At 42.8% G+C, this 64,240-nt stretch overlaps 2 long non-coding RNA genes across 3 annotated transcripts; one reads left to right on the forward strand and one right to left on the reverse strand.

Moving 5' to 3' along the window:
• Window positions 1–35,035: 35,035 nt before the first annotated feature.
• Window positions 35,036–38,138, reverse strand: LOC140498169 (uncharacterized). Of its 2 annotated transcripts, none has more exons than XR_011965009.1 (4): window positions 37,964–38,138; window positions 37,278–37,375; window positions 36,251–36,368; window positions 35,036–35,733 (listed from the first exon to the last, which is right to left on the reverse strand). It is a non-coding gene; the product is annotated as an uncharacterized lncRNA (long non-coding RNA). The 2 variants fall into 2 exon arrangements; XR_011965010.1 differs by having other exon boundaries at window positions 37,278–37,380.
• Window positions 38,139–38,159: 21 nt separating this feature from the next.
• On the forward strand, window positions 38,160–58,881 carry LOC140498170 (uncharacterized). Its single transcript, XR_011965011.1, has 3 exons — window positions 38,160–38,251; window positions 39,624–39,726; window positions 58,568–58,881. It is a non-coding gene; the product is annotated as an uncharacterized lncRNA (long non-coding RNA).
• Window positions 58,882–64,240: the final 5,359 nt, after the last annotated feature.

A 64,240-nucleotide genomic window follows, 5' to 3' on the forward strand; every position in this document is an offset into this window, starting at 1 on the left:
TGAAATGTCTTCATTTCTGAGACGTGCCTTTGGTGTTTTAGGTGGCAAGAGGGCTGATAATCAAGCCCCTTTTTAATGGTGGTGTGCTTTATAATTCTCTCTGAAGGAGACAGACAGTTTGACAAAGAGTATAAGGCCCATCCAGCTGCGTGTGCACAGGGTGGACATACAGGATATTGGTCTCGAGATAAGATTGACCCAGTATTTAAAGGCATGTAGTGATGGCTTCCAAGAGAAACAGCTTGGGGCCATAGGACTGGCCCCTGGAAGAAGGCTTAGAAATTGTCTAGGCCACTGGTCTCATTAATCGGAGACCCAGATCAGTTCAGTGACTCATCTAGCAAAGCCAGCATTCCACACACGGCCTCCTCCTCCTCCTCCTGTCAGCTCAATGCAGGCCAGCCCCTTCATCTTGTGGATGGGGGTGCAGGCACAGGCCTGCTGCTCGGGGAGCACTCAGAGTGGTTTGCCCAGGGTCAGGTAGGACATTGAGAACAGAACTGGTCTTTATGCTCATGTCCAGGAGTTTGAGGAGAAAACAGACCCGTGTTGTGTTCTTGCTTCCTCTGCCCTCTCCATACATGCTCCAGACTGGCTTGCTGGCTGTCCATCCCCTGAGCTAAGCAGAGCGAGGCATTCCATCTCCTGTCTTGGTGCCTTGGCCGGGTTGTCCCCCACACCTGGAATGCACACCCCCTGCCCCCAGCTCTCAGGCTCAGCTCAGGTGCCGCCCCCTTTGGCAAGTCTTTCCCCATCTCCCAGGTGTCAGCTCCCTCTGCCTCCTGAAGTTACTTTGTATTTACTTAGCCTGTACATGTTGTATCTCCCCAGTAGAGTGGAAGCTCCTTGAGGGCAGGGACTGTTTGGCTTTTGTCTTTGTATCTGAGTGCCAGGCCCAGTGCCCGGCACGTCCTAGGCACTTAATAAAAGTTGTTGAATTGTTGAATCCCTCACACTTAGGGAGTAAGTGTGAATCTTTTCTTCCACACCTGTGCGGTGCCCTGGCCAGTCCTGAATCCTGTGAGGCCTTTTAGGCTGTACATTGTAGTTTTGCCTGGGATTTCTGGAACTTGCTTCAGTACAGAGTACTCGTGGAGCTGGGATTCCCATCTACCTCTTACTCCAAGTTCAGCGTTCTTTCCAACACACCACAGCCGCCTTATTCCAATTTTGTTCTTAGTTTTTCCTGCTTTTACAGTGATATATTTATAATCAGTTATGTGACTTAAGTAAATTCCCACTTGGGCCTGTTGCCTCATTTATAAAATGGGAACAATATTACCTTCCCTGAGGAGAATAAGAGAAGGGGAAAAAAAACTTGAAAAAGTCAAAAGGGTGAAGAGGTTGCTAATGATAACAACCCGTATCTGTAAAGTGCTTTGAAATTTGCAAAGTATTTTATGTGCATCGTGTCTGTTATCTGACCCTCACCACCACTGCGAGGTAGGAAATGGAGATTTAGAGAGAGGAAGTGACTTGCCTAGAGGCCCACTGCTATTAATTATTCAGGCCTAGATCTTAACTCCAGTTGGAGCCCTTTGGTTGTGTGATACTGTCTAGATAGTCCAGAATAGCCATATAAAACACAGCCTGCAGCACTCCAAAGTGTGGCCAGAACCAGATTAAATTGTAATTGAGAAATATTTAACAAAATAAAAAAAATACGATAAAACTGAGATACTCCACTTAAAACCAAGTCACTATGTAACTCACAAGGTTTCTAATACATGGTCTGTTTGAATTTAACAACATTGATTTGGAAACCCTGCATTCTATCTGGCCGGCCCAGCCACCGACTCCAAATCAAAGTTGAGGTTTGTATTTTAGAGAAGCAAAACCTATTTCTGTTTAGAGGTGATGTTTAACAAGCTATGTTCACGATGAAACAAAGGCTTCCAGGATAAAATGCTGCTTGCTCTTCAGGAGAGCATGTAACCAACGACCAGGCTCCCTAACCCAACACAAGACAGACCCTTTCAGCCTTTGCTGACAATTCTGGCAATATTAGCAAGACAGGGTTCAGCAGGCTTTTTATTTTCAGTGTGTGTGGGCTGACAGATGCACTGTAGTCTTCAACCCTGGACATAGAACTGTAGACAGAGAGAGCGTAATTTTTTAACCTCTCTGTGGTCCTGCAGGCAGCTTGCAGGTGGTCTGTTCTTGTGCAGATGGTGTGTAATTTTGTTCTGCTTTTGAGACCATGTAAAATAGAGTAACAATTTTGGATGGGCCATCATCTGTCTGGCCAGAACTGAAATATCAGTCTGGATTAGGGATGAACAGACACCAAATGTTTTAATGTGTGTAACTGAATGAGGTCTCCCTACCAAGGAGGGAGAGGAAAGAAAGGAGTTTACTTGTAATTTATTTTTTGGGAAATGGGGAAAATGACATGGCCCCAGACATGTAAACTTTGGGGAGCACTAGACTTGGAGTCAGATGACAGGAGTTTATTTGATTCATGACTCTGCCACTAGACTGCAGATGTCAGAGAAATTTCTGCTTCTCTAAGGCCTCAGTTTACTCATCTGTAAAATGAAGATAAACTTCTATTACCCATCAGGGAAAGTTCTGGGTAGCCTTTAAGCATTAGAACCTTTGTATTATAACAAATTAGTTACCCAACCAATGGCAGAACTTAAGAGTGGATCTTCATGTCTGAGGCAGGCTCTACCCAATATACTTTCCTGCCTCTTTCCAGTTGTTTATTGGGTAGAAGTTGTTGAAAAATACAGTCCTGAAACCATAGTATTGAGTTCCAAGCTCCAGAATGACCTGAAAATAGTGATGAATGCTAAATACATCCAAAAAACGTTTTAAAATTAACTTTAGCTGCATAGAGGTTAAAAGAATCAGAAGATGGTCTAAAAGTACAAGGATGACATGGAGAAAGTTGAACTAGTCAACTATTTTGGTCTAATTTTCTCTTCCAAGAAGAATATCCCTTGTCCTAGATGGTTATGTCCAAAAAATGGTTATCAGAAAGTGGGAACCCTAGATACCTAAGAGAGTGGTCAGAGAGTATCTTCTGCCATCACTGGGTTCAGGTCACTAAGACTTGGGTAAAAAATTTTCTAGAGTCTGAAAGAACTTGGCTGTGATTGCTGAGCCACAATATTGATGATCTTTAGATCTTGGAAAATAGAAGGGCTACTTTGAGTTCAATCCAACAACAAGAAATAACAGCCAAAAAATCAAAGATGATCGTAGATCATATTGAAAGGCCTGGTGTCTGGGGCTCTTCAGGTGACCCCTTGTTCATGCTACCCTCTGCCTTGCTCAAACCATATCTGGAGAAACAATGTGTTCAATCCCTGATGCAATGTTTTAGGAAGAAAGACACCAAAAAGCTAAGGAGTGCAGAGGAGGGAGGTTGGGAGGGTAGGGGTCAGAGACCTCAAGATGGCTACATATGAGGAAGGGTGAAAGGACTACGGATATTTAGCCCAAGGAGGGAAGTGATAGCTGTCTTCAGTTATTTGAAGGGGAAATGGGATTTTGTTTCCCTAAAACCATAAGTCAGAGCTAGGAGGAGTAGGTAAGAGTGTAGCATCAAGTTTATGAGATTTAGAAGCCCTGAGTTCAAACCTCCATTTTGGAGCCTCAGTGACTTCAGGCAAGTTATTCCTCTTCACTGGGCTTCCATTTCCTTTCTGATGAAATGAGAGTTGAACTAGATGATCTCTTCATATCCCTTCCAACCCAGTATCTATTATTCTAAGTTTGGAGAGGCAGATTGAGCTTGGCTCTTAGGAAAACTTCCCTTACAAGGCTACCAACAAATGAAACAAACTGCCTCAGGAGGTAACAAGTCCTCTCGTTACAGATCATCAAGCAACGGCCGGGTATCCACTTCACGAATGTGTAGGCAGCCAGGTGGTACTGTGAAGAGACTGGTGGATTTAGAGTCAGGAAGATCTAATCTTGCCTCCGTCACTCGCTGTGTGACGCCTGGGCCAAGTCACTTAAATTCTCAGCCCCATCTGTAAAATGGGTATGATGACAGCATCAGCCTCACAGGGTTGTGAACATCAAGAGAGGTAGGCTATGAAGCACTTTGTGAACCTCAACGCAGTAATATCCATTCTAGCTATTATGCATAATTGTAATCTTTGAGAGGATTCTTGCTCAGGTATGGGTTGGACTAGCAGGCCTTTGAGGGTTCCTCTTAGATTTGGGGAGTCTGTATGGCCTGACCTTCCTGCAAATAGAATTTCTGATGAGTAGCAAGTCTACGGTGATTCCATCGGGTCCGAGCTGTAAGTGGGAATTTTTATTCCCAGGGCATTACCCAAGAGAATCACTTCAGTGAGACTTTGAGGAGCAAGTGCACCCAGGCAAGGGGTGTGAACCATGTTCAAAATTGGGGGTGGGGAGAAGGCCAAGGAAGCCCAGAGGAGGCTGGCACAAGGCTTCTTGAGGCTGGGGAGAAGGTCACCCCACCCTTCCCTCTTCTAGCTTCCCATTTTAAAACATCTGGATAGTTCCCTTCTTTCTGTATTACTCAAAGGACTTCCCGGGTAAATTCAAATCAAGTTAAATCCAGTGCCTGGGAGATCTGAATCCAGTAAAATCGTGGATCAAACAGCTGGATAGGTCCAACCCAATGGATAAAATGCTGGGCCTGGACTCAGGAAGACCTGAGTGCAAATTTGTCCTCAGACACTAGCTGACTTTAACCTGTCTGCCTCAGTCTCCTCAACTGTAAAATGGGAATAATCACAGCATTTAACTCTCACAGAATTGTTGTGAGGATCAAATGTGATTGTGTTTTTTAATAAATGGAATACTTAGCACATAGTGTGGTGTTAGGATGTCTGGCACATAGTAGGCACCATAGAAATGCTTATTCCCCCTTCGTGGCATTTGCTGGACAAGGGTTTGGATGTTGGAGTTGCCTAATTCTGCTCCCTCAGATGAGCTCAGTTGCAGGTCCAGCTCCTGACTCCCAGCACATTCGTATTTACGCTGGGAATGCTGGGAATGTTTCTGATATCCTGGGAACCAGAGAAAGTAGTAGGAATCTCCCTGGGAAGCATGCTGTCCCTGAATCCTCAGGCATTTGAACTCCAGCTCTTTCCTTGGCTGCCCTTTCCAAAACAGTGGGACCAGTGCAATCTCTGTCTGGTTTGTCCTGTGTTGTATCTTGGCTTTTACCCTTGTCCTATCAGGACTCATTTCTTTTTTGGAGTGATGATAAAAAGCTCACAGAATCTCAGAGTCGGAAAGGACTTGACTCAGAGGTCTTCTGGTCCAACTTATCAGCAACAAGAATCCCTTCCACAAATGCTTTCTTCTTTTGCTTGAAGACTGCTAGGGAGGGGAAACCCACCACCTCCCAAGATCAATCTCTTCCATTTTTGAATGGTTCTAATTGTTTTTCCCAACATAAAGCCACCTCTCTCTCTCCCCACCAGAGACAAGAGAGACAAATCTCACCTCTGTTTCCCAGTAGTCTTTCAAATATTTGAACACAGTTTTCATGGTCCTCTGAAGTCTGCTCTTAACCAGGTAGACATCTCAAGGCCCTTCAGGTCTTCCTCCTGTGGCATTAACTCAAGGTCCTTTACCATTTGGTCACCTTCACCTGAATACTTTCCAGCTTAGCACCATCCTTCCTCAAATGTGGCATCTAGAGCCAGAATGCCAGTCTCCAAGAGAACTGTCACCTCCCCTCCTTCTACTTACTGTGATACTCTTCTCTTAATGTTAATGGTCACCATGTCACACTATTGGCCCATATGCCTTTTGTAGTCCACTGAAACCCTCTTTCAGACAAACTGTGGCCTAGCTCTGCCCTCCCTCACCTTGGATTTGTGACATTGCTTTTTTTTTTTAAGTGCATGTGAATGACTTGATCTCTCTGGGCTTTGGATTCTTTATAAAATGGAGAAGCTTGACTAAACCTATAAGGTCCTATCTGACTTTAAATCTGTGAGTTATGAAATTTTCATTTATCCCTATTAACTTCATTATATTTGTCTCAGTATTCTATTGAGATTTCTCTCTCTCTCTCTCTCTCTGTCTCTCTGTGTGTGTGTGTGTGTGTGTGTGTCTCACTCTCACTCTCTCTCTCTCAGATCCTAATTCTCTTATCCTGATTTGTGTTCTTTCAGATCTGTGTTATGTGAAGACTGCATTCAGTCAACAATAATAAAGTACATCTAGTCAGTAATGGTATGTGGGGCAGCTAAGTGGCACAGTGGATAGAGTGCTGGACCAAGAGTCACGAATACCTGAGTTCAAATCTGGCCTCAGACACTTACTAGCTGTGTGACCCCAGGGAAATCATTTTACCCTGTTGGCCTCAGTTTCCTCATCGGTAAAATGAACTGGAGAAGGAAATGGAGGAAACCACTCCAGTATCTTTGCCAAGAATGACTGGAACAACTGAACAGTAATGATAAAATCATCCAACTGGCCAAGCACAGATCCTTGGCCCACTCTGTGCTGACAGGGGCATCAATGACTAATCTTAGGGTCAGATCATTTAAATAGTTCTGAGTCTTCCTAATTGTACTGCATGTAGTGTACAACCGCATCTTTCTATCTCGACTGCCATGATAGCATGAGAACTTTTGATAAACAAAGGCTTTGTAAATTCTATGGGCACCACCAATCTACCATTAGACAAAAGGAAATGAGGTTCTCAACCAAGATGTTCTTGGTGATGGATGCTATGCTGGGCTGTTGATGAGTGTGTCCTTTTTAGATGATCACAAACCACCCAAAAGATACAAAAGTGGTATTTGAACCCAGACTCTCTGTCTCCAAAGCCACTCTCTCCACTCTACCTTATCTCTAATAATCTCATCCTTTCTATGTTTCCATTTTGGCAAAACTATCCCTATTCCGTGTCCCCCATAACCTCTGCTTTTTCAATTCAGATACCATCCAGTTAGTAAAGCAGATAGATTAGTGTGGGAGATATGCCTGGCGTAGAAATCTATGAATGCAAGATTACTTTTTAAAATTTACTTTTTTCAGTGAACAAAAATTACTTTTTCTTCCTCTCACCTCCACAAATGAAAAAAAGATGGAAAACGAAACCCTCAAAACAAATCTGCATAACCAAGCAAAATAAATGTCCATGTTATTCATGTCCAATATTTATATAGGTGTATCTATAATGTATGTGTATAAACACACACACACACACACACACACATATATATTTATATTTCATTTTCTTACTTCTGAACCCCAAGTCCATCTTCTCTCTGATAAGGTGGATGGCATATTTCATCATCTGTCCAATAGAACTATTGGTCATTGTATCAATCAGATTTCTTAAGTCTTTCAAAGTTGTTTGCCTTTATTTACAATGTTGTTGCTGGAGTATAAATTATTCTGGTTCTACTCATTTCACTCAATGCAAAGCAATTTTATCTGTAAATTAGATTTATTTAGCAAGTTTGTTCTGCACAAATGGAGGGAAGCAGAATTATTTCTTGCTGGAACCATCAGGGGACCCAAATTGGCATCAGACAGAGGCGAGAGAGTGACGATCCAGCTTTCCTCAGGGACTCCAGGATTTATTGGTCTTGAACCTCTAAGCAACCCCAAGCACATCATAGGATCGCTGAAAAGGACGTGAACTGTCCCTAGGATTATGGCATCTGTGGTGTGGGCAAAGAACACTAGACCTGAATTAGAAACCAAACTCATGCTTTTTGGCCAAGTGAGCCACGTTGAAGTGTTTTCATTTCTCTGGGCTGCACTTTCCTAACATTTAAAATAAAGATAATAATCCTTATACTTCTTAACTCACTGGGTTGTTATGAGGAAGTGCTATGAAGCTGAGGAATGCAATTATTTTTGCTTCTAAATACTGGACAATTACTTAGTGTAACATTTATTTTACAGATGAGGAAATTAAGTCCCTGGAGAGATGAAGGGACTTGCCCACAGTCACAAGGAGCAGAGTCAGGATTTGAACCCAGACCCTCCAAACTCTAAATCTAGCTTATCCTGTGTTATCTCTTGCTTCTTGAAGTACCTTTTATGTGATTGATAAGAGGAAACCTACTACCCTGTCTACCTTTGTGGTCACATCTTCTGTAGCATAGAATCATTAAGATCCTGTGTAGGGTGATACAAGAAAGCTGGACTGGAAATCAGAAGAAACTTGCCTTAAATCTGTCTCTGGACACTTACCAACTATGTGACTGAAAGCAAGACACTTCTCCAGCCTAAGTCTAAATTTTTTTTATCTAGGAAAAAAAGGTGAGGGGTGAGAAGAAATAATGATACTGGCCTCCCAGGGTGATTGTGAGGATTAAATGAAATGATGCATTAAGGCACTTTATAAATCTTAATATATATATATATATATACCATACAAGTATAAATAATATATATTATATCTATAAGTAATATAAAATAATATGATAAAAATAATATATAAAAGTCAGTGATGATGATAGAACTGGATGAGACCCCAAGGATCCTTTTGGGCGATGGGAGATGGGGTGGGCGGGCACAAAGGAAATAAATAATAATTCTCAGCCTCGCTTGTATGTGACATCCCTGCCATCTGTCCTTTCCTATATTCTTTAAACACAGCCCCCGTCACCTCTCACCTAGAGCATAGCAAGAGAATCTTTACTGGTCTCCCTACCTCAGCCTCACCCCCTTCCAGTCCATCCTCCACATATCTGCCAGCCTCCTCTTCCCAAGGCACAGTGTCTACCCTATGACTCAGCTTCTTAAAGAGCCTTCACTGGTTCCTTCCTTATTGGCTACAAGATAAGATGCCTTCCATAATCCCTCTCCCTACTGCTTTTCAAGACTGATTTAATACTACTTTTACAAATTGGGCTACTAGTCATTCCACATACTCAATAATTCCACATTCTGCCTGCATGCATTTGTATAAGCCATTTTCTTTTTTCTTCTCCCTCCACCTGCCCCAGGGGAGGTGATCGGAGTTAAATGACTTGCCCAGGGTCATACAGTAAATGTCAGAGGCCGGATATGAACTCAGGTCCTCCTGACTCCAGGGCCACTACTCTATCCACTGTACCACCCGGTTGCCCCTCACAAGTCATTTTCAATTGTTCTGTCTTCACCTCCACTTTAGAAATCTTACCTTCCCTTTAGGCTCAGCTCAGAGGCCACTTCTATGAAAATTTCCATGATCTCCACCTAAGAATGGGAGCTCCTTCAGGGCAGGAACTTTTCTTTTTTTGGAGGCAAGTCTTTGTACAGTGCCTGACCTGTGAATAAGCCTTCAGTAAATTTGTATTCATTAAGTTGAACAATTCCTGCCAAAAGAAAATGGATTATATGCTTCAATGGGAGGGATTGGTGTAGGTCCAGGTCCCTCTGTGCGTTTGTTGAGGCTTCCTATGAGTGCTATGAAAAAAATCCTTAAAAATAACAGCGGACATACAGCGTTTACTATGTGCCGAGTGCTTTATAATTATCATCTCATTTGATCCTCACAACAATACGGAGAAGGTGTTATTTATTGTGCCCATTTTACAGTGGAGAAAACTGAGGTAGACAGAAGTCAAGTGACTTGCCCAGGGTCACACAGCTAGTAAATGTCTAAGGCTAGATTTAACTCAGGATCTCCTGACTCCCAGGTGGGTATTCTGTTCACTAAGTCACCTAGCTGCCCATTACCTGGAAGTTACTTTCTGGTGACAAGTCACTAAACTTAGGCTGGTCCTGGAAAGATAGACATGCAGAGAGATCAGTGACTTACCCATGGTCACACAGCTAGTAAGTGTCTGAGACAGGTATGAAATCAAGCCTTCCTGACTCCAAGTCTCCTGCTCTACCCACTGTACCAACTAGCTGCCCTGCTTTGGAAGGGTCTGCCAACTTAATCATCAAGCCCTAAGTTTACCTCAGCATCATCATGAAACCCTGGAGGAGATCTGGACCAGGAGTCAGGAAGATGAGTTGCAATCCTACCTCAGGCACTTACTAGCTGTGTAGCTTTGGGCAAGTCAATTCACCTCTGCCTCAGTTTCCTCATCTATAAATGGAGATGAGTAGTCCCTACCTCCCGGAGTGGTTGTGAGAATCAGATGAGACCTGGAAGTGCTATGTTAGTGCTAACCATATGAAAGTGAACTTTGGCACTGATGGGAGAAACATGTAGCAGCCTTCCCCTTTCTTGACATGCTCTGTAGAGACCATGCTGTCCTAATTTTCTGTCTTTTGACCTCTCTCTAATATTTCTTGTTACATCTCTGTAATTTTTTAGTTCTGTTTCTTTTGTTTACTTTTAAATAAAAATGATCACCTCCTCCTCCAAAGCCACCAGTTCCCAGGATCCATTGCTTAAAGCCATATCTGGCACACTGGTAAACCCAACACCTAGTATCGAGTGCCTGGCACATAATAGGCACTTAGTAAACGCTTGTTGATTGATCAACTGAGTCTGACAACATATGCAGTATTCCCTACCTATAGTCCTCCAACTCTGCAAAGAAGAAAGGTGTGTGTGTATGTGTGCATGTATGTATATGAGTATATGTATATATATGCTCATATTTCCTCTTCTTTGTAAAGAATATATTATATATTTATAACATGAAATGTGTCCATATATATTGACATACACACACACACACACACACACATATATATATCTCAACTTTTCTTCAGGTCATTGGTTATTGTAATTACATAGCATTTAGTCATTTCAGTTAGTCATTTCATTTTTTTTCTCACCAGTTACAACGTAGTGTTTTGTTTCCTGGTTCTGCTTGCTTACTTCACTCTGCATCAGTCTATATAAGTCTTCCCATGCTTCTCCAATTTCTTATCTTCCTTTCACTTCATCCTCTTGCTAAACTTCTCAGCTTCCCTGGGGGGTTCTTATAATGATTCTGTTCTCATATCTGAGGGGCAAGAGGTAGATAAGGCAGTGTTATTTCCTTCTAGATATTTTTCTTCACCCCATTATGTTTCTTTGCTGTATTAGAAGTGGTTTTCTATAGGGTTTTCCTACTGCCTCTCACTTAACCATCTCACCAGAAGTCTCTCAGTAGACACAAGCCCAAAAGATTGTACTCATTACAGGTAGTAGCTCTTGGAGGACAGGTGACTGTGTGCCAGTCATATAGGACTTGGTAATTAATGCTTTTTGATGGTAGGACAACATTCTGAAAGATTCCTGGTGTATAGAAACCATGGCACTGATTTTTGACCAAAGTCTCTGGAGCTCTGTCCCCCTATTGCAGACTGGTTCAAACCAGTTAGTCAAGACCATTGGTACCCTTCTACCTTAATCAATGACAGAGCCAGATTGAAGAGCAAAATTAGGAAAACAAAGTTCTCTTTTTTCTCTAGCCCAGGCCCTGGTGGAAAACACTTTTACTTTGCCTGGTTTTTAAATTAATCATTAAGTACACACTCAAAGATTTTTTGTGTCACCTGGGATGCCATTCTGTTGAAGGAGAAAGCCCAGACTCACTGTTAGGACATTCCTAAGTTGACTTGGGGGTACAAGACTTATAGAATTCCAACCTGGGAAGGAACCTCAGGGACCATCACTCTACCCCAAGCAACACATGAAAAAGACTCTACTACTCCCTATCCAATGAGAAGTTATTGCTTGAAGACCTTTAGGGAAGAGGAAAACACCACCTCCTGAGACATCCCATCTGTCTTTTGGACAGCTGTATTTATAACCTTCCTTCACTGCTCCTGGACCCACCCCCTGGGGCAAAGTAAAATAATCTAATCCCTCTTCCACTTTGCAAACTTTCAAATACTTAAAGACAACTATCATTTCCCCCCACTAAGTCTTCTCATGATTCTCCATCAACGTTGACTTTCTCTGGTCATCCATGCAACACAAATCAGTTCCAGGCAAAGGCACTCAGTGACTCAGAATGGTAAGAAGATTTGCAGAAGAACATGGACCTCCATGATCCTATCTATGACACACTCTCCAAAAGCAATAGACATGCCCAAAGTGGGAAAAACAAGCAAGCATGCATAAGGATTGTTTGAGCTTCCACGTAGAGATAATTCCTACTTCTAAATGTTATAGGACTGATTATATCTTCTGGTGAATTCATGAGACCTCTCTCACTTGGCTGATGATGGCACCTCTACACCCATTCATTGGGCTGAGTTTGACCTATAATATCTGCAGGAACCTCGTTCTCTAGTTTTGGTATCTCAGCTGGGCTCATGGGGCCTACTCCTCACTGGGAAAAGTCTCTCTGCTGGCTGTATTTCTCCCCTAGGTTTTACTGGCCCCATTGCATTGTATTCACTGGTTCCAGAATCTCTGCTGGGCACTTTGCTCCAAGGTTTTCATCTCTGATGCCAGCCAAACCATCTCAGATTCAGCCTGTTATGGTATGGATAGAACCTCTCTGTCATAATGGTGGGCTCACAATTCTTTGATTTTAGCTACCATACCCAGCTTACAAGAACTTAAGCAGAATGTCCCCAGGCTAAGATTAGCTTTTCTTCATGTATGTATCCCATGTCTGGGGGAAGATGGAAGCTTTCTGTAATAAATTACTATCTAGATTGGAATTCCAGTTCTAATGGGATGCTGGACTAGTCATAATTCCTGACATAATGGGCCCTATTTGGGCCCAGACCTTAGAGGTTGCATAGTCTTCTCTGCTAGGTTTCAATCTAATGCATGAAACTTTGGGGAGCCTTCTTCCAGCCACTGGTGACAAAGAAGCTGGTACTGTGTGGTGACAACTTTTCTCCTTGACTTTAGAGCTCGGAAGCACTGAGAATGGAATCAGAGTTTGCATAGACACCCTGCAAGGATGGCTATGCCCCTGTCCTTGGTCCTTTTCACTTTTCTTTTTCCTAGTGACTTTCAAGGGAAGAGGATTGCTTTCAGCCACCGTTTGGGGAGAGACAGCGGGTCCTGTCTTCCACTCATCTTCCATCTGTCTGTGAACACATGTTGCCTCTCTCTCTCTTTTCTGTTGGTTCTCTCCTGACTCAGATGATGGAATGGACCATGTTACAACCTTGTGTCCTTTGAAATATGGAAAGAGCCAAGCCTGTTGGAAGCCTCCACTTTGCAAAGGGACTTGAACCAGCCTGCCTTCATTCTCTTCCCTGTTCCTGACTTTCTCTGGACTTCAAAATCATGTGTCCTTGCTTGCTTGGTATCTCTGTGTCTTCTTTTATTCTCTTGCCCTTTTCAACTCCCTTTTATGTGTTGTTTTCCCCTCTTCAAGGGTAGGAACTACTTTTCTTTTTGCCTATATTTATATCTCCAGTATTTAGCACAGTGCCTGGTATGCAGTAAGTGCTTAATAAATGCTGCTTCCTTCCTTTCATCAAAGATTCCCTCAGCAACCAGAGCTGATAAACAGAACCACTGGAGCTGGTAGCCAACCCTGAGAATTGACCCCATATTTGAGATATCACAAGGAGCCAGCCCAGCTGAAAAAGGGTCATTAGTCCATCAGCTACCCTGAACCCAGATGTGAACCTGGTCAAGATTTCACAGAGGGAGAAAAGAACTTCCAGAGCCAGGGGTTACTCCTGGCCTGAATGCATAGGGAACTTTGTGCTTTAAGCTTGAGCTCACTCTCCCCAGGGACTGTGCTTGTGCAGAGGGGAGACTGTGTCTCCTGTTTGGGATGGGCTGGTTTTGGTTTTTTGTAACTTCTGTCCTTGCTATACCTTCTCAGCAAACATCCTTTTGTATAAGTCAATTAATATCAACTGGTTAATTGATATTGGGTAGGAAATCCCAGATGGGGGCTTGTGAACAACAGCGTCGGAAGCCTCAATCCAGGATCGCCCCAAGATTTTACCCTAAAACCCCAAGAGGAAAAGTCATCAGGTACCCTCTGAGGGATGCAACTTGCTAGTATGAGGTGGGGTTGGAATAAACCCAGAGAATGTATTGTGTAGTGTTCTTAGATGCTCCTAAAATCCTCTCTGGCTTAGCTACAATCAAAACTAAGACAAAATAATAAGTGAGCTAAAAGGGCAAGGTGGGTGTCCTCCACTCTACAAGTTCATATTCCTGTTTTTGATATGCAAATCTGTCATCAGCAAAGCCTGATGGCTCTGATGCTCTATTTTGCCCAGCAAAAATACTTCTATTACAGAGGCCTCATGTGCCATGGGTTCAAGGTCCTTCCCCATAATCACTGACCTCTTAAGGAGTCACAGGGTACTGGGATACAGCAGATCACAGGACCAGAAGACCTGAGGTTGAGTTCCAGCTCAAGATATTAGGTTTATTGAGATAATTGCCTTCTCCTGATCCCTCAGTACTGTTATCTGTAAGAGAAAAGTTGGAGTAGATTCATTATAAAGCCCCTCCCAGCTCTTAAGGTCTGCATTCTATATTTATGGGACCTATTCAGTCCCCAAAGTTTATGTTCCACAGTCCTCTAGTTCTATGTTCCGAGTATATCTCTCCCAGCATATCAGAGCTAGAAGGGACCCTAGAGCGCATTCAGTCGAACCCATATTTTAAAATATGACTCATTCTACAACATCTCCAACAAGTGACCCTCCAGCCTCTCCTCGAACACCTCCAGTGATGGGGAACTCGCTGTTTTCTAAGGCAGCTCATTCCATTTGAGAATATCTCTAACATATTGTTGGGCAGTTTCCCCTTACATTGACTCTAAATCTGCCTCCCTACAACTCCCACCCATTGCTCCCAGTTCTGTCCTCTGTGGTCTCCTTTCTCTTCCACACAACGGCCCTTAAAATAATTGAAGACAGTAATTTTATCATCTTCCAAGGCTTCTCTTCTCCAGGATAAATACCCCCACTGCTTTTCGGTAGGTGTTCTGTACACATAGGTTGACCAACTGATTCCAGCTGAAGTCAAAGACTAGTCTTGAACCCTTAACTAGATCTTTCCAGGCTAAAGTGCTTGGACCTTGGTCCTAGAGAACCAAGGAGGAAACATACTTTCCTCTTCTCTGCAGAGAGATGGAAACTGCCAGTGTATACAATGGGATATACAAAGCCAGATGGGGTTGCTGGCTCAGTTGGCTTTGTCTGAATGTTTTCCTTTGTTACAAGGAAGAGATTCCTGGTAGGGTAGGGATGGAGCATGGGTTAAAGGGAAACAACTGAGCTGTCAAAGTGAAAGGCACAATAGCACTTGGGGAAAAAAAAGAACAGTAACCATCTCCTGAAAAACCTTTCTTCTTGGAAAAATGAATGATAAAGTGCAGAAGCATCATGGGTTAATGGAAGGAGTGATGCGTTTAGGGGCAGAAGACTGGGGTTCTAGTCTCATGATGATTACCTGTGTAACAGAACTGGGATTCGAGTACCTGTGGAAGAGAATGTCTAGGTACTTGGACAAGTACGTGGCTTCCTCTCTGGGTCTCAGTTTCCTCCTATGTAAAATAACAGGATTACACAAGGTGGTCTCTGAGGTTTCTTCTCCATTCCAAATCCTATAATCCTAAATGGATCCCTGGGGATAGAGGGAAGGGGGACAGGCTGGCACCACAGGATAGGGACTGGATGGTTCCCACCCTGGCATTTGACGTTGCTAGAAGGCCCCAGCTACTGACCTTGCATTTCTTCTGCCATCTGTGACTCTCTCTGTCAGTCAAGGGCTTGCCTGCCCAGCCTGCTGATTCCAGAATCTGCTTTGGCTGCAGCTGATCAATCTTTTTGTATTTAACACAGCCGACCTCATCACTCATTCCACAGAGCCAGCTGTTACCTTCTGTCCTATCTCTATATTTGACAGGCTAGGTTCTGCCTTCTGCAGTCCCATGTGCTCAGCTCCCAGGGGAGAGGGAGACTGGGAATGTGCATTACCCTTGCAACTTGCCTTGGGGAGCCAGAAGCATCAAATACCAGTTCCTGGCCTCTCTGGCTCAGGTTTGCCCCTACTTCTAACTGGAGATCCTTTAGGGCCTGAGTCAGACTCCAGAAGTCATCTTATTCAGCCTCCCACCAGTGACAGTGCAGCCCAGACTGCAATGTCATTGACAGCAGTGAATTTTAATTCAGAGGATGTGGGTTCAGATCCCATCTCTCTGTGATGTTGGGCAACTCAATTCCCCCTCACTTCCCTCATCTGCAAAATGAAGGAGTTGGAATAGATGACCTCTGAGGATCCCTTCCACCTTTAGGTTCACTGAGCCTTTCACTTCCAATGACCAGAAGCTTCAGAGCCAAAAGTAGGGCAAAGAGACCAGAGCTTTGTCCCAGGATGAAGCATTTACTCAAGGGGGAGGAATTTGCCCCAAGAAAAATATAAAAAGTTTCTGACAGCTCTTTTATTGCTCTATGGAAGAAGGGACAAGGAGGGAACAGTCACTGACAAGGTGGTGAAAGGGAGAGTATTAGGGTGTCCTATTGGGAGACTGACTTGGGCTTAACATTCTATGGAAGAGGGGGAGAGAGTTTGGAGGCTATGGCTGGCAGGACCAGAGCTCCAGTCCAGCGCAGGGAAAGGAGGGCTAACCCAAGCACAGTGCGAGTCCTCTTGGTGTGGAGGATGATGGTCCTTTAGGGAAGGATATTCTAACTATAAAGAGATGGGACAGGGCAGTGAGTGACCAGGGACTAGTGACCTAAGAAGCAACCAGAGGTGTGCTAGTGAATGTTTAACAACTAGAGGTAAAAAAAAAAATGCAACAACATACTTTAAAGTTTATTCTGCATTAACATTTTCTTCCTCATTTTTTAATTCTAAGCTATCAGCAAAACAATAAATCAAGCTCTGATTTGTGGTATTTGCTGATTTCTGGGGTTGGGGTGGGCTGGGAATGGGAGGGGTGGAAAAAATGCTCATATTGAGAATTCAATTAGCTTGGAGCTGGCTCCAGAGAACCCCTGAACTAGCTCCCTGACCATGGATATCCCTTGGAGATTTGGGGGAGGGGTATTTAAGAAGGGTAAGGCAATGGAGACAGCACCTCAGTCCCCACTAGAGGACTGTGTCCCAGAGAAGCACCTGCTACTCTTTCCTGGATCTTCAACTCTTGCTACTGGGAAACCCAAGGGTCAGGAGGAGGAAGAGGCTGAAAGTGTGGTGGGCTGCACTGTGAGTCCAGAGAAAGGCACCAAAAGCATTTCTCTCATTCCAGAGACTTTATTTACCTTGAATTTTACTCTCCCTGACTTCTCAAACATTTCAGAAAAGTGGACACGGAGAATGAAGTCAGGAGGAAGGGGTGTTAGGGACCAGAGTGCACCTAAAAGAATCAAAGGTAATTATCTCACTTCCCTACCCCAACCAGTCACCCCACTTCAGCTTGTTGTCCTGCTCTGGAAAAAGGGTAGATTTAAAAACCTGGTCCAAAGTGCTTTGAAACAAGGAGTCAGGAAACCCAGCTTCTAGTTCCCTTTCTGATACCAACACTGAGTACAAGGTGTTCTCCAAGGTCCTGACTGTCAATCTACGATACTTGGGCTCTCATACTGCACTTCAGTTCAGCCCTTGAACAAGTAATATTCTCTCTCTGAGGTCTTCTATAAAATGATGATATTGGATTAAGAATCCTTTATCTCTAACATGATCCTTTGAGGTATTTTCATGTGATCTCCTCCCCAAAAAGCATCTTCCTATTTAATGATACCTCCCTTGCCCATAATCACACTTTTTAGATGCCACAGTGCATGTGAATTTTTAAATATCCTTCCTAAAAATTATTGCCTAGAACTGAACACAATACTTCAGTTGTGCTTTAAACAGGACATCAGCTAATTTATTTTGATCACTGTTTCTCTTAATGTAATCACATTTTTTTTGCTACAGTGTTACACTAATGAATCCTCTTAAGTATGAAGTCCACTAAAACCCCCAGTTTTTCTTTCACATGGATTGTTGTCTACTATACTTTCCACACTGTACTTGAATTTTTGTAATCAAGTACCCCTTCTCCCAATGGGCCCTATTCTTTCTTGTTCAGTTCCCACTGTCACTTTTTAAATAATCATTGAGACAAGTTAAGAATTTGTAAGCTACTGTAGATGCCTAAATAATTGACATTGGGGCAGCTAGGTGACATAGTGAATAGAACACTGATCCTGGAGTCAGGAGGACCTGAGTTCAAATCCAGCCTCAGACACTTGACACTTAGTAGCTGTGTGATGTTGGGCCCAATTGCCTTGCCTCCCCCCTCCAAAAAAAAAAATTGACATTCATAACTGTGATGCTGTATTTGTTTGTGATTTGTCTCCTGAAATCTCATCTATTTCAGGGCAGCTAGGTGGTGCAGTGAATAGAACACTGACCCTGGAGTCAGGAGAATCTGAGTTCAAATCCAGACTCAGACACTTGACATTTATTAAATGTGTGTCCTTGATCAAGTCACATAACCCCAATTGCCTTGCCTTCCCCCTCCAAAAATCTCATCTATTTTCTCTTTACAGACCAGGTGGTCTGTAGTATACACACAGGACAATATCTCTCCTGTGACTCCAAATGATGATCCTCAACCAACCGCTCTCTACCATATTCCCCACCTATGGTTCCTACATGTCATTACTTAAGTGTTTTCTTCTTAATATACAATTCTTCTTAACCACTCCTTTTCCCCTATTCTCTCTCTCTTTTAAAAATAAAATAGAACTTAAGTATTTTCTTTTTAATATACAATTCTACTTAAGCACTCCTTTTCACCTGTTCTCTCTTTTAAAAATAAAGTATGACTTCCCTTAGCCATATTCCAATTATGGGTCTGTCCCAGGTTTGTGGGGTTGCACTGCAATTTCAGTATAAAATGCTATAATAATAAAAATGCCATCCCAAACAGCAATAATAACCATGGCCCCCATCACAGCCCAACTGATATACCAGTGACATCCCGAAGTGTGAGCAGGGCTTATCGATGGGGTGAAGGCCATGGAAGTCAGAGCTCTCTCTCACTTAAGGGAGTTCTAAGTCCTAGGATCCCTGTGATTGCTACCTGAAAGAGGAATCTCCTCAACACATATGGACAGACACTTTAGAGGATTCTTTCTCAGGTATGGGAAGGGCTACATGGCCTCTGAGGTCTCTCCTAGCCTTCAAACTCTCTAAGAGGAGAAGGCAGATCAAGGTACAGGAATAAGAAGGTTCAAAGTGAGTGAAGGTTGTAAATCCTGGCCTGAGGAGAGAAGGACAGCCAATGAGAAGAGAGAAAGCCATAGCAGTGCCTATAATGAACAGAAATACTGAGCTGGAAGGGACCTAGGAGCCCCCTACTCCAACCCACTCTCAGAAGATGAAGAAACCAAGATCCACAGAGTTTAAGTGACTTCACCAAGGTTGTTCAGATAATAAAGAAAAGAGCTGAGCTTGGAACTCTGGTCCTCTGAATCCAAATCAAGACTTCTATCCACTTTATGATGTGGCCTCTCAAAATTACATCTTGACTCAGACTGAATGATTTTTGATGAATATGGAGTCACTGGAGATGGTCAGGAGGGAAAGGAAAGAAGAAAAGTGGCAGTTGGATTCTGGGACCACCAGACTATGACTTTTCATATGAGGGAAGAGTCACTTCTAACTTTGGCACAAAAAGGCGGGGAGAAGGAGAGAGAGAGAAGAGGGAGAGACAGAGAGGGAGAGGGAGAGAAGGGGGTAGAAAGAGGGAAGGAGGGCAGGAGAGAGAGGAAAGAGGGAAAGAAAGGGGGGAGACATGGAGGGAGAGAAAAAACAGAGAGAGAGAAGGAGAAAAGAGAAGAGAGAAAGGAGGAAGAGGAGGAAAAAGGGAAGGAGGGGAAAGAGGAGAGAGGAAGACAAGAATGAGAGAGAAATAAGAGCACTTTTAGCTGGACCTTAGTCACGCTGTTGAAGGGCCCAAGAATGTAGACATTTCTGACGGGCCAGATCTGTTTCTGTGAGTTTGGGACCCCATGACATTTTCAGCAGTCATTGAGGCCTCCTGACTGTGGACTCAGGTCTGGGATGGGTATTTGGCCATAGACAGTTTTGGTGGACTGCAAAGGAACCAGCCCTTTGGCCAAAGATCCTGGATGGCTCTGGGGAACTGCCTCATGGCAAGGCTGGTCTTTGGCTCCAACTAATGCCAGAAAAGCCTCTTTAATCCCAAATTGCCTGTACCTTTGGCTGAAATTCTGAGACTCTGGGGGCAGTAAAATCAGGGACTGTGAAGGCCAGAAAGAGTTCTAGAGGCAGAGCCAAGATGGCGGAGTGAAAGCAACGACTCACCTAAGCTCCTGGAAAAACTCCTCTGGATATCTCTGGGGGGAGAGTCTGACCAGACTTTGGAGGTGTAGAATCCAGTGGGTGACGGACTTTGACGGATTCGGAGCCCAGGCTGGACTGGAGGGTCCACGGGAGGGATCTGTTCCGCGGGGGTAAGACCCCGGCGCACAGCGCAGCGCGGTCAGCGCGGCGCGGTCAGCGCGGCAGGGCAGAGGGGACCAGAGGAGCCCGAGAGTGGCGGGCGAGACCAGCGGAGCAGGAGATAAGCCAGGCTGAGCCGGTGAGAGCCACTGAGTGCCAGACATCAGCGCAGCAGCCCTTGAAATCTTCAGCCTGAAGACGGACTTTGGTGGGTCACTACTTGAACTTCCAGGAACTGGGATGGCAGAGTGATCAGTAAGTGCTCTCTCCTCCCCCCTGATGAACATGAGGGAACCATAAAATTCTTCCCCAGATTAATCCTGGATCAGCGGGAACAGCAGAAGGGGGCGGATGGTCTCATAACACCAGAGGCTGGAAAAGTGGCAAAGGGGGATTCTTCCTACGGTGGCGGAGACGGCTGGAGGGACAGACGACCCAGGGCAGAGAAAATTTGCACTGAGACCCAGGCAAGCCTCAGAGCCGGGAGACGAGCCCCAGGAGGGGCGGGAACACGCGTTAGCTTCTAGGCGTGCCCCAGCCCTCCAGGGGAAAAGGGAAGACAATAGGGAAGCTGGGATCACCATCCCCTGACCTTGCCTTTGCCTCAAGTCAGCTGAGGAGATATCCTGAGACCAGACCACCCCTCCCACACACCTAACAAGCTAACCCCAGGGTTGATTGGGGAAACAAAAAACAAAAGCCTGCTTTTAGCCTAGACACACATCAACTCAACTTAAAGATCTGTACCTTCTGACTGAAAGAACCAAAAGCTACAACACTCAGCCAACATCATGAATCGGAAAAAGCAGACGAAAAGTGAAAAAACCATAGAATCTTTCTATGGGGATAAGGACCAAAACACAAACACCAAAGAGGTTAGAGCTGAGACTGTACTTCCATCTGAAACCTCAGATGGGACTATGAATTTCTCGCAAGCACAACTAGATTACCTGGAACGTCTGAAGAAGGATATAAAAGAAAAACTGGCCAATGATTTTAAAACTATAAAAAAAGAATTCACTGATGAGAACATCACCCTGAAAAAGAAAATTGAAGAAATGGAAAAGGAAGTTCAAAAATTAACTGGAGAGAATAATTCCCTAAAAGGAAGAGCTAATCAAATGGAAAAGGAAACCCAAAACCTAATTGGGAAAATTGATAAGATGGAAAAGGAAACCCAAAACCTAACTGGGAAAATTGGTCGAATGGAAAAAGAAGTACAAAAATTAAATGGAGAAAATAGCTCCTTAAAGGGAAAAATTGGTCAGATGGAAAAGGAGATGGAAAAGCTAACTGAAGAAAACACTACGATGAAGATTAGAATTGGGCAAGTAGAAACTAATGACTCAATGAGGCAACAAGAATCAGTCAAACAAAATCTAAAGAATGAAAAGATAGAAGAAAATGTAAAATATTTAATTGGAAAAACAACTGACCTGGAAAATAGATCCAGGAGAGAAAATCTAAGAATTATTGGCCTGCCAGAAACCCATGATGAAGAAAAGAGTCTGGACAATATCTTCCAGGAAATCATCAAGGAAAACTGTCCAGAAGTACTAGACTCAGAGGGCAAAATAGTCATCGAAAGAATCCACCGTTCCCCTCCCGAAAGGGATCCCAAACTCAAAACCCCAAGAAATATAGTTGCCAAATTCCAGAGCTATCAAGTGAAGGAGAAAATACTACAAGCAGCCAGAAAGAAACAATTCAAATATCAAGGACACACAGTCAGGATCACACAGGACCTTGCAGCTTCTACATTAAAAGATCGAAAGAATTGGAACCCAATATTCCGTAAGGCAAAGGAGTTGGGACTTCAACCAAGGATCAACTACCCAGCAAAGTTCAGCATAACATTTCAGGCAAGGAGAAAGTCATTCAACGAAATAAGGGATTTCCAGAGCTTCCTGACCAAAACACCAGAACTCAATAGACAATTTGATCTTCAAATGCAGGTCTCCAGAGAATCATAAAAAGGTAAACAGAGGGGAAAAAACAAAAACAAAAACTTGCTACTCAATTAGGGCAAACTGTTTACCTCCCTATAAGGGAAGATGATACCTGTTAATCTTGAGAACTGTGCAGCTATTATGATAAAAGGGATATATGTAGAGGGAACGGGCATAAAGTAAATGATGTCGTGTCAAAAATATGATTTAAGTATGAGAAGGGAATGTAATAGGAGGTGTGGAAAGAGGGAAGCAGAAAATGGCAAATTATATCACAGGAAGAAGTACAAATCAAAAGGGATAAGGATGGAAATTATATCCTGCTAAAAGGCACCATAGACAATGAAGCAATATCATTACTAAACATGTATGCTCCAAGTGGTATAGCATCCAGATTCTTAGAGGAGAGGTTGGGGGAGTTGAAGGAAGAAATTGATAGCAAAACTATACTAGTGGGGGACCTCAACCTCCCCCTCTCTGAACTCGATAAATCCAACCTCAAAATAAACAAGAAAGAGGTTAAGGAGGTAAATAAAACTCTGGATAAGGTAGATATGATAGATCTTTGGAGAAAATTAAATGGGAATAGAAAGGAATATACTTTTTTCTCAGCAGTACATGGAACATTTACAAAAATTGACCATGTACTAGGACATAAAAATCTCACAATCCAGTGCAGAAAGGTAGAGATAATCAATGCATCCTTTTCAGATCACAATGCATTAAAAATTACATGTAATAAAAGGCCATGGAAAGAGAAACCAAAAATCAATTGGAAACTAAATAATCTAATTCTAAAGAAGGGTTGGGTTAAAGAAGAAATCATAGAAACAATCAACAATTTCATTCGAGAGAATGACAATAGTGAGACAATATACCAAAACTTATGGGATACTGCAAAAGCAGTTATTAGGGGAAGTTTTATATCTCTGAATGCTTACATAAATAAAATAGAGAAAGAGGAGATCAATGACTTAGGCTTGCAGTTGAAAAAGCTAGAAAAAGAACAAATTGAAAATCCCCAAGTAAATACCAAATTAGAAATACTGAAAACCAAAGGAGAGATTAATAAAATTGAAATTAAGAAAACTATTGAATTAATAAATAAAACCAATAGTTGGTTTTATGAAAAAACTAATAAAATTGATAAACCTTTGGTCAATCTGATTAAAAAAAAGAAAGAAGAAAACCAAATTACTAATATTAAAAATGAAAGGGGTGAACTCACCTCCAATGAGGAGGAAATTAAAACAATAATTAGAAACTACTTTGCCCAACTTTATGCCCACAAATTCGATAATCTAAACGAGATGGATGAATATTTTAAAAAATACAAATTGCCCAGATTAACAGAAGAGGAAGTTGAATACTTAAACAACCCCATCTCAGAAAAAGAAATTGAACAAGCCATCAATGAACTCCCTAGGAAAAAATCTCCAGGGCCAGATGGATTCACAAGTGAATTCTATCAAACATTTAAAGAACAGTTAATTCCAATACTACATACACTATTCTTGAAAATTGGGGAAGGAGTCCTCCCAAATTCTTTCTATGATACAAATATGGTTTTGATACCCAAACCAGGAAGAGACAAAACAGAGAAAGAAAATTATAGACCAATTTCCCTAATGAATATAGATGCAAAAATTTTAAATAAGATTCTAGCAAAACGAATACAGCATCTTATCAAGAGATTAATACATTATGATCAGGTAGGATTCATACCAGGACTACAGGGCTGGTTCAATATTAGGAAAACTATTAGCATTATCGATCACATCAACAACAAAGCTAACAAAAACCACATGATTATCTCAATAGATGCAGAAAAAGTTTTTGACAAAATACAACATCCATTTCTACTAAAAACATTGGAGAATGTAGGAATAAAGGGAACTTTCCATAAAATAATAAGCAGTATCTATCTAAAACCTTCAGCAAGCATTATATGCAATGGGGATAAGCTAGATGCATTCCCAATAAGATCAGGGGTGAAACAAGGTTGTCCATTATCACCACTATTATTTAATATGGTACTAGAAATGTTAGCTATAGCAATTAGACAAGATAAAGATATCCAAGGAATTAAAATAGCCAAAGAAGAAACTAAGTTATCACTCTTTGCAGATGATATGATGATTTACCTAGAGAATCCCAGAGATTCAAGTAAAAAATTACTAGAATTAATAAACAACTTTGGCAAAGTTGCAGGGTACAAAATAAACCCACACAAATCTTCTGCATTCCTATATATTAGCAACAAAGTCCAACAGCAAGAGATAGAAAGAGAAATCCCATTTAAAGTTAGGGTAGACAGTATAAAATACTTAGGAGTCTACCTGCCAAAACAAACCCAGGGATTATATGAACACAATTACAAGACACTTTTTGCACAAATAAAGTCAGATTTAAGTAAGTGGAAAAACATTAGTTGCTCATGGGTAGGCCGTGCTAATATAATAAAAATGACAATTCTACCCAAATTAATATACTTATTTAGTGCCATACCAATTAAACTATCAGACAATTACTTTCTAGAGCTGGACAAAATAATATCAAAATTCATTTGGAAAAACAAAAGGTCCAGAATATCAAAGGGACTAATGAAAAGAAATGCTTGGGAAGGTGGCCTAGTGTTACCAGACCTCAAACTGTACTATAAAGCAGCAATTATCAAAACCACTTGGTATTGGCTAAGAAACAGAGAGGTAGACAAGTGGAATAGACTTGGCACTCAAGATGCAGTAGGCAAGGAATATAGCAACCTTCTGTTTGATAAACCCAAGGACCCCAGCTTCTGGGATAAGAACTCATTGTTTGACAAAAATTGCTGGGAAAACTGATAACAGTGTGGCGGAAATTAGGCATAGACCCATACCTGACACCGTACACAAGAATAAAGTCCAAATGGGTACATGATTTAGGTATAAAGATTGATATCATGAATAAACTGGAGAAGCAAGGAATAGTGTATTTATCAGATCTATGGAGAAGGGAAGAATTCTTTACTAAAGGAGAGATAGAATGCATTATGAAATGCAAAATGGATAACTTTGATTACATTAAACTGAGAAGTTTTTGCACAACCAAACCCAATGCAACCAAAATCCGGAGGGATGTAGTAAATTGGGAAAGAATTTTTACAGCTAAGCTCGGGGATAAAGGCCTCATTTCTAGACTATATAGAGAACTGATCCAAATGTATAATCATACAAGTCATTCCCCAATTGATAAATGGTCAAAGGATATGAACAGGCAATTTTCAGAGGAAGAAATTAAAGCTATCTATAATCATATGAAAAAATGCTCTAAATCACTATTGGTTAGAGAGATGCAAATCAAAACAACTCTGAGGTACCACATCACACCTATAAGATTGGCAAACATGACAGAACAAGAAAATGATAAATGCTGGAGAGGATGTGGGAAAGTTGGAACACTAATTCATTGTTGGTGGAGCTGCGAGCGCATCCAACCATTCTGGAGAGCAATTTGGAACTATGCCCAAAGGGCTACAAAAATGTGCATACCCTCTGACCCAGCAATATCGCTACTAGGACTATATCCCCAAGAGATCATAAAAATGGGAAAGGGTCCCACATGTACAAAAATATTTATAGCAGCACTCTATGTAGTTGCCAAAAACTGGAAGTCAAGGGGATGTCCATCAATTGGGGAATGGCTGAATAAATTATGGTATATGAATGTAATGGAGTACTATTGTGCCATAAGAAATGATGAACAAGAAGACTTCAGAGAGGCCTGGAAGGACTTATATGACCTGATGCTGAGTGAAAGGAGCAGAACCAGGAGAACTTTATGCACAGCAACAACCACAGTGTGTGAGAGTTTTTTCTGGTAGACTTAGATTTTTGTAATAACACAAGAACTTCTTACCAAAAAAAAAAAAAAAATCCCAATGGAGGATCTCAAGGCAAAATGCCTGGCACACTCAGAGAGAGAAATATGGAAGTCACTCACATATTGTAGCAGATCATGTTTGTGTATGTGTATGTGTTTGTGTATCATGTTCTGATTTGTTATACGATTTCTTTCATTTATCTTAGTCTGACTACATAGCATGACTATAGTGAAAATATACTCAGTAGGAAAGTATATGTAGAATCTATACAGAATTGTATGCAGTCGTGGGGAGGGAGGGGGGTAGTGGGGAGTAGGTGGGGAGGGATAAAATCGCAATTGTATGGCAGTGATTGTTAAACATTACAAAATTAAAAAAAAAAAAAGAGTTCTAGAAATCATCCAGCCCAGTTCTTTCAGCTTACATATGTAGAAGGCAAGTCCCAGAGAAGGACAAAGCTTTGTCCAAGGTCACAGGACTTAGAAAGAGGCAAAGTCCAATCCAGGGACATGCTGGTAAATGTTTAACAGACATGATGCACTTCTCGATTTAATCCGAATTATTAACATTTCTCCCATCACTTTATTAAGTCTAGACAATCAGCCAATCAATAAATCAAGCCCTGATTTGTAGCCTTTGCTAATTTCTGAGCTATAAGTGCTCACACTGAAATTTTAACAATCAGCTCTCCCAAGGTAGCTTACCAGGTGGGAGCTGGCTCTCACACACCTTGGCAATCCATCTTCCACATGACAACCTTTCAAATATTTAAGGCAACTATTAGGACCTCTCAAGTCACCTTGTATCCTGCACAAATACCTCCATGTTTTAACTAATCTTCCTCTGGACTAGTTTCCAGTCCCTTCACCATCCTGGTTGTCCTCCTCCAGATCAGGGGTCTTTTTTAAAAAAAATACATTGATTACTGTATTTCAATATTTGATTCCTTTGCAAACTTATGTATTTTATTTCATGCATTTAAAAACATGATTCTGAAAAGGGATCCCTAGACTTATTCCAGACTGATGACCAGAGGGGTGGATAACACAAACAAGGTTAGGAATGTTTGGACTAAAGTTCTCTAGTTTGTCAATATCCATGCTAAAACATGGTCCAATGAGATCCCTATAGCAAGAAGGGACAACCAGCAGATGGGCCATGTGTTCCAATCTGTATGTACCCAATGTCAAGTATGATGCTTCCTTGTAGAGTCGAGAATTACAAAATCTCAGAACTGGAAATGGCTCCAGAGGTCTAACCTATAGCTAAAAGAGAACAGACTATAGAGAGTCCCTGGAAAGTGTTCTGCAACCACCAATGGGAAACCACCTCCCGAGGTAGCCCATCCCATGATGGATACATCTCATGACTGTTAACAGAGAGGTACAGGGGCCTGGGAAGACCTGGATTCAAGTCTTGTCTCTGACTCATACTAGTCATGTGACCACAGGCAATTCACTCCAGCTCTCTCAGCCTTTTTTGTGTTTTGGCCCTCTTTGGCAGTCCAGCCTGGCGAAGTCTGTGGCTTCCTGTTCGGAAGAATAAGCTTGTTTCCTACATTCGTATTGGAGAGGAAAGTCAAATTTCAGTTAGGAGTTAGTAAAAAATAAAAACATCATTTTTTCCCCTAGTTCATAGACCTTCTCCACCCTGATGTTTCTCCACAGATCCCATGATGAGATCCCCTTGGTCAATGCAATAAATTATAAACAAGTGACTGATGTGTTTGATGAGAAAGGTTCCCCATATCATGCAGGTTTAAACGAAATTGAAAGCTTTTCCTTATATTGACCCAAAGTCTTTCTCTGCAACCTCCTCCCCCATCTCATCTCGTTTCACCATTGCTTCTGAATTCTGACAAATCTAATCTCTCTTTGAAAAGAACAATTTAAATTTTTTTCAAGCAGCAAAAATCCACCTTTTCATTCCTCCTCCCACTAAGAAAGAAAGAAAAACAAAACCACTTTTACAAACATGTATGGAGAAGCAAAACAAATTCCCTTATTGGTTATGTCCAAAAACCAAACCAAAACAACCACAAAAATGCCAAACAAATCTCAAATTACACTCTGAATCCTTCACCTCTCTCTCAGGAGATGGGTAACGTGTTTTATCATAAGTCCTCTAGAAGCATGGTTGGTCATTACACTGATCAGTTCCCAAGTTTTTAAAAGCTGTTTATCTTTACATATTGTCGTTGTTATCTAAATTGTTCTCTTATTCTGTTCCCTTCGCTCTGTATCAGTTCATATGAGTCTTCTCAAGTTTCTTTGACATCATTTTCACATTCTCCGTTTCTTACAGCATAATAGTTTCCTTTTCTTTGTCATCAACAAAAGTTATAAATATTTTTATACATTCTGAAAATTTATTTTGCATAGGACTGATCCCTCCTTTAATCTACCCTTCTTCTAATTCCCCCTTCTTCCTTTTCCCCTTCCCCTCCTTTTCTCCTGTTGAGTGAAATGTACCCAATTGTGTAGGCATTCTTCCTTCCTTTGACTAATTCAGACAAAAGGGAGTGTTGAACATCAGCCACTTCTCCTCCCCCTTTCTCCCTAGACTTCTACTTGCACATCACAATTATGAGATAATTTCACTTAACCTTCCTTTCCCTTTCCCCCACTGTATTCCTTTTCCTCCAGTGCATTTTTCTTTTAAAATCATTAAGACACATTGGAACCAATCCCAGGTTTTCTATCTAATTAGACTCTCTCTATGACTCCTGATGATGATGGGTTTAGAGGGATACACTAATCATTCCCCTTATTAGAATGCAAAGTTTATCCTTATTTAATTTTTTATGATTGTTCATTCATGTGCACCTTTTTCTATTTCTCTTGACTCCTATGTTAGCATTTCAAATCCTCTATAAAGCTCAAGTCTTTTCATCAGGAATTCTTAGAAATTCTCATTTCATTAAAGGATCATTTATTCCCTTATATGATTATACTTAGCTTTTCCTGGGTAAGGTATTCTTGGTTGTAAACTTATATCCTTTGTCTTCTGGAATATCATATTCCAAGTTCTCTGCTTTATTTTTGGTGTTGACTGCCAAATTATGTGTGATCCTGTTGTGGCTTCTTAGAACTTAAATTCTTTGTTTCTGGCTGATTATAGTGTTTTTCTTTGTCTTGGAAACTCTGGATTTTGACAATTATATTCCTGGGAGTTTTTATTTTGGAGTTTCTTTCAGGAAGGGACTGGTAAATTTTTCTATTTCCATCTTTCCCTCTGATTCTAAGAGATATAGGAGCAGTTTTATTTTGTGATTTCTTGAAATATGATGTCTAGGCTCTTTTTGGGGGGGGGAGGTAGTCGTGGATTTCAGGTAGTCTGATAATATTTTCACTTTCTCTCTTTGATCTGTTTTTTGGGTTATTTGTTTTTGTTATTAGATACCTTACATTTTCTTTCCCCTCCTACCCTTTTCATTTTGTTTTAAGATTTCCTGTTGTTTTATGAAGTCATTAGTTTCTGTTTGATCATTTCTAATATCCAGGGAGTTTATTCTTGGACAAGGTTTTGTACTTCTTGTGCCAAATTATTAATTCCCTTTATAAGTCTTTCTTCCATTGCTCTCATTTCTATTCCAACTTTTTTCCCCTCTAGCACTCTCATTTCATTTATAAAAAGATTTTTAAATTCAGTTCTCATGGAACTCATGCCCAAGTTGTGCTTTCTTTGAGATTTTGCTTACAGATGTTTTAGAGTCATTTTCTTTTTCTGCATTTGTATCTTTACTAGTCCTATCTCCATGATTGTTTTTTATGGTGGGGTTCCTATTTTTGTTTGTTCATTCTTCCAGATTACTTCCTGATTTAGGAATTAATGTTGGTTAATACTTTTGGAGGGAATGGTTATGCTAGCCTTGCTGCTATTTTCAAGATTTCAGGGACAGCTCAGGCTGGGAACTTGTGAGTTTTTGGTGTTCCCCAAATAATCCAGGGCAAAATCTGGTCGCTGCTTCCATGATCTGAGCTCTGCAAGTTCCTGATCTGGGTTGGAGGCAGCTAAGTGGAACAATGGATACAGCACTGAACCTGGAATCAGGAACACCTAACTTTGAATTTGGATTCAGACACTAACTAGCTGTGTGACCTGGGCAAGTCTCTCTATTTGTCTCAATTTTCTCAAATGTAAACTGGGGATAGATAATAATGGCACCTAGCTCACAAGGTTCTTGTGAGAATCAAATGAGATAATAGTTGTAAAGCACTTAGCATGGTACGTGGCACATAGGAGGGATTTCATAAATGCTTGTTTCCTCCATATACATTATCTAAATAATAAACCTGTGGGCTTGCCCCATTTAGAGTTCCAGTAAACTGCTACTAGATTCAGCTACTATCTATCAGCTACCTGGAAAATTGTGCAGATTCAGAGTGACAGAACTGTAGGTTTCTCTTTGGTCTGGGATTCCTGCTCTGGCTTTTCCTCTGCAGGCTTCAGACTGGGCTAGAAGCTAGAACTGAGACCCTTCTCTGCAAGGGGCAGGGCAGGGGGAGGAGCTCCCTGTATTTATTTCTGCTGTCACCATCTTGACTCTGCTTCCCAAATCCAATCTCTCCTCCATGTGACTTTCTTTCAAATACTTGAAGACAGCTTTCCTACAAGTCCATTGCTCAAAGTTCACTTCATTCCAGGGAAAAAATCTCCACGTTCTTTGAATCACTTCTCATGTGGCATAGTTTCCAGACCCCTCCCCATCCTAGTCACTCCACAGTGGACACTCCAGTTTGTTAATGTCCTTCGTGAAATGGTGCCCAGAAATGGACACAATTCTCCTGGCATGGTCTGATCGAGGCAAAGTACAGTGGAACTTTTTTTCATTCAACCTCTCAAACAATGCAAGTTAATAACAACAATGATAAATACTTCTCAGGACAAGAAAAAATGTGCTTCTTGTGAATGAGTTTCTAACAGATATTATGACATCTCATGAGTCCCCAGCCTTAGGTCTTTAAACCACAGATACGCTGCCAGAACAAAGGGCTAGTTTATACTTATCTTATTTTATTTTATTGTTGTTCAATCATTTTTCAGTCATGTCCAACTCTTTGTGACCCCATTTGGGGATTCCTTGACAAAGACATTGGAGTGGTTTGCCATTTCTTTCTTCAGCTCATTTTACAGATGAGGAAATTGAGGCAAACAGGATTAAGTGACTGGCCCAAGGTCATACAGTAAGTGTCTGAGGATGGATTTGAACTCAGGAAGTTGAGTCTTCCTGACTCCAGGTCCAACGCTCTATCCACTATGGTGCCACCTAGCTGTCCTTATCCTATTTTGTGGCTTTCCCCAAGTTTGCCTCTCTTGTTCTGACAGCTACTATTGCAACCTTGGAATGCATTAGCTTTATTGGACATCCCCAACAAAGAATGTGAGTTCTATGAAGGCAGAGACTCTTTCATTTTTTTTCTTGGCATCCCCTAGTACACAGTACCTGAAACACAGTAGGTGCTTAACAGTTATTTGTTGATTTGATTAAAATAGCATTGTTCACTGATAATGAGAGTGCAATTCATTAAAACTTTCAACTCACTTTCTTATTAACTTATCTAATCACCCTTCTCCATTCTGTACTTTTGAATTTTTTAAATCCAAATGAAATTAAAATAATTTTTTTAAAAAACCCAAATGAAAGACTTGACATTTACTTCTAACAAGTGCTATCCCATAATATTTGGCTTATGGAGAGCTTAATAGAGCCTAGTTTTATAATCCGGTGTATTGACTCTTTCTCTTGCATTGATGGGCCTACCATCTATGATTTTATCCAAGTCACCAACATCAATGGTGAGCAGCCTTTCTCTTTGATGAGGGGAATCCCTCCCATGGTGCACATTACAATTCATCCACTGAGTGACTCTTCTACATGTTATCCCCTAAGTCCCTACAGGGGGACCAAGCAACATTCTGGGAGGCTTTCTTAAGACATCTTGACATGGTCAAGAATGTATGATGTGGGGGTAGCTAGGTGGCGAACTGGACAGAGCACCAGCCCTGGAGTCAGGGGCAACTGAGTTCAAATGTGATTCCAACTGCCCAAGAACAATGATAACAAAGAAGAGTATGTAATGTGATAGAAGGAACCCCAGACTTGAAATTAGAAAACTAGGGTACCACCTGTGGAGTTGTGTGGCCATTGGCAGGGCATTAGTTTCTATGAAACTCAGTTTCTGCATATGTAAAATAGGTGTTCCACTTTCCTTCCCTACCAAAGAGTGTAAGATCAATAAGAACAGTTCATATTTATAGCACAGTTTATGTGCACAAAAGGCTTGGCACCCATGACATGTGATGTTTGCAAAAACCCTGAGAAAATCGTAAGATAAAAGAATTTAGAGCTGGGATTCCAAACCCTTCTTTTTGCAGGTGAAGAAACTGAGGCCCAGAGAAGTTTAAGTGAGATACTTCGAATCATACAAGTGGTAGGTGTGGAGCCAGGAGCTGAACCCAGATTCTCAGAGGCCAAATTCACTGAACCACTCTGAAGTTGGTACTGCCTCTCAGAGTGAAGAGGCTAACATGAAGCGATTAGAGGAAAACAGATCAGTCTTTTTCAAAGGGGTAGAGTTCTTAACCAGGCAAGGGATATCAATGCTCCCCAAAGATACATAATTTGGATTATGTGAAATTGAAAAGCTTTTGTAGGAAGGAACAAGCGTTTAGTAAGTGATTCCTATGCCCTGGGATAAGCACTTCACAAATGCCAGGTCATTTGATTCTCACAACACCCTTTGAGGTGGGTGCTGTAATCACTCCCATTGTACAGATGAGGAAACTGAGGAAGAGGTGAACTGACTTGTCCAGGATCACACAGCTGGTAAGTATCTGAGCCTGAATTTGAGTTCAGGGCTGCCTGACTTCAGGCCCAGTGGTTTATTCACCCACATTGTCTAAATTAAAAGAACTAGGTTAGGAAATAGTTGATTTAAAAAATATCTGTTGATGTATGTAGCTTTTTAAAAATAATATTTTATTTTCCCCAGTTACATGTAAAGATAATTTTTAATATTTATTTTAAAAAGTTTTTTAGTTCTAAATTTTCTCTCTCCTTCCCTCACCATGTGATATAGGTTATATATGTTCAGTCATGATGTACATATCTTGATATCATCAATAGTTGATTGTATCATAAACCATCATATTTAATATCTCTGGCAAAGAACTGGTATCCAAGACATAGAGAAAAATCACAAAAATTTATAAAACCAAAAAATATTCTCCAATGGACAAGTGCTCAAAGGATGTCACCAAAAAGTTCTTAAAAGAGAATTACAAAAATATTAAAAATTATATACATGATTGCTTCAAATCTCTAATAATAACAGAAATTCAAGTCAAAACAACTCTCAACATGAAAAACATTAGGAAAGATGACAAAAGCAGAAAGTAGTCGATGCTGGAGGGGCTGTGGAAAGACAGGTCCATTAATGTCCTGCTGGTGGGGCTGTGAACTGATCCAAACACTCTGCAAAGGGATTTAGAACTATATTAAGAAAGCCACTAAAATGTCTCCAGCCTTTCACTTAGAGATCCCACTGCTAGGGATATGCAATTAGGAGGTCGATGATAAAGAGATAGTGCCTGTATATACCAAAATATTTGTAGCAGCATTTTTTTTATAGTAGCAAAGAATTGGAAATAAAGTAGACACACTGAGTGGGGAAGGGCTAGATGAGATGTGGTACAGGAATGTAATTTGATGCTATTGTGATGTAAGAAAAATAAATATGAACACAGAGGCACATGGAGAGACATATGAAGGGATGATAAATTATGTAAGTGTTATCAAGGCAGTACAGTGGTTACAGCAATGTCACTGGACAGAACAAAACTGAAATGGAATCCAGTGTAGTTATAATGACCAAACCTGGTCCTAGAGCAGAGAAGACACATCTCCTTCTCTTCTTTACAGAGGTAGTAGACTATGGATATAGAATATAGATGTATATGTGTGTATATGTTTACAAACACATATGTATATATACATATGTGTATATACACCCACATCTGGGTTTGTATGTATGTATGCAGCTAAGTGACACAGTAGATAGGGCGCCATGCCTGGAGTAAAGAAGACTCATCATCCCGAGTTCAAATCTGGCCTCAGACACTTACTAGCTATGTGAACCTGGGCAAGTCACTTAACCCTGTTTGCCCTAGTCTCCCGATCTGTAAAATGAGCTGGAAAAGGAAATGGTGATACATTCCAGTATCTCTGCCAGGAAAACTGCAAATGGGGTCATGGAGACTCAGACATGACTGAAAAATATGAAGAACCACCTGTGCATATAGGCTTGACCTAAGGTGGTGGATGCGTGAGTGCACAGAAGGGGACAGACGGAAGAGATTTTGTGAGAGCAGAAGACAAATGACTGGACCAGGCAATTGGATAAATGGCATAAGAGAGAATGAGAAATTAAAGATGGTTCCATCAGTGGGCATTGATTAAATGTCTCCTCCAGGTGAGTCACTGTCAGGAGCACAAAGATAAAAGTGAACTAGTCCCTTCCCTCAGAGAGTTTTTGTTCTAATGGGGCACACAACAGGTGCACGGGTATTTGTGATTTCCAAAAAGGAGAAAGATGGCAGCGAGCTTGTAGACTTAGATGACTAGAAGGATGATGGTTCAGAAGGCAGAAGAAGGCTTTGTTTCAGGGAGACCTGTCGTGTACATATTCCCTGACCCATCCACACCTGATCATCCCACGAGGCTCACTCTGACTTGCCCAAAACAAAACGTGAGGGAGACTCCAGTTTGCCACTCACCTTCATCTCCTGCCAGGTTGCCTTCCTTTGGACCTCTTGTGCCTCCCGCTTCCCCTGCCCTCCTACACCTTTTCAGCTTCCTTTGTGCGTTGTCTTTTTCTATTGGATTGTAAGTTCTTTAAAAGCAAGAACTGTCTTTTTTTTTTTTTGTGGTAGTTGTAATCCCAACGTTTACACAATACCTGACACATAGTAGGTACTTAGAAAATATTTATTGCTGGCTGACTGTAACTGTCCTAAAACACAGAGCCCACTCCCCAAGGGGTGCTTGCCATAGCCTCGAGGGGGTCTGTGAGTCAGGACATGGCTTGGGGTGTGTGTGTGTGTGTGTGTGTGTGTGTGTGTGTGTGTGTGTGTGTGTGTGTGTGTGTGTGTGTCCCAAAGGTATCTGTACAGCTGCTGCTATGGGGGCTCAGTTAGTGAGGAGAGGGGCCCACAGGAGCTTCAGTAGAGCAAGGTGGAATGGGGGAACACTGAGCATAATGTCTAGTGGTGCTGGAATCAAGGTTCCCTGAGGGAGATACTGGAGGCATTCTGTGCGAGGCAGATCAGGGCCCCTCTTCCACCTTGACCACCACCTCCCCTCAGAGTCTGGTAACAGTCATATTCCCCCAACCACCAGACCTGCTTCCAGGCCAGCCCTCACAGCCATCACTGAGGAGAGAAGTCATTGTGGAGGGAGGGGGCCCAGTCATCACCACCAGCCACAGCTGCTGACTCAACACCACCCCCAGGCAGATGGGCACAGGAGCCTTGGGCACTTATCCAGACCACCAGCCTCAGAGCCATCCTCTGGGAATGGACACCTGTAGATACTCTTCTCTATCCGCATCCTCACCAATTTCCAACCAAGTGCTGCTCACAGGGTCTGCAGGCCAGACTAACTGAAGAAGCAGGCACTGTGAGGGAGAGACAAGAGGCAGAAGATATGCCAAATCACCACTACCCTGATGCTGCTGGAGACAATCTTGGACCCTGAACCCAAGGGCCTCCAGAACAGCAGTGTTTCCAGTCCAGTGTCCTCAGCTGTCTCCCTGTGGAGATGCAGCCTGGCAACTGCTCCTGCCAGTAATACAGATATAGCTGCCCAAGATCCAGAAGAGAAAGTTCTCACCACCAAAGTCCTTGGCACTGTCAAATGGTTCAACGTCAGAAACTGATAGGATTTTATCAGTGGAAATGACATTAAGGAAAAAGCATCTGCTTTGCTTCTGTACCCCAAGTACTGGGAGACTTTTCCATCTGAATTGCAGCTGAAATCTTCCATATGCCTTGTTTCCTTCACTAGGAGCAGAGACTGTCTTACCCTTCTATATGTGTTTCCAGGACTTAGCAAAGTGGTTTCCACATAGTAAATACTCAATAAAAGTTTTATCGTTCCAAGCCCCACTAAGGGGAGGGTGGGTTGCAATTTACCTTCCCATCCTCTGATTCGTTGGTCAATCACCCTTTGGGATTACTCCAAGGTCCCCATTAGGGTCAAGCCATGGCTCCCCAGGGATTCTGATTCCCACCGTGGTTTTAGAAGATGGCTCTGGATGGGGAATGAGAAATTGGGAAATATAGTTACGAAAACAAAATACATCAGCTTTAAAAAATGTTAAATAGGGTTGGGCTAGATAACCTCAAAGATTACTCCCCTCTGATATTCCATTTTCTAAAGTTACTTCCAGCTTTGCCATTCAATCAATTTATATTCTAAGGTGTCTTCTGGTTGTGACATTCTAGGCTCCACTAACCAAAGTGAGCTCTTCAGGTTTAGTGCCAGACAGGAGGCTTTTGCCAGGGACAGAGGGGTACGGGATAGGCTGAAGCCAGCCACCATCCATCTGGCAGATGCCTAGACAGTCTTTTCGGCTTCCAAAATACATCACTTTTTTTAAGCAACCGCATCACATAAGGGAAAGAACACAGGATATGGGGCCAGAAGACCTGAGTTTGGCAGCTTACTCTTATGTCCTTAGGGAAGTCACTTTACCTTATGGGGATTCCTACAGTCTCATCTTATAAAATGGCAGGGTTTGACGTGACAACCTCAATGAATCAATCAATTAATATTTATTGACCCTGAGTAAGTCATCTAACCCTGTATGCCTCAGTTTCCTCACTTATAAAATGAACTGGAGATGGAAATGATGAACCACTCCAGTATCTTTACCAAGAAAACCCCAAAAAGGGGTCACAAAAAGTTAGACAGGACTGAAAAACGACTAAACACCACAAGCTCCTATAACATGCCAAGCACAGTGCTAAGTGTTGGGGATACAAAAAGAAGCAAAAGATAGTCCCTGCTCTCAAAGAGCAGTCTAACGAGGAGACAACATGCAGGCAATACATATAGGATAAACAGGACATGATTAAGAGTGGGAAGGCACTAGCATTTAAGAGGGGCTGGGGAAGGATTCCAGTAGAAGATGGGATTTTAGTTGAGACTTTAAAGTACCTTTTCACATGATCGTGCTCTATTTTCAGGTCCTTCCCAGCTCTGACGTTGTTCTGAGGTTCTGAGAGTGCAGTCATCAGAGGGATTTCTGCTTCTTCCTGTGCTATTGACCATTTTTATCAATAACTTAGATAAAACCACAGATGGCCTGCTTATCAGACCCACAGATAGCATTAAATGGGGAAGATACTTAACACACTGGATTTGATAGAGTCAAGATCCAAAAATCTGACAGGCTAGGCCGGGGAACCAACTTAAATACAAAGTTCTACACTTGGGTTTTAAAAATCAGCTCAATTATGCTTCAGAAAGTATAGGCTGGGGAGGGTGTAATTAGACCACTGACCTGAAAAAAGATCTGAGGGTTCTAGTGAACAGCAAACAGTAATTTAATATGGGAGCCAAAACATGGAATGTAACTGTAGGCTATGTTGAAAGGTCCAAGAGGACAGGAGAGGTGTGATAGTCACTGCTGAACGTGGCCTTGGCCAGACCACACCCAGAAGACTCTGGTCAGTTCTAGATGCCAAATTTTAACAACATTCAGCTGGAGTGTCCAGAGGAGAACAATTGGGTGGTGAAGGACTCCATGACCTTGCCATATGGATTGGTTGGTTGGTTGTTGGTTGGTTGGATCAAAGGGTCTGGGAGGGTGTAGCCTGAAGACTTGGATGTGAACATCCTACCTGCCTTTAAGTACTGATTTAAATGGGTAGGTGGGGGCCATCTCCAGTTGTCTTGATCTATATCTGGCCACTGGACCCAGCTGGCTCCAGAGGAGAGAGTGAGACTGATGACTTTGCACTGTCCTCCCTCACTTAAATCAATTCAGTCATAGCATCACTTCCCTGATGTCAAGGTCCTTTTTGACAGACATCAACAACATAAAGGGGCAATTACTGCCTGAAAAAGCCATCAGGATAGATCTGCCCCAGAGGGCTAAACTAGGAACAATGTGTGGAAATCATACACAGGTAAATTTAGGTTGGGTCATAATGAAAACCTCCCTGATGTCAGACTTGTCTCTGAGCTACCTCAGGAGGTGTGGCATTTCCCCCTCACTGGAACCCTTCCAGCAAAGGCTAGAATGCTATTTGATGGGCTTGAGATACCTGGAGTTCTTAGTAAAGTGGGGGTTGGACTAGATGGCCTCTGAGGTCCATCCATTTCTGAGATAATGGCATTCCAAATCTGACATTCCATCTTCCAGCTCTGATGTTCCATGTTTTCAGGGCGCTCCTTCTGGCTCTGATGTTTCACGTTCTAGGGACCCTCCCGACTTTGACATTCTGTGTTCTAAGATCCTACATTGTCCCACATTCAGTGTTCTAAGATCCTTTCCAAGTTTGACGCGCTATGTCTGTAGTCTCTGCCCAACCCTGGCATTCTATGGACTATGCTCTGGGTATGGCTGGCAGCCCCCTTTCCAGGGTACTTTGGGGGCTTGTTCTTCCAATGCCTTTTCCTCTCTACCTCTGCCAGGCCAATGAACCCACCCTTCTGGCTCCAGGCATAGTTCTGGTTCCTCTTCCCTCCTTCCAGCATCACAGTCCTGAATGAGGCTGTCAAGGTTTCAACAGCCAGAGTCCTTTCACAATGAGCCTCTATTTACCCCACTCATCAAAGGCCCCGGAGGAGGCTGAGCAGCTGCCATTAAATAGAATCATTTCAATGACAGGACCATTGTGGGCCATGGGAGAGCCTTTCAGGGCTGTCTCAGTGACAAAGAGGGGCAGGAACAGCCAAACAAATCCCCAGGCAAGAGAAATGACACCGCGGATCATTGGATTGATGCTAACAACTCAGTCCCAGCTTCCCCCTCCCCTTTCTTCCTGCTCAGGCTCTGGCTGAGGGCCACTACCCTTCCCCAGCCATCAATCACTCAACAATTCTGTATGGCATGCTTGCAGAGTCATGGCGTCACTTCCCTGATGCCATGCATGGGCTTGGGCAGACTGTGGCCAACTTGGGGGGAGGGAGCAGCCTTCCTGGATGAGCCTACCTCCTCCTGCCCCCAAGTTTGTTTGGGGACACAGAAAAAGGGGGCAAAATCAAGGAACTGGGAAAGGAGTAGGCTTCACATTCAGTGCTTTTGGATATCAGGAGAGTGAGACCACCCTGAAAGGTTTGGAGTAGCTCAGGAGGCTTCCTGGAGGAGGTGAAGGAGTCTAAGACTTGGAGGGAACCTCAGAGGTCATCTGGTCATCCAGTTGCAGGCCATTGCCTGACTGGAGGCCACCTCCAGTCCTCCTGATCTCTATCTGGCCTCTGGACCCAGATGGCTCCGGAGGAGAAAGTGAGGTTGGTGACTTTGCACAGCCTTTCCTCACTTCCATCACTTCCCAGCATCATGGTCTTCTTCGAGAATGAAGGACAAACAGCCAACAACTGCCTGAGAGGGAGTCTTCTTTAGAGCATCTTGGCCCAGTAGAGGAGAAGGTACATCAAGGTATGAACCCCTTTCCTGTGACCCAGTTAGTCCGTGTTGGGTGACTGGGGAAAGACCCTTCCCATCTCCAGTCCCTTGTCAGGGGAAAATGAGGAGATTCAACTAGACGATATCTTCTGTCCCTTCTGGACTCTAAAAGACTGTGATCATAAGGGAAAGAAAACAAAAAATTCACCCATCTTCCTGGTACTCCAGCCTCCCTGCCTGGAAGCAGTTCCTAGCTTGGAAGCAAGTTTGTACCCTGTATTTAAGGCGTTACTGAGAGAAATAAAAAGCAATCTCTTCCACCAGGCTAACTCCCAAATATCTTTGTTTCCCAGCAGGGCTCTGGTGCTGGATGGGGGAGGGAATTGTGTTTCAGGGATGACTGGGGCCACCACTGTGATGGATTTTACTGCCAGGCTAGAAGCCTTTGAAAGATGGGGCTGGCCCAGCAGGTGTGATTCAAGGGGAGCTGGGAAGGGTTTGGGTCTCTAAAAATAAATCAGAAATAAAAGCAAAAGTTTACAACGCATTAACCTTCCCTGCATCCTTGGGAGGAAGGAACGATAGGGATTACTTTTTCCATTTTGCAGATGGGAAAACAGAGGCATAAAGAAGAGAGGTGACTGCTTAAAGGTTATGCTTCTAATAGTGTTTTTAAGGTTAATGAGGTCTGTATCCCGAGTCCTGAAACTCCACAGTTAGGGCTTCATTTCTTTGGTTTAAGCCTCAGGTCCTCATTGATGCAAACAAACCAAAACAAACCAAAACTCACTAGGGAAAGGTCCCTTCTTTAGCTGTTTTCTGCCATGGATGACATGACACGACTTCCACTTGACTTTGTTTTGAGTGAGGGAGGTGCAAGGTCAGCAGCCTCACTTCTCCTCCACTCACAGTCCTTCCTCACTCAAAACAAAGTCAAGTGCAAGTCATGTCATCATTTCTCTGATGGCATCATGGTCTTCTTTGGCAATGAAGGACGAACACAATCTGCCATTAGGATATTCTATCAATTATAAATAGAGAAGTTTTAGTTCCTGTACATAGAGAGCTTAGATTAGGTTAGGTTACATACTAGACTGAGGGTCCAGGTACACTTTGTCTCAGATGCCTCAGCCTTAGGATCTCAGAGCCAGGAGATAGAATGTCAACAAAGAAGCTGGTGTCACTGGATCAAGGTAGGGTACAGGGGTGTAAAGTATAAGAAGACTGGAAAGGTAGAGAAGGGACAAGTTCTGAAGGATTTTGTATTTGATCCTGGGGGGCATAGGGAGCCATTGGGAGTTTATTGAGTGGGGCGGGGTGTGACATTGTCAGACCTGTGATTTAAGAAAATTACTTAGGAGAATTGAGAATGGGTTGGACACAGGAAAGACTAGCAGTAGGAGGGCCCACCAGCAGGCCATTACAATAGTGGAGGAGAGAAATGAAGGCTTGCCCCAATGCGGTAGCAGCAGCAAAGGAGAGAAGGGGGTGTATTGCAAAGGTGAGATGGACAAGTCTTGGCAACACACTGGGAGGATGTGAGGATGACACTTAGACTGGGAGCCTGGGAGGATGGCAGTGACCTCAATAGTAATAGGGAAGTTTGGAGGTGGAGAGATTTTGGTGGGGAAGATGCTGAGTTCAGATCTGGCCATGTTGAATTCAAGTTTGGGATGTCTAATAGGCAGTTAGAGAGGCAGATCTGGAGGTCAACAGAGCAGTTAGGGTTGGATAAGAAGCCAGAACACTGGGCCTGGAGTCAGGAACACCTGAGTTCACATCTAGCCTCAGCCCTTTACTTGCTGTGTGATCCTGGGCAAGTCACTTAACCTCTGTTTGCCTCATTTTTCTTAACTGTAAAATGGGAATAATAACAGCACCTACCTCCCTGGGTGGTTATGAGGATCAAATGAGAAAATGCTTGTCAAGAACTTAGCACAATGTCTGGTGCACAGTAGGTCCTTATTTCCTTTTCCTTCCTCTTTCTCCTTCCCATAGAAGTGTTCTGAGAATCATAAGCACAGAGACGATCATTGAATTCATAGGAGTTGATGAGATCACCAAATGAAGGAGTATAGAGGTAGAAGAGAGGAGGGCCCAGAACAGAGCCCTGGGCTAGAGGGCATGATCTGAAGGAGGATCTAGCAAAAGAGATAGAGGTGAAGTGGTCACAGAGGTAGGAGGAGAGAGTGCACGCTCGTGCATGTGCGTGCATGTGTATGTGTGTATATATGCGCTCGCGCGTGGGTGGTGGTGGAAGGAGGGGGGAATGTCCTGAAAACCCAGGGAGAAGAGAATGTCAAGGAGGAGAGGGTGATGGACAGAGGTCAGGAAGATTGAGGAGGGAGAAAAGGCCATCAGACTGGACTCTTTGGAGAGAGCCATTCAGTTGGAAGGTAGACCATAGATTCAGTGGTGGGTAGTGACATGTTGTATACTGGGAATGAGCCTGGCTGGAACCTCTGAACAGGGGAAAGCCAGGATTCAAACTCTGGTTTTCCTGGCTCCAATTCCAGGCCTTTTCCCACTATACAATTCTGTAGGAAGTCCCAGATAAATACCAGGTTGTCTCAATATGAACTCTATTGAGTCTCTCTAGGTGGGGGATGGTGGGGCCCATGAGGGTGAGTGAGTTGCCTGTTGAGGCCAGACCTGTGTTGACTGGTAGAGTTGGAAAGGAGCAAGGGAGTCTGTCTCCCCTTCCCCCCAAACCACAGAGTAAATCAAGTGTCTGAATCCAAGGAATATAGTATAAGCAGAGTTGTTAATTGGGTTGTTTTCAGTCATGTCTGACTCTTCATGACCCCATTTGGGGTTTTCTTGGCAAAAATACTGGAGTCATTTGTCATTTCCTTCTCTAGTTCATTTTACAGATGAGGAAACTGAGGCAAATAGGGTTAAATGACTTCACACAGCTAGTAAGTGTCTGAGGTTGGATTTGAACTCAGGAAGATAAGTCTTCCTGACTCCAGGCCCAGTGCTCTGTGCACTATGGCACCCCCTAGTTTTCTGGTATAGGCAATCCCCGCCTACATTCCAAGATTATCTGACATTACTTCCCCTCATGCCCTTCCATGAAGTTTAGGTTCCTGCCAACCCAGTTGCCAGTACAGGCCATGCCTTTCCTACCTTATGCTTGGAATCAGACCACAGGCTCTCTAAACTGCACGGAACACCTTCCTCACCACAGCCCTGTGAGGGAGATAGGATGCCAACTATCATGCCCATTTTAGAGATGAGAAAACTGGGCCCAAGATGGGAAATAAAATATTGCCCAGGGTAATAAAAGTAGTGAGTGCAGCAGTCAGGAGTCACACCCAGGCCTTGTGACCCCAAATCCAAGAATGGTTGAAGTCCAAAAGCAAAATACATAAATAAATGAAAATCCCTTCCCAGAATCGGTCTTCTGGCTTGCCCTGTAAGCAGCTGTTTCCGTCACTGGGCTGATTTCTCCAACAAATCTCATTTTCACTGAGTCGCCAGGCTGCCACTGTGAGAAGTTTATTCTTGTAACTGCTTTGTTTCTGGGTCAGACCACTTTGCTCGCAAGGACTTTGATGGGCTCCAGCTTGGAGGAGGAGAGCAGGCTGCTGGAAGCTGATTATCTCTCAGGGAGTCAGAGCATGAAATGGGGGGGTGCTTCCCCCCTCAGCCGATAGGTCCCCGCCCCATCCCCTTTCTCCAGAGGGACTGCTTTCAGAATGTGCTCAAGCTGCTTTACTAGAGAATGCAAGGCCAAGGAGGAGGCCTCTCTGAAAGGCAGCAGCTGATTCCTTATTCCCCTAGGAAAAAGGGCTTAACTGTGTTGCCATAGCCCTGATTAGTAATGATGTTGGAAAGGGCTTGGCTGGGCTGGCCAAGGAGAAAAAGAATGTCAGAGCTATGGGAGACACAGAGTATCAGAGCTTAAAAACTTGAAATGTCAGGGTTGAAGGGGCCCTTAGAACCCAGCATGTCAGGGCTGGGAGGGCCCTTAGGACATAGAATGTCAGATGTGGGAGAGCCCTTAGAACACTGAATATCAGAGCTGGGAGGGACATGGGGATACAGAATATAAGATCTAGAAAGAACCTTATAAAATAGAACATCAGATCTGGAAAAGACCTTAGAATACAGAATGTCAGAGCAGAGAGGGATCTTGGCACCTAGAATATAGAACTAGGAGGGCCCTTAAAACAAAAAGCATATTTGGAGGTAACCTAATTCAGGTGGAGAAGGACCTTATAGCCTGGAACCCATCATTTCAGACGGATTGGGTAAAGGCCATCGACTGGAAGGGTCCCATGCCCAGTGGCCAGTAATATATTTGTTGACTGATGGAATGGTTTCGTGTTGGAGGTGACAAAGAATGTCTCTCTGATTCCAGGAGAGCAAATGACTAAGTGGAGAAGTCCGCTGGGAGCAGAACCCAGCAAAGTTGGCAATTAGAAATGGGAAAACTTATTAGGAGAAATTGATTTTTAAATTAGTGGGTTTGCTGAATGTCTCGATTTTCCCCCCTAATAATTGATGAGGGTGTGGGGAAAAAGCAAAGCAATTGCTTCACCAACTATGAATCCAGGGTCCAAAATGGCCTCCTTTTGATCCTGGGAGAGAAAGGGGCTGCAAAATCCTAGCGGCAGAAGCAGCCCAGAGCTTCCCAGGAGAGGAGTCCCACAGAGGATCTGAAGAGAAAAAGGCCTTTTAGCTTTGGGGAAGTGTATCATTCAAAATGTTAAAGCTGGAAGCAAATTTAGGAATCCTTATCTATCAGAGGGGGAAACTGAGACCAAGAAAGACCAGGCTACTGGGACAGGATGGAGAGACAGACCAAGCTATGATGAAGATAGATTGTGACCACCCTAAGAGTCTTACGTGGAACACTTGCTCAGATAGAAATGTCTAACCCAACCACCCTCACCAGCAGAAATGGTCCATTGATGCTCTTTCTCTCCCAGTTCCCCCAGTACTGAATCCCTATTGCCTAAGGATGAGCCACTCCCATCTACCTTAACCCTAGAGCTCCAGTGACCCACCCCAGATTTGCCCTTCTACCATGCCTCCTTAAATTATGAAAATCCCATTCTAAAATCTTAAAGCTTCCCTTCAGGTTACATTGTTTTCTCTCAGGTTCCAATTTATCTTCTGGCACTCACAGGGACCTGGGTGTGCCTTTTCTCACAGCCCCCACCTTCAATTCCTGTTCCAGGGTAGTGGCGGCCGTGGGGGTGGTGGTAGAGGTGGTGGTGGTGCTGGTGCTGGTGCTGGTGGTGGTAGTGGAGGTAGTGTCAGAATTCTTGTTCCCCACTGCTACTTCCAGACTCTCCCACTCTTGCTATTTATTATTTAGTCAACTCTAACCAACCTTTCCCATCCAATCCACATTCTGGTGGTGAATCCTCAGGACATTCTCTCTTTTTTCTCAGAATTGAATGTATGGCTGACAGTCTTTTCCTTCATGCCAGCTCTTACCACCTCAGCCTACATGTTGGTGTTCACAGAAATGCCTTAACCTTCCAATTTTACAATCTAATCAATTCCCATGACTCTAAATCCATATCACTTACATACAGGGATGACTCCACCATTAATTTGGCACCACTCCCAAGTGTTCCATTTTCTTGATCAAAAACTCTGAAATTCCTTTATCTGATCATAACCTTTCCTCCCAAACCTATTTGTCCTTGCCTGACCACTAATCCCTCCACCCTCAGGACTTTCCTAGGCTTTGACCTTTTCTCTTTCCTTAATTCCAACTCCTTAATTAAACATTATCTTCTCTCAAATCCCTGGCTTCCTTTTTCTATCTCTTCTCATGCATTGCCAAATGCCAGCCCTGATCTGGTCCCACGATCCGTTCCTGCTTACACACTGCTGAACAAAGCTAAAATAAGTCATGCAACATTGCTGACTGGGTCCACTTCAAATTTATGGTATCTAATCTCAACTGGGCTTCGTCGTAGCAAAGCAATCTTTTCGCTATTTGATTCTCTATCCCACTCACTACAGCAGCTGTTCCAAGACTCATCTCTTTGAGCCTCCCTTGACACCCCCTCCTCACAGATAAGGACCTCACTTCATACTTTACAGAGAAGATCAAGGCAACTCACCACAAGCTCCCTCTTTTCCCTTTCTTCCAATCTCCCAACCTCTTGACATCATCCCACACCATCTATGTATTTACTCCATCTCAGAAGGAAAAGGGGACTTTCTCCTTACTCCTCTACTGATGCTCTTAACCCCATCCCCCCTTGTCTTCTCCAACAAATTGCTCTCAATTATTCCTTCTTCCACTCAAATTTTTAATTTCTTCTTATCTACTGGTCCTTATCCCACAGCCCCTAAACACACCCTACTTTCCCCTATCTTGAATAAACCTTCACTGGACCACTGCCCACCCCACTGCTTTTCTTCTTACCTCTCTTATTTCTTTCCTAACCACATTCCCTGAAAAAACTTCTTTAGCCATGCATGGCACATATATATATATATATATATATATATATATATATATATATATATATATATATATATATATATATATATATATATAAAATCCCCCCTAGGGGAAGCTGAGGCAGTGAAATGCTTGAATTCAGAAATTCTGAACTGCAGTCAGGCTAAAGCTGATTAGATGAAAGTACTAGGTATGGTACAAATATGATGAGTTCCCAGGAGTGGGGGGGACTACCAGGCTGCTTAGGAAGGTAGAACAGGTTAGAAATGGAGCAGGTTAAAGAATCCATGCTGATCAATACTGGGATTGGGCTTTCACTTCCAACCTGAGAGAGATAGAGACACTCAATCTCAAAAGCAAAACCTCCAAATTGTAAACTGCTTATACTTGGTACCTACGTTCTCACTCTTTTCTAAACTTTCTGTAATCTGGCTTCCAAATTAATCACTCAACTGAAATTATTCTCTCCAAAGTTCTCAATGATCTCTGTCTGACTCTCTGTCTCTCTGTCTCTCTTTCTCTCTCTGTTTCTCAGATTTGTCTAAGCTAACAGGGGTAAATTAAGGTCCCTCACTATGATTTGCCTATTTCTTCTTGTTCATTTAACTTTTCCTGTAAGGATTTAGATGCTATACCATTGGTGTATATACATACACACATATATATTTAGTATTGATATTAATTGTCTATTGTACTCAGCACAATATAGTTTTCTTGCTTTACTTTCTTAATTAAATCTATTGATGCTTTTGCTTTGTCTGAGATCATGATTGCTACTCCCACCTTTTCAACTTTAACTGAAGCATAATAGATTCTGCTCCATCCTCTTATTTTAACTCTATGTATCATTTTGTTTTAAGTGGGTTTCCCATGAACAGCATATTGTTGGATTCTCCTTTCTAATTCATTCTTCTACTGTCTTCCATTTTATGGTGAGTTCAATCCATTCACTTTCATAGTTATGATTGTTAATTGTTAGCGTATTTCCCTTCATTCTACTTTCTTATATCTTTGCTTCTCTTTGTTTCTTGCCTTTTCTTTATGAAGAATATGGTAGTGAAAAAGAAGGAAAGACTGGACACTTATGCTCTAGGTTTGGTGCAGGGGTAGCGAACCTGAGACCTTGAGACCACATGTGGCCCTCTAGGTCCTCAGGTATGGCCTTTTGACTAAATTCAAACTTCACCGAACAAATCTCCTTGATAAAATGATTTGTTCTGTAGAACTTGGACTCAGTCAAAAGACTGCACCCAAGGACCTAGAAGGCCACGTATGGCCTTGATGTAGTGGGTTCTCCACCCCTGGTTTGGTATAGTCCTTTTCCGTTTTCTTGTCTCACTTCTTGACCAAAGCCCAATAATGGATCTTATCTTGTCTTTTCTTTAGAGTCTGTTTTCAAAATCTGCCCTCCTTGGTTAGACTTTCTTTTGCTTAGGAGTAATCCCTCACTTAATCCACCCCCTCTTTTATTCCCCCTTTTTAATTTCCCACATCTCTCCTGTTTCTCTATTTGGTAAAATGTAGTCCTATGCCCAATTGTGTGTGTATTCTTAGAGACTGCCACTTCTGATGCTTCCCACCTGTGGGACTTTGGGCAAGTCACTTAACATTTCTGAGTCTCAGTTTCCTCATCTGTAAAATGAAGGGGTTGGATTAGAAAGTTTCTGAGGTCCCTTCCAGCTCTAGAGCTATGGCCCTATAATAAAATAGAAGAAGAAGAGGAAGAAGAAGCAGCAGAAGGAGAAGAAGAAGCAGCAGAAAGAGAAGAAGAAGAAGAAAAGGAAAAAGAGAGGGAGAAGAAGGAAGAGGAGAAGGAGGAGGAGGAGAGCAGGACAACCATGATGATTTATGGGAATGTAAATGCAATAAAATAAAGGCAGTCTCTGCCCTCCCTCCAGGAGGTTAAAGACCACACCTAAAGGGGAGTCAAAGATTGGCCAGAGGAGAGGGAGATCGCTGTCTGGGAGTATGGTGGAAAAGTCCAGAGAGTCCAGAATGAAGGTGATGGAAGAATGAAGATAGGATTTGTGAGGGCATTTTCCTTAAATTAAAGGTTGTGGGAGCAAGTGGCCATGGGGAGGGGCAGAGTGACTTTCATTTCCCACCAGGCCTGCATGAACTCCTTTGCATTTCTTCATGGACCCCCAGGAATCTGATCATCCTGCAAGGTCACATGTACTGTCTTTTATTCTTTTTATTATTTGTATCTTGAGTGCTTACCACTGTGCTTAGAACCTTTTGTTGATGTTGAGTCATTTCAGTTGTGTTTGACTCTCTGTGACCCCATTTGGAGTTTTCTTGGCAAAGATACTGGAATGGTTTCCCATTTCCTTCTCCAGTTCATTTTACCGATGAGGAAACTGAGGCCAACAGGGTTAAGTGATTTGCCCAGGCTCACACAGCTAGTGAGACTGTATTTGAACTCAGGAAGGTGAGTCTTCCTGACTCCAGGCCCAGTGCTCTATCCATTTTGCCATCTAGCTGCCCTTGGCACACAGTAGGTACTTAAATAGTTATTGACTATCAGAGTGAAGAGGCCCCAGAATTTATAGATGAGACTTGAGTTTGAATCCTGGCTCTAACATTTACTAGCTCTGTGACCTTAAAAAGGTCACTACCCACTTTGGAGTCTCAATTTAAAATCTTTAAAATAGGGGCGGAGCCAAGATGGCGGAGTAGAAAGACGCACATACACATAGCTCTGAACCCACAACCCATAGAACAACTACAAAGAAGCAACTCACGGCAAATTCTGCACCCAGAGGCCATAGAACGTTGGAGCGAGGGAGATTTCTCTTCCGGAGAGACCTGCAAACCTCTCGCAAAAGGTCCTTTGCTCTGCGGACTGGGCGCTGGGACTGGGAGCTGAGTACAGCCCTGCTGCGGCCGCGGCACCGAGAGGAAAAGATCCGAGCAGGCTTCAGGGACGGGATCTCCAGCCGCCGCACAAGTCCCTCCACACACAGGTGACGGGGGTCGGTGAGAGAGTCTCTTTGGCGGGTCGAGGGGGGAGTGGGGTGCCCCCATGGCTCAGGCCCCTTCGGGAGGCAGAAGCTGAGGGGCGGCGGCAGACAGGGGCTCCCCAAGCAGGCAGGAGCCTGGATCCATTGTTGAAGGTCTGTGCATAAACTCCCTGAGGGAACTGAGCCTGAGAGGCGGCCCTGCCCTGACCTGAGCACCTGAACTTAATCTCACACTGAATAGCAGCCCTGCCCCCGCCCAAAGCCCTGAGGCTGGAAGCAGCATTTGAATCTCAGACCCCAAACGCTGGCTGGGAGGATCAAGAGGTGAGGTGGGTGTGAGGAGAATATTCAGAGGTCAAGTCACTGGCTGGAAAATGCCCAGAAAAGGGAAAAGAAATAAGACTATAGAAGGTTACTTTCTTGGTGAACAGGCATTTCCTCCCTTCCTTTCTGATGAGGAAGAACAATGCTTACCATCAGGCAAAGACACAGAAGTCAAGGCTTCTGTGTCCCAGCCCACCCAATGGGCTCAGGCCATGGAAGAGCTCAAAAAGAATTTTGAAAATCAAGTTAGAGAGGTGGAGGAAAAGCTGGGAAGAGAAATGAGAGACATGAAGTCAAAGCATGAACAGCAGATCAGCTCCCTGCTAAAGGAAACCCAAAAAAATGTTGAAGAAAATAACACCTTGCAAACTAGCCTAACTCAATTGGCAAAAGAGGTTCAAAAAGCCAATGAGGAGAAGAATGCTTTCAAAAGCAGAATTAGCCAAATGGAAAAGGAGATTCAAAAGCTCACTGAAGAAAATAGTTCTTTCAAAATTAGAATGGAACAGATGGAGGCTAAGGACTTTATGAGAAAGCAAGAAATCACAGAACAAAGCCAGAAGAATGGAAAAATGGAAGATAATGTGAAATATCTCATTGGAAAAACAACTGACCTGGAAAACAGATCCAGGAGAGACAATTTAAAAATTATGGGACTACCTGAAAGCCATGATCAAAAGAAGAGCCTAGACATCATCTTTCATGAAATTATCAAGGAAAACTGCCCTGATATTCTAGAACCAGAGGGCAAAATAAATATTCAAGGAATCCACAGAACACCACCTGAAAGAGATCCAAAAAGAGAAACTCCTAGGAATATTGTGGCCAAATTCCAGAGTTCCCAGGTCAAGGAGAAAATATTGCAAGCAGCTAGAAAGAAACAATTCAAGTATTGTGGAAATATAATCAGGATAACACAAGATCTAGCAGCCTCTACATTAAGGGATCGAAGGGCATGGAATAGGATATTCCAGAAGTCAAAGGAACTAGGACTAAAACCAAGAATCACCTACCCAGCCAAACTGAGTATAATACTTCAGGGGAAAAATTGGTCTTTCAATGAAATAGAGGACTTTCAAGCATTCTTGATGAAAAGACCAGAGCTGAAAAGAAAATTTGACTTTCAAACACAAGAATGAAGAGAACCAGGAAAAGGTGAACAGCAAAGAGAAGTCAGGGACTTACTAAAGTTGAACTGTTTACATTCCTACATGGAAAGACAATATTTGTAACTCTTGAAACATTTCAGTATCTGGGTACTGGGTGGGATTACACACACACACATGCACACACGCACACATACATAGAGACAGAGTGCACAGAGTGAATTGAAGAGGATGGGATCATATCTTAAAAAAAAAAAAGAAAAGCATTGAGAGAGAAAGATATTGGGAGGAGAAAGGGAGAAATTGAATGGGGCAAATTATCTCTCATAAAAGAGGCAAGCAAAAGACTCATTAGTGGAGGGATAAAGAGGAGAGGTGAGAGAAAAACATGAAGTCTACTCTCATCACATTCCACTAAAGGAAAGAATAAAATGCACACTCATTTTGGTATGAAAACCTATCTTACAATACAGGAAAGTGGGGGATAAGGGGATAAGCAGGGTGGGGGGGGATGATAGAAGGGAGGGCATGGGGAGGAGAGTGCAATTTGAGGTCGACACTCATGGGGAGGGATAGGATCAAAAGAGAATAGAAGTAATGGGGGACAGGATAGGATGGAGGGAAATATAGTTAGTCCTATACAACACAACTATTATGGAAGTCATTTGCAAAACTACATAGATTTGGCCTATATTGAACTGCTTGCCTTCCAAAGGGAAGGGGTGGAGAGGGAGGGAGGTAAAGAAGTTGGAACTCAAAGTGTTAGGATCAACTGTCGAGTAATGTTCTTGCCACTAGGAAATAAGAAATACAGGTAAAGGGGTATAGAAAGCTATCTGGCCCTACAGGACAAAAGAGATGACAGAGACAAGGGCAGAGAGGGATGATAGAAGAGAGAGCAGATTGTTCATAGGGGCAATTAGAATGCTTGGTGTTTGGGGGGGGAGGGGAGAAAAGGGGAGAAAATTTGTAACCCAAAATTTTGTGAAAATGAATGTTAAAAGTTAAATAAATAAATTTAATTAAAAAGATAAAAAAAATAAAATCTTTAAAACAGGGATAATAACCTCTGGACGGCTTCAGTGAGATAGTATGTGTAAAGAGCTTGGAAAAACTTTCTTTTCCAAGTTGAACTACATCTTTAAAAGTGAACTATAAGGAAGGACAGTGCTGCTAGGGGGTGGATCCTGGCTTAGAATCAGGAAGTCCTGAGTTCAAATGTGACCTCAGACATGTATTGCCTTTGTGACCCTGGGCAAGTCACTTAACCCTCTTTGCCTTAGTTTCCTCATCTTTAAAATGGAGTGGAGAAGGAAATGACAAACCATTCCAGTATCTTTGCCAAGAAAATCCCAAATGGGGTTACAGAGAGTTGGACTTGACTGAAACAAAGCATTAGGAGAGACTGAAAGTCCATCCATTCCTCTTGGTTCCTTTTCTTGTTGCCTGGAGAGATGGAATATCTGGAAGCCTTCCTGTTTGCAGCGTTTCCAGCTGTTCTTCTGCCCATGAGCTTGCCTTGGATGCCTCATATCTCAGCAGTCCCTGGGGAGCATGAACTACTCCCCATCCTCCCTCCACCCCAAGTCAGTAAATATATAGATTCTAGAATTTAGAGCCTTGGAGGCCATTTCAAGCCCTTTAATTGACAGGTCTCCCCAACATTTCCCACTGAGGAGCACAGATGTGATTCAAACCCAGGTGCCCTTTCCAGTGGCTCCACTGTGCCAGGAGTCGGATCTCTGGCCTTGAGGGCCCTGGGGGATGGGAGGGGAAGGGCTGGAGGGTCCCCAGCTCAGGCCCAGGAGCTGAGCAGAGATGATGAATGACTCAGCGGCGTTCCTTCTGCTCCATGGAGGTTCTAAGGAGCTCACTTGGGCACAAACCTGAGTTTAAGGGCGCACCACAGACAAAGAGCCGCCAAGATCTGATAATAAAATCTGTTTGGAACAGCTGTCTGGTGACAAGTATAATAAAGTGTATTAATGGGGTCATTATTATTCCCTAATTAAAAGCTAATAACGAAGAGTTAATTGCCTTTAAAAGATGAAACACAGCAATGGAAAGGATTTATCTCTGTTTTTCTTTGCTTCCCTGGCTGGGCTGATATTTCCAAACTAATTAATTGAATCAAATCTTATAGAAAACGAATAATCTCCCTGGACCAGTCCGAGTCATTGAGTTAAGAGGCGTTTGTGGAGTTGGAGGGATTTTGGAGAATCTCTCTAGGGCTACTCATTGTCACCATCCCCAGCCAGTGGGTGAGTCCTTCTGTGCTTGGGTGAGAATGTGTGAGCGTGTCTGTGAAATGGAGATTTAGGTTCAGATAATAATAGCCAACTTCAAGGTTTGCAAAACACTCTTTATATATACTATTATCTCATTTGAACCTCACAAAAGCCCTGTGGGGGGAAGTGCTGTTATCACCTTCATTTTAAAAGTGGGGAAACTGAGTCTGGAAGCCGCTTACATGAACGTTGCCCAGGGTCATATAGTTTGGAGGTTTCTGAAGCAGTTTGGACTCAGATTTGCCTGCCTCTAGGCTCAACATTCTACCCACTGTGCTACAGAAAGTGGTAGACCTTGAAGTATATGGTTCAGGGTCTTGGTCTAGGGAGAAGTGCTGACCTGGTAGGCCCTTGCCAATATAGATGTTTTCTGGGTAGGTCTCCCACCAACTGCCCATCCAGTACTAGGTACCCTACAGATGTTCTTTTACCTTTCAAGGTATTCTTGATGTTAATGTAAGTACTAGGAATCCCTTTAGACTTTCTTCTATGGAGCTAGATATTCTTGAGGCTAACTGTTAATTCAATACTATATGGAAGGATAAGATAATAGAAGAATAGACATTATTATTAATTCATATTATAGACATATTATAGAAGAATAGACATTATTAATTCCTATTATAGACATGGAGAAGAATAGATGTTCTTCTACTCCTCTAGGTGTTCTTGATGCTCTGCACCCATAGAGATTTCTTTTTGGTGTCAAACACCCATCCAGGTATTTCTATCTGGTTCTTCCATCCATCTATTCTTGACCTTGTCTTCATATTCTGGTGGACTCACTTTTAGCTATCATTGAGACTTTTTTGGCCGGGGTGAAATAGCCCAATGACAACTTGTTCCTATAAGCTGGAGATGTTGACCAGACTTCCCTGTGGTTGGTGGGGAGATGGATAGTAAGGTGTTTCATACATAGGTCTAAGGGAAGTGCTGATGAGTCCTTTTTTGATTATTCATGGATGAATGCAACTATCTAATCAGTTATTTAATTGGTCTTCCTCTGACCTCCACTGTGTGCCCAGGCCTAGGCTATATTCTGTTATTATAGGATTTAAAGTTTAAAGAGAATTTAGAGATTATCTAGTGCAACTCCCTCATTTTACTCATAGGAAAAGAGGCCTAGCAAAAGGAAGGTACTTGTCTTGTGTTACAGATATTCAGACTGCAAACCAAGTGTTCTTTCCATCCCATGGTGCTGCGCTGAAGTGCTATGGGACAGATCTGGGCTCCTCTATGTCTTCAGGCCATTCCTGGACTCACATACAGAACCAGCTAACTCTCAGCCTCATATGGAGGGAGCTAGGAGCTGGGCTGGTCCATCCTGCAGGAGCTGGAGGACAAAGATCCTTCTCTTCTCTGGATGGAAGGGCCAGGAGGTTCAGGAATAAGCTGGTAGGTAGAGGGCATGCAGGGGAAGATGAGGCTGGAAAGGTGGAACAACATAGGACTAGAGTGTGGGACCTAACACTTGTCTGTGAAATTTGACCTTCAGGGTGGAGAATAGGTAAGGCAGACAAAGGGAGAGGTCAGCTAGGGTGCCTCTGAGGGTTGAGGTTATGACTGAGTACATGACTACAGTAGAAAGACCACTAGATCTGATACCAGAAGTTAACATGTGCTCCTTCTTTCCTGAGGCCAACAATTTCTTTCTCTAAGACAGTTTTCTCATCTGTAAAATGGGAAGGGTTATCTCTAAGGTTCCTTCCAACTCTAAATCCTATGGCCTTGCAAGCTCTTGGCAGTTAGGTGGCTCAGTGGACAGAGTTGTTTCTGGAGTCAGGACGACCTAACCTCAAATCTAGCCTCTGACCCTTACTAGCTATGTGACCCTGGGCAAGTCACTTATCCTCTGCCAGTCTCAGTTTCTTTAAGTGTAAAACGGGGATAATAACAGTGCCTCCCTCCCAGGATGGTTGTGAAGATCAAGTGAGATAATTATTGCAAGGTGTCTGGCACCCAGAAGGTGCTTAATAAATGTTTGCTTTCTTTCTGGATTCTGGCATCTGCTACTCTAGGTCCATCCATGGGGGGATGGGAAGAAGATGGGGTGTAATTAGGCCCTCATTAACTCTTAGGGTAAAGGGTCTCAGAGGAGAGAGGTGAGGGAGGTAAGGCCTCAGGTGGGTGCTTTGGTTGGTCTCAGGATTTCATGTCAATTCCTGATGCAGCTGCCATGTTTCTTTGGGCCCATCTCATCCTATCTCCTATGCCTCAGCCTCTCCATATACAAAATGAGGGACCCTGGACTCTGCATGAACTTGGGCAAGTCTCTTCCCCTCTTGGTATTTCATCTTCTCATTTCTAAGGTTCCTTTCCAGCTCTGACATTCTGTGTTCTAAGACCCTCCCAGCTCTGACATCCTGGGTTCTAAGACAAAGGTGCCAAATACTCGTTCCACAGGCAGCACCAGTCCCCATTACAGCCCAAACTGAATTAAAATGTAATTGGGGAAGATTTAACAAAATAAATACAAGCATAATAAAACACTGATAATGTTAAGATGTGGTTTTCTAAGTCAATCTGTGCCCTGCAGGGCTCCTAACGTATGCTCTAGTGGTTCTATGTGAGTTTGACACCACTGCGGGAACTGTCCAGCTTCAACATTATATCATCAATATTACTCTCATTTCTAACAATGGATGTTCTGAGGGCCTTTCCAGCTGGGACAGTCTAGGTTCTAAGAGCACCTCTTGTGTTCCATGTTGCAAAAGTAGGTTGACTGATAAGCAGAACAAGGAGAGGCCTTTGAGGTGGGCATGGGGTGGAATTTCTCCCTCTGTTTCAGGAAAAGAGTGGGTGGAGAAGGATGTTCTAGACATGAGGGTAGCCTCAGGAGTCTGACATCTTCAAATCCTATTTCTATCCTGTCCTTCTCCTCTTATTACCCTCCTGTCTAGAGGCATTATCCCCAGCCTAGCATTCAAAGCCCTTCACATCTTGGCTGTGCCCTTCCATTTTCTAGTTTATTGCTCCGTGTGAGCCACCTCCTGGGCATCAGTCAAGTGAAGTCTCAGATCCAGGTACCTGGGACCCAGGGAGGTTGATTCCTCCCAATATTCCCAGAATCCATTCTATTCCCCTCCACCTTCCCTGAACACTGGGTCTTGGTTCCCTTCTTGCTGCTTTCCTGTTGGGTCTTCCCATGAACTGAGACCTTCCTCTGGTCTACCCCAACCCCCAGGCCCAGCAGCTCCACTTGAAAAATAACACACACACACACCCTGAGCATTCTTTATGGGGAGAAGATGAAGCTAGCTGCCTGAAGACATTCCCTTTCAGATTTTGACTTAAATCAAAAACTTGGGTGGGTAATGAGGCGTGAAACATATTGTCAAGAACCTACTCAGTTGGGATACTTTATCTAGCTGCCAAATGCTGCTTGAAGGCTTAAGACGACTGAGCATCTTCCTGGCTCCTTTCCTCATGGACCTCCCCCACCCCAGCCAACCCTGTCCCTTGAGCCCCACCTTCCCCAAGAAGGCCTCCATGATTATCCCAGTATCTCACAGGCATTCTTCCTTCCCAGACGGAAGGAAAGTTATTAAAATAGCTAACACTTCTATAGTGCTTACTATACACTAGGCACTGTGCTGAACGCTTTGCAATTATCTCATTTGATTCTCACAACAATCTTGGGAGGTGGATGCTGTTATTATCCTCATTTTACAGATGAGGAAACTGAGGCAAATAGAGGTTACAAGACTTGCCTAGGGTCACAGTAAGTGTCTGAGGCTGTATTTGAACTTAGGTCTTCCTGACTCCAGGCCTAGAGCACTATCCATTTCACCATCAAGCTGACAAAGCTATATAAGGATGGAGAAGTAACATGGTGCCAACTTGAAAATAGCCTTGAATGACAGATGAAGATGTCTGAACTTTACTGAGTAGAAGAAGGGTAGAATCAGGTCTGTGAGTAATGACTGAGGAGAGAAGGAATGTGGGGGGCATTGGGAAGCTATTGCAGTGTTTTGAGGGTAACTTCCTTAATGGGGATAGAAGAGCTATTCCAAAGAATGATGTGGAAGGTTGCTTAGGTTAGTTCTAGTTTGCATTAGAAAGTAGAACTTGGCACAATAGATGGAGGCTGTGTACAGGTAAATTTGGGATTGATTTGGGTTTCTTAACTGAAAAAGTCAATGGAATTTTGTTTTCATACTCCTTGGCCTCAGTGCAGGGTCTGGTGGTATTGATAATCTCCTCCTTTGGGATGCTCTTTTTCTGTTGACTCACCCTTAGTTCTGCTCCTACCTGTCTGGCAGCTCCTCCTCTGCCCCCTTTGTGGGTCATCCCCCATCTCTAGTCCCCGTAAGCATGAGTGTCCTGGGCTCACTTCTCTCCTTTTCCTGTGCTTTTTTGGTGACTGTATCAGCTCCCAAGGGGTCAATGATCATCTGTACTCAGTCACCTGACAAATCTATATCCAGCCTTAATTTCTTTCCTGAGCTCCCAGCCTGTCTTGCTCACTGCCTAGACATTCACCTGCAGATCCTGTCAACACCTCAAGCTCATCATATTCCAAGGGGATGAGACTCCTCATGAGCCAGGACTCCCTGGCTAAATCCACCTTCCCTCCCTTCCTTACCTCTGCTGAGAGTCACTGAATTCACCACTTCAGGACCCTCCTTGATGCTTCCCTCACCTTTGCTCCCAACACCCAACAGGTTGCCAAGTCCTACCAATTCTTCCTGTTGTATTCATGGTCTTTCTTCCACTAACACAGTCAACAAATCCTCACTCAGGCCCCTGTTACCTCTAATCAGAATATTCTAACAACATTCAAATTGGCCTCCTGTCTCCAATTCATCTTTTACCCAGTTGCCAAAATAATTTACTTAAGGCTGGTCACGCCACTCTCCTGCTCAAAAGCCTTCAATGTCTCCCTATTGCCTATAGGATAAATTACAGAAAACTCAGCTTGGCATTTAAGTTGATTGCCCCTTATCTTTCTAGGTTTTTCTACTTTTGTTCCCTTTAATATAGTCCTTGTTCCAGATAACTGAGCTTTTTTTTTTTTAAATTAACCAAGATTATATTATTTCTTGTTTGGTGGCGAGGGAGGGGAAGGAAAGATGCATTTAATAAGTGCCTACTATGTGCTAAGAGTTTTACAAATATTATCTCATTTGATCCTCACAACAACCCTGCTATTATCATCCCCATTTTATATTGGAGGAAACTGAGGCAAACAGAGGCTAAATGGCTTGTCCAGGGTCACACAGCTAGTGAGTGTCTGAGACTGGACTTGAACTCAGATCTTCCTGACTCCAGGCCCAGTGCTTCATTCACTGTGCCACCAGCTGCCTCATCTTATGAACAAGTGGTATATTTTTGAAATGCAAGTATTACAAAGAGCCAACATCTTGAATGCGGACAAGCTGTTTGGCTTCCTACAAAATCCCACTAATTCTCCATTTAATGAAATCACGCTCACTTCACATCTGATAGATAATATTTTCCAAGATGTTCACATCACATTAACAAAGTTATTCCTGTGAGGGGACTTCCCTGATCGCTTTTGACTGTCCATGCTTTTCTCTCCATAGAGGAAGCCTATCAGCACCTTGTTGAACACAAAAGACAACTCCTGGATTAATCTCGGTGACTGGAGCTGGGTCGAGGTTATTTTTGTTATTTGAGTCCCAGGACAATGCTTTCTGAGGGGAACAGTCACGCTGGGTGCTAGCCTATAAGGGTAAGCTGAGCAAGAGTTTTATATGCTTTACATTCATTCCCTCGTTTTTTTTCCACTTTCAGGAGGATGGGCCAGAGTAGATCAGGACAAAACAGCAGAGTGGGGGCTCAGCTCTTGGCAGGGAGGCAGGTAAAAGCGGGAAGCAAGATGGCTGTCCTCCATCACCTACCTAGAAACCTGGAGGGCCTACCTTGAGACAGAAGCTCATGGCAGCTGTATTTGCTGACTCTTCAGAGGTTGAGAGAAGAGATCCTGAGAGGGGCCTTTGTTGGATCTAGGGACAGTCGCATTGGAGGGCATCAAAAGTCCTCACAGAAATATACCCTTGTTCACATGGCCCAAGAAAAAAGTTCCTGGGTAATATCAATTCCTGAACCGCTGCCTCCTCATTAAAGGATGGGAGATCCTCCAAGCAGTGTGATGCCAAAATCTAGGTTCCTAACCAGAGGAGAGAAATTTCCTGGGCAGCTCCAGCCTTGGGAGTTACCCTAAGTTCAAGAGTTCAGGGACTTTTCCTTCTGGAGAGAGAAAGGGAGTTCCTGAGTAGAGAAAAGGGTGTACAAAGGGTCTGAGGTTTGCTACCACAACCTCCACTATTACTGGGAGTTATGATGGGAAGGAGAGGGCAAGGGAAGATCACCTTTCTAGCAGCTCTGAAGTATATTTGTCTTTTGGTGGAGTCTAAACCACTAGGTGTCACCATCAGTCTTGAAAGATCTGTGTAGGACCCTGTTAGAGAGATGGATTTCATTAGAAATATTAGGGTTTGGCTTTGTCAGCAACTCTGGGTTTATTTCCTTCCCAAGAAGAATCCAAATCAGGAATGTGCTAGTAAATATTTAACAATCAGTTCTGAGTGGGTAGGAGGGTGGGCTATATATGCATGACACAGTTTCAAATTTAACTGCATTATTAACATTTTCTCCATCATTTTGTTGAGTCCAGACAATTAGCAAAACAATAAATCAAGTCCTAATTTGTAATGTTGGCCTATTTCCAAGGAGTGTTAATACTAAAAATTTTACAATCAACTGTGTTGAATTGGTACAAGTTGGCTTCAGCATACTATAGGCCCAAACCATGCTGCGTTGATGAGTTGAGAAGACCCTACAACTTCAGTAGAAAAGGTAGCATGCACCAAATAGGGAAGAGAACTGTGCTAAATGCTTTATATGTTGTCTGCAACTGTTTACGAGTTTGAGCCCATAAATCATTCTGCATCTTTTGTAGAATGAAATATGGGCTGTTCTCTACCCAATATGCATTTGTTACCCTGAATGCTTGTATAGGAACTGAGTATCCTGTTATCCACATTTATGGAAATTCAGGCATATGCTGTATATAAACTATAGTTGGAGATTTTTCCAGAGTAGACTTTGAATGGGGGCAATAAAGAGTTAAAAAGGAAACACCATCTCCCCCAAGATCAGAGCTGGTCCAAGGGAGACCAGAGCTTGGTTGGGGTGGGAGGAAAGAATATCCTAAACCATGAGTTATAGCAGAAAAAAACCAAAACTGTACTCCTGCCATCAAAAGATGGCAATGTTTCAGAGACGCAGTTCTATCGTGGGGGCATGGCTTGATTTAGGAAGTAATTGTACTGAAAGAGAAAATGGAGACCAAAGATAGGTAATTAAAGCGTTAAGACATTAAAATACATGGTCATGACTCCAAATTGTGAATTGTGTTATGCTTCATTTAGTATAATGTAAAAACTGCCCGGGGAATGTTACGTCTGCTCTGCACTGGAAGGCTGGTGACTCCTTTAGTCAACATGTCATTAATTTCGGGTTGTACAGAAAAATAAACAACCTGTACCTGATTTCACCTCTAAAAAATGCTCTTATGCTGAAATAAACAGGCTTTTAAAGGTAGAGTGAGGAGGATCCTCTCCTTTCTCCAAGGTGTGTTTTTAGAGCTACTACAAATTTTACACTTATAAAAGGGTTGGTGAAGACATTCCTCTTGAGGATATGAGAAGGGAGGTCCCAGGGAACCCTAATAAAAGAAAAAAAGAGCATTTTTCTTTCTTTGCTACTGAAGCAGGGCCTCCTTTTTAAAAAAAATCTCTTGTTGGGTTTTTTGTTTGTTTCTCCATTTTCTGCCTGGTCAATTTTTCCTGTTTCTTTTCTTTTTGTATCTTTTTGCTGGGCCCATAGGTTTTTGCCTTCCCTGCCACCTTTCTTTGGTTTAGGGTTGGTTTTTGCAGAGACTAAGGCTTCCCTTCCCTTATTTCCTCTTGAGTAGAATGGACCTGGGGGCAGCTGAGTGGCACAGTGGATGGATTGCCAGGCTTAGAGTCAGAAAGACTCATCTTCCTGAGTTCAAATCTGACATCAGACACTTCCTAGCTGTATGACCCTGGGCAAGTCACTTAACCCTGTTGCTTCACTTTCCTCATCTGTCAAATGAATTGAAGAAGAAAACGGCAAACCAGTCCAGTATCTTTACCGAGAAAACCCCAAATGGGATCATGAAGAATTGACTTTACTTTTTTGAACTTAGCTGAGAATTTGGGTTAATTTCCATTTCCGGGGCCTTTGGCATTTTGGTGGGGGACTGCAGGGTCAGAGTAGGAGAAGCAGAGGAGGAGGGTAGGCTACAGCAAGCTCCTTCTCTGAAGCCCTGCCTGCTCCTCCTTGCTCCTCCTTTCCACTGCCTGTGCTCTTGGTCTCTTGAGGGGTAGGGAATGGGGGTGGAGGGGCAGAAGACTGAAAAATAACTCAGCATTCCATCTCTCCCTCCATGCATTTGCATGAACATCTCCCACACCTGCCAGGGATAAATGTCTTATCTCTCCTTTCAGAATCCTGGTCTTCTTTCAGAGCTCAGCTTGGCTGTCACCTCTGTAAAGCCTTCTCTATTTTCTTACAGTTATTAGTGTTTTCTGGGTCCTCACATGGATTCTTCACCACTCTTCCTCTTCTCTATTAGCAGAATGGAAGATCCTTGAGCATAGGAATTGCTTTATTTTTGGTTAATTCTACAGCCGTTTGTCCCTTGGACTTGGAGTCAGGAAGACCTGGGTGGGAATCCTGTCTTCATAATTTACCAACTGTATGACCCTGGACAAATCACCTAACTAAGATGAACCTCAGTTTCTTCTATAAAATGGGAGTGATGATAGCACCTACCTCACAGGGTTGTTGTGAGGATATGTATGTAAGATGTTTTGTTGTAGCTGTCGAGTTGTTTTTCAGCCATGTCCAACTCTCTATGACCTCATCTAGGGTTTTCTTAGCAAAGATACTGGAGTGGTTTGCCATTTCCTTCTCCAGCTCATATTACAGATGAGGAAACTGAGGCAAGGAGTGTTAAGTGACTTGCCCAGGATCACATAACTAGTGTCTAAGGCCATATTTGAACTCAGGAAGATGAGTCTTCCTGCCTCTAGGCCTGAAACTCTATCTGCTGCACCCCCCACAACCCACCATGGTACTTGACAAACCTAAAGTGCTATAAAACAGTGAGCTCTTATTTTTAGAATTACTATTTCATTCTCCACTTTTTAAAAATGGAGTTCAGATAGAAACAATTCTGGGACAAGTCATTATCCTACTATTATTCTTTTATAATTAGTCTTCTTCAAGCTATTTCATAAGTAGAAAAAAATGACTGCTTTTAAAAATTGAATAAAAGTTTTGGGATGTAGACTTGTCTTCTGTGGGTTTCCCTGAAAACACTCTCAGAAAAATTCCAGTATCAGACAGAATGAAATGGGTATTATGCACCTCATCCCATTTCCATCTGATAGTGATTTCTCCTGTTAGGTTTCTATATTTTGAAAGTTTTTCATTCAATGTAGCTTGGAGATTATGAGTATTTGATATGGATCCATTTATTAAAAGCACTGTTTTTACTCTTCTATGGAACAATGTTATATCCAAGAGATTGCAAGCAACAGTTCAGTTTGTCAAGATACTCCAGTAGAGTCTATTTCTTGAATTCTCGGGAAAATTTTGAAGTCTGTATTTGTAGTATAGAGATTTTTCTGAAAAATAGAGAGTTTCTGACTTAACCTCTCCTGTTCTTCCAGTCTTTTAATCATTACTCCTTCTGAAACTGTGGCAGCGGTGGCTAGGTGGTACAGTGGATAGAGCACCAGTGCAGGAGTCAGGAGGACCTGAGTTCAAATCTCACCTCAGACACTTGACACTCACTAGCTGTGTGACCTTGGGCAAGTCACTTAACCCCAGTTGCCTCCTCCTGGGTCATCTCTAGTCATCCTGATGAATATCTGGTCACTGGATTCAGATGGCTCTGGAGGAGAAGTGAGGCCGGTGACCTGCACAGCTCCCCCTCACTCAAAACAAAGTCAAGTGCAAGTCATGTCATCATTTCTCTGATGGCATGGTCTTCTTCAGCAACGAAGGACAAACACACACTTCCCTTACTCCTTCACACATACTCTTTGATCCAGTGACACTGGATTCCCAGCTGTTCCATGAACAAGACACTCCTATCTCTTGGCTTTGGGCATTTTCTCTGGCTGTCCTCCATGCCTGGAATACTCTCCCTCCTCTACTCTCACTACTGACCTCCCTGGCTTCCTTCAAGTCCCAACTAAAATTCCACCTTTTACAGGAAGACTTTCAGTGCCTTTTCTCTGTTAATTGTTTCCTATCTATCCTGCACATAGCTTGCTTTGTGTATGTTTGTTTGCATGTTGTCTCCTCCTTTAGAGCTCCTTTAACTCTTTTTGTATATATATATATATATATATATATATATATATATATATATATATATATATATATATATATATATATATGTGTGTGTGTGTCTACCATTTTTTTTTGGCATTATCTACATTGATCAATAAATCTGGGCTTCTTAAGCAGAACTTCTAATTTCTGATGGTGATGACCTGAATTGCCATCATAAATTCCTCTGTTTTTTATAAACAAATCCTCATGACTCAGCCCTTCATTTGGGCTTCTTTGGGTTTGGGGCCCTGCAGATGGATGTCACCCATGGAGCGCATTTGGATTCCATTTTTGTGTCTTAGTCACTGCATAGACTCTGCCCACTCCCATTCAACAAATGCAGTGGCATGTATACACCTCTTGCCAGATTTCACCATTGCCTGGTGACGTGATGGCAGCTTGTGCCAAAGATATTTCTGTAAGTTTTAACCTGTTTATCATGTACTCTGAGTACACCCATCAATACCCTTCTTCCTTGTATATGAGGAAGTGTTATTGTGTTTGCTGTTGTTATTTTCTTTGCATTCCTAACCCCTACGCACTCTCTAAATGTTAGGATATTGAATTCAATTAGAGTTATCCCAGAGAAAATGGCGGCAGCTAGGTGCCTGGAGTAAGGAAGATCTGAGCTCAAATCCAACCTCAGACATTCCTGAACTGTGTGACCCCAGGCAAGTCACTTATCCCTATTTGCCTCTGTTTCTTCATCTGTAAAATGAACTGGAGAAGCAAATGCCAAACTACTCTAGTATCTTTGCTAAGAAAACCCAAGATGGGGTTATGAAGAATTGGACATGACTGAAATGACTCAACCACAATAGAGAGAATGTGCCGGAGGTGATGGATTTCTTCTTCACTATGGTGATTGAGCAAAGGTCAGAGGACTAGGATTCTCATTCAGGTATAGGTTGGGAATTTCCTTCCAGCTCTGAGATTCTAGGATTCTGGCAATGAGGCCTGTACTTGGCTGGTGGCAATGGGAATACAGGAGATGGGTGAGAGGGATCATGGGATTCAGAGTAGGAAAGG

The sequence above is a fragment of the Notamacropus eugenii genome, chromosome 4 (genome assembly GCF_028372415.1).
Source record: "Notamacropus eugenii isolate mMacEug1 chromosome 4, mMacEug1.pri_v2, whole genome shotgun sequence".
NCBI classification, from domain to species: Eukaryota; Metazoa; Chordata; class Mammalia; order Diprotodontia; family Macropodidae; genus Notamacropus; species Notamacropus eugenii.